At 38.2% G+C, this 72,089-nt stretch overlaps 3 protein-coding genes across 6 annotated transcripts; all 3 read left to right on the top strand.

Annotated features, from left to right (window-relative positions):
* Positions 1-23,105: 23,105 nt before the first annotated feature.
* Positions 23,106-29,110, top strand: LOC112750627 (uncharacterized). Its single transcript, XM_025799427.3, has 2 exons — positions 23,106-24,107; positions 28,005-29,110. The coding sequence occupies exons 1-2, from the start codon at positions 23,482-23,484 to the stop codon at positions 28,447-28,449; spliced, it is 1,071 nt and encodes a 356-aa protein (XP_025655212.1). The 5' UTR covers positions 23,106-23,481; the 3' UTR covers positions 28,450-29,110.
* Positions 29,111-30,725: 1,615 nt separating this feature from the next.
* On the top strand, positions 30,726-37,162 carry LOC112750626 (LRR receptor-like serine/threonine-protein kinase FEI 1). 4 transcript variants are annotated; one of them, XM_072216743.1, is made up of 13 exons: positions 30,726-31,080; positions 31,208-31,353; positions 31,471-31,542; positions 31,654-31,725; positions 31,825-31,896; positions 32,079-32,150; positions 32,229-32,300; positions 32,850-32,956; positions 33,079-33,264; positions 33,349-33,681; positions 34,775-35,023; positions 36,291-36,424; positions 36,824-37,162. In XM_072216743.1, exons 2-13 carry the CDS (start codon positions 31,241-31,243, stop codon positions 37,046-37,048), a joined length of 1,707 nt encoding a protein of 568 aa, XP_072072844.1. In that variant the 5' UTR covers positions 30,726-31,080; positions 31,208-31,240; the 3' UTR covers positions 37,049-37,162. The 4 variants fall into 4 exon arrangements, with proteins under 4 accessions (XP_072072844.1, XP_025655208.1, XP_025655211.1 ...); XM_025799423.3 differs by having other exon boundaries at positions 30,808-31,080; positions 31,208-31,349; XM_025799426.3 differs by having other exon boundaries at positions 30,829-31,080; positions 31,208-31,349; positions 33,079-33,252.
* Positions 37,163-49,503: 12,341 nt separating this feature from the next.
* LOC140179310 (uncharacterized) lies at positions 49,504-50,940 on the top strand. Its single transcript, XM_072218033.1, has 2 exons — positions 49,504-49,962; positions 50,329-50,940. The coding sequence occupies exons 1-2, from the start codon at positions 49,504-49,506 to the stop codon at positions 50,938-50,940; spliced, it is 1,071 nt and encodes a 356-aa protein (XP_072074134.1).
* The last annotated feature ends 21,149 nt before the right edge of the window (positions 50,941-72,089 follow it).

The following is a 72,089-nucleotide window of genomic DNA, read 5'->3' as shown; positions in this document are numbered from 1 at the left end:
ATCATCCATATTAAATAAACTATGGGAAAGGATGTGTTCCTCACTCTAAGCAATGGCATTAAAGCTCTACTCATAAATACCCCCCAGTTTTAAAGTCTTACGCTTTTTAAAGTTTAGCTCGACATTTTAGAAGGTGGAGTAAGAGCTATTTGTTTTATCGAGCTAGAGGGAGGAGGGGTTGGTTGGGGAGTCAGATTAGAAATAATTTTTATAGAAACTGAGGCACCCGAGTCTAACTTAGAAGGAGAGAAAATATCAGCAGATTCACCGGCCTCTTTTAGTTGTATATTTCGGGTAACAACATTGTTTCTAGCTATTCGAAGAGTTTTCATAACAACTTTAGGAGTCATCTTTTCTGGATGACGTGAAAGATAGGTTACATTAGTCATCTATGAAATAATCAAACAAAAAAGTATCTACAAAAATTAAGGGAAGGCTACCTAGCTCTGATTGAAATTGGCTTGGGTTTCCTAAAAATCTCTTGGTATCTAGATAAGGAGCTCAGCCCCAACACTCCTGGAATAAAGCTATTGCACTCTCTTCGACCTCTTCTAGATCATCCAAGTTATATTTCAATATTACAGGGCTCTTCTTCCAATACAAAGGAAAATGGGTTCATCTCTCTCACTCAGAAAGAAAGGTCAGACACCCTCAATAGCACAAATCCTGAAGATGTAATTTTTAAAATCATGAAAGAAATCATCAAAAATAGAAAAGATTTTCCTCCCCTGAATAGCTCGAAAAGAGATCCAGCCTTATTTTTTGGAGCTAAAAGATTTGGTGAGAAAGAAGAGGTAATAGAAGACCTTCAGTGAAGGAGGAACGTCGAGTTCTTGACAAAAAAGCTGGAAAATCTCTAAGAAATCCCAGGAATTAGGATGAAGTTGGGAAGAGAAAATGTTATACACCCTAAGTGTAAGAACCAAAAATTTATTTAGCCATTTAATTGAATATAAAATAATAATTTAATTGTCCAGAATAGGTTAGAAAATTTAAAAATATTAATTTGAAAATTTAAAGGTGAGACTTGGATTCAGCGGATTTTTTCGAGTGAATAAAAACTGCGCATGAGAAAATAAAAACTGGCAGAAATACTTAGAGAAATATTTAGAATAGAAAATTGAACACTTATTTTAAATGTTTTGGCCCGGGATTGGCCAAACGAGCTAAAAATGCAAACCGATTGGATCGAGCCCAAGTTGGGCCCAAACCCAACATATATAAGTTTAGCCTCATTTCAGCACTAGAGAGGGAGGGAGCAGCTGAGATTGAAAAGGAAGAACCTTAGAGAGAGCACTATTCACTTTCATCTTCTTTTGATTATATATTGTGTCTAGAGCTCTGATTGGTGTGCCATTTGCTGCCATGCGTTCGTCTCGTTGAGCTCTTTGATTTTAACTGAACAAAGTTGATAAGAAACTCGAGTTTCTAGATCCATTCCTCTGCCCTATGTCATACTCGAAAATAGTTTTTGGGTATTGAGATTCTTTGTGATTTTGTTGTTTAGGTATAATCTAGCTTGGATATTAGTGGGTTTCACCTCAAGATTTATTGGACAAGGTAAAGTATCACTAAACCCTTGTGTTTAGTTGAATAATAAGAGCCCTAGTGTTAATTTTTGAACTTGTATGGTATTAGATTGAGAATGTATGTTGATTGGAGTTGAATTGAAGAATTTGAGTGCTTGGGATTGATATATTGCGGCTGGGACTTGTTGATTTTGGCTTGGAAGATTGAAAATCTTGTAGAAAAGGCTTTTGGTGTTTTGTTCTTGGTAAGAAATTGGCCAAGGTATGGTTTCGGTTTCCTTTAGTTAATATATAATGTTGTGTGAAACTTAGACTAGTTGACCCTAAAATAGGTTTGAATTATTTGCATTGGTTAATTGAATATGTATGATGCGTGAATGGAGATTGATGTATATGATTGAGTTTGGTATGATGAGATGAAGCTTGTTGATGCTTGATGAGTGTTGGTGGGATTATATTTGAAATTGAGAATTTTTGGAAATGGTTATTTATGAATGATGATATGGAGTTTAATGATGATTGATGATAATGTGATATATGATTAATTGAATGAGAATTGGTAAAATTTGGGCCAGAGACCATGACTGGGTAAACTCGGGTGATTGTGATACAATTGAATGTGAAAAATTGATAATTGTTGGAATTGTGAATGATAAATGTTGGTGTTGATGACGATGTATAGAAAATTGATGAGTATTGATGTGATTTCAGTTGGAATAGAAATTGTTGAATGAGTAGATAAGGTGAGAGTTGAATGATTTAGGTGTTTGAATACTTGAGAAATGATTGAAGAGTGTATTGGTATTGATTTGGTATGGTAAAATTGTGATTTGGTTTGAGTATTTTAAAAACTAGAGGACTTTGCTAATTTGGCAAAAAACTTGTTTTTGACAAAATTCAACGGGGCATAACTTAGTTTTTGGAACCCAAATATTATTGAAACTTATCTTGAATGAAAATTTAGTCTGTGTAGTTTATGTTGTTCGAAGAACGGATGAAAAATAATATTTAACGAAAAAGTTATACGCATTTGAAGTTGTGTGTAAAAACTGAATTTTCTGCACTTAGTAGCTTTTTTTTGGAAAAATCCACATTTATGCCTATACAGAGGCCATGCATATGCGAGAAAATAGCTCTGTCTAGTACTCATGCACACGCATTTTGAAGAAGCGCGTACGCGGCAGATGGCACCTGTACGCGAGAAAATCTTGCTGCCTGAATGTTTGCGTACGCGACAATGCAAATTCAGCATTTATGCATACGCGGGTGTCATGCGCACGCATGACTATCCTATTTTGCAGAAATTATATTTGTGGCCCCTCACCAATGAAACCCAACCTCTAAATATTGATATCAAGCTTCCAAATTTTCAAATCGACTCCATCCAACAATCAATTTCAATCTATTATCATAATTACCACTATAGTCAAAATGGAGTTCACTAATTCAATATATATACCAAGGGTTTGAGGGTGCTTACCTATTCCACAGCTCAAGTGAGCTAAACCTGATAATACCCGCAAGTTAATTCGAACCTAAACACCGAAATCAAGGGTTTGAGATTTTCCTTCTCCTCCCCCAAAGTATTTCAAGCGTGTTTCATAATGAGAGAGGAAGAGAGAGCTGAAGCTATTTTGCTTCATTAAGTTAGGTTGGGCCTTTGACCCAATACGGGTCCAATTCAGTCCGTTCGGCCCAATTGGGCCGAAATTTTTACAATTAGTGTCAAAATTTTTTATTTTAATTAGCTCTACCTTATTAAATTATAAAATTCTATTTTCTAATTTCTTAGATTAATAATTAATTTACTGGCTAATTATTTACTAATTTTGTGGATTTTACATATCCTGTCCCAAACAGTTGTAACGAGGTTACGTTGTAGGCAGATACTTTTCCAGATAGAGGATAGACTCTTTATTCATGACTTCATTTCCTGGCCATTGTTTGGGTTGTAGATATTTTGGGATTTGATTGGTTGTCAAAGAATCGTGTGTTGTTGGATTGCTTTGAGCAATTGATTCGGTTTATGTCGGAAGGAGAAAGAGGATCAATTGTAGCTAAGGGCTACTATTTGAACTCTGTGATAGTGAACTATAGTAAGGAAGAATGTCAAAGTTATATTCTTTTAGCCGTGAATGCGTTAGGCAATGAGCAGAGGTTAGACCAAATTTTCGTAGTTAAGGAGTTTTCCAAAGTGTTTCTTGAAGATATTTCTTAATTCTCACATCAAAGGAAAATTGAATTTGTGATAGACTTGGTACCGGAACTAGGTCCAGTTTCAATTGCGCTGTATAGGATGGCTTCGATAGAGCTGGCTGAACTTAAAACTCAGTTGAAAAAATTTCTGAATAAGAGGTTCATTCGACTGAGTGTGTTTCCGTGGGAGCACCAGTTTTATTGGTAAAAAAGAAAGACGGAGGAATGCGACTTTGTATGGACCCACGATAGTTGAACAAGATGATGGTGAAGAGCAAGTACCCATTGTCGAGGATCGATGACTTAATGGATTAGTTGCAAGGAGCTAGAGTGTTCTCGAAGATCGATTTGAGGTTAGGTTATCACCAAATAAGGGTGAAGGAGGAGGATATTCCAAAGACTGCTGATAAACCACTATTTTATGGTTTATCTTATGTTCAATTGAGTGGATTTTATCAATCTTTCATACACTTGTTCATACAAAATGCATGTTTTACATTCTCCTTCCTGATTTTGTGCTATGATTGAAAACATGCTTCTTTGGCCTTATATTTGCTAATATTAATCTTCTCTTATTACCATTCGATGCCTTGATAAGTGCGTTAAGTGATTTCAGAGATTACAGGGCAGGAATGACTCGGAGGATGGAAAGGAAGCATGCAAAAGTGGAAGGAATACAAGAAGTTGAAGAAATTGCTAAGCGGTCCAGCCTAACCCTCTCGTACTAAATCAACCATAACTTGAGCTACAGAGGTCCAAATGATGCGGTTCCAGTTGCGTTGGAAAGCTAACATCCGGGGCTTCGCAACAATATATAATTTGTCATAGCTGCCCCGAATTTAGGCGATGCAGACGCGTGGATGACGCGCACGCGTCGCATCTGCGAAATTCAACCCACGCAAACGCGTGGACGACGCTTCCGCGTCACTTTGCCGCAACCTGTACGTACTAGAAATCGCTGGGAGCAATTTCTGGGATGTTTTTGACCCAGTTTTTGTCCTGGAACACACAAATTAGAGGCTATAAAGTGGGAGAATGCATCCATTCATCATACAACATACATTCATAATAATTCACTTTTCATAATTTAGATGTAGTTTTAGAGAGAAAGAGGCTCTCCTTTCTCTCTTAGGATTTAGGATTAGGATTTCTTATTATTTAAACTTACAATTTCTTTTGAGTTCCAGGTTCAATGTTTCTTTTACTTATTTTCTCAATTTAGTTTATGAACTCTTTATGTTTAGATTGATTCTTTATTTAATATAAACTGAGGTATTTCAGATTTATGATTCTTATTTAGCTTTTTATATTCTTGGCTTTAATTGATTAATTAGAGACTCTTGAGTTATCAAAATCATTGTGATTGATAATTGTTATTTTTGCTAATTGAATTGAATTCCGATAACTCTATTCCTTTCTTAGGAGTTGGCTAGGACTTGAGGATCAAACTAATTAGTCCACTTGACTTTCCTTTACTTTAGTAAAGGTTAACTAAGTGGGATTAAAACTCAATTCTCATCACCATCGATAAGGATAACTAGGATAGGACTTCCAAATTTTCATACCTTGCCAAGAGTTTTATTAGTTATTAATTTATTAATTCCTGCAATTTATTTCCCTTGTTCAAACCTTTTAAAACCCAAAAATACTATTTTCCATAACTAATAATAAGAACACCTCCCTGCAGTTCCTTGAGAAGACGACCCGAGGTTTGAATACTTCGGTTATTTATTTTTATTGGGTTTGCTTAAGTGACAAACAAAACTTTTGTACGAAAGGGTTTTCTGTTGGTTTAGAAGCTATATCTACAACGCGATTATATATTTGTGAAAATTTTTTACCGATAGAAATTCTGATCGTCAAAATGGCGCCGTTGCCGGGGAATTGCAAACATGTGCCTTATTATTGGTTATTGTAAATATTTACTTTTAAATTGATTTTTTCGAAAAACAAAAAATTTCAGATTTTTATTTTAAAATTTTTTATCTTATCTTATCTTAGTTTTAAATTTCAAAATTCAAATCTTTTTCAAAAATCATATCTTTTTCAAAATCTTATCTTATCTTATTTCAAATTTCAAATTTCAACTTTCAAATTTCAAAATTCAAATTTCAAAATTTAAAATTCAAATTTCAAATTTCAAACTTTAAAATTAAAATTTCAAAATTTAAAATTCAAAATTTAATTTTCAAATTCAAAAATTTAAATTTCAAAACCTTTTAATTTAAAAACTTATCTTCTCTTACCTAACTTATCTTATCTTTTATAATCTTAAAATCAAATCTTTTTCAAACATTTTCTCTTATTTATTTTATTTTATTTTATTTTATTTTTCTTTGCTTGTTTATTTGTTTTTATTTTTAATTTTTATTAGCTACTATGAATTTTCACCCCTCTAGTTTCAAGTTTGGTTCCAATGTTGTTGCAAGGAATGGGAATTATAACAGGAACATGCATCAAGGTCAAAATAATCAGAGATGGAAAGAGCCACGAGGATCTGATCAACCCTTCTGGCAGCAACACCTTCCACAATACCACAGACAAAGACTATCCTACAATGCATGCCAAGACAATTGTTATGGTGGACCCTTTCGTGACAACCGACACCCACCAAACTGCTATAACCAACAACCATTCTGTGATGCATACCAAAATGATGACTATGGTGGACCCCCTTGTAGTTACCAACAAGCCCCGCCATATACTTATGAACCATCTCCTCAACATAACTTTGAACCACCATACTCACAAGCCCCTTACCACCAAACACCACCATATGACCCTAACTTGTATCCACCATACCAACCACCATATGAACCACACCCAGAACCACCACCTCAATATTCACCATCTCCATATCCTTATCAAGAAGAACCACCTTCCTATTATGAACCCTTTCTCCAAAATAATGAACCCTCATATCCACCCCAATCTCCAATTGATGACATCCTTTGTCGTCTTCTTCAAGGGCAAGCGAAGATGAAAAGGAATGTATTGGAATTAGTGACTGCCTTAATCGAGGTAGTAAATCAATTAGCTTCCCAACATCTGAACACTCAAGGAACCCCCACGGTTTCATATGGAGAATCTACTGAAGAACGTAGCATGAAAGAGACACTAGAAACTCCGGTGGACAATGAGTAGCACGACTTTGTATTGGGACAATTAGAGGAAGCCGTGATCGTTGAAGAGGAAGAAGTAGTTGAAGACTTGGGAGATGCAGAACCTCCGTGGAAAACTCAAGTCATAGAGCCCCCTTCTAAGGTGTTTGAAATTGATGTTGAGGAGGGTGTACAACCTCCAAAGCATATCATGGTTGAAGACTTTGAAGAGGATGATCAAGAGATGGATTCAATCATTAATGAATTCTTATCTACAATTGAATCCTCTCCCATTGGACTTGAGATGGAGATTCAAGAAGAAGAAGCACAACCTCCTATGCCTTGGTAAGTAATGAAGAAGAGACTGAATTGGAAGAAATCTACCAAGAGGAAGAGGTTGAAATTGAAGAAGCTTGCAAAGAGGTGGAAGTTGTCAAAGAATAGCCCAAGGGAATGGAGCTGGAAATCATCTTGCCAAGGTTGCTGGAGACCTCTTCTCCAAAGCCATCACCATCCATCCCTTCATTCAAGTGGGTAAATCTCTCATCTCTAAGCTTAATTAGCTCACTTGAATATGCTTTGCTTGAAACAGATGGTCAGCTTAGAGCTCTTTGTGGCTTTAAGAGTAAGAGGGAGATGGTTAGTGGTAGGAGTCGTCATGCAAGATTCAATATGGTGGAAAGCTCAAAGCTTAAATGCAAAGGTTGGTGTAAAGCTCAACTGAATGGGTCTAGGAAGTTGTTTGGCCGCTTTAGTGAGAATTTAGATTGCCTGCCACCCGGTTGGAACACTAATGATCAACAAGAAGACGGGTGCAAAAGCAAGGTTTGGGACCCCAGAATTCAGTCTAGAAATCAACACTCTTGGGACCTTGTCACTTGCTTTAACCTGCTTGAAGGCTTTCTGTGCCTAGTTTGGGACCCCAGAGGCCATTGGAATCACAAACATTGGTGGAGATTTCTGGATGAGTTCAAGCACAAGCCACCATAACAAAGGACTCTCCAAATGTCCAACTTAAGGACAATAACTAAAAGTGCTAGGTGGGAGACAACCCACCATGGTATGATCTTTCATTTTTATTCTTAGTTTTATTTTATTTTATTTTCATTTTTATTAGTGGTCATTCATAAATTTTGCATAAGCATCTGCATTCTGCATTCTGCATTTTTTTACATTAAAAAAAACGCACGCGACGCGTAAGCGTTGCTGACGCGTCCACGTCACAGGTGCATTAGGAAGAAAAGAAAAGTGAACAGAGAGTCACGCGAAAGCGTGGCTGGAGGCGTGCCTTAGGCACAAATATGATCACGCGTCCGCGTCACCCACGCGAACGCGTGGCTCTGTAAAATCGACGTAAAGGGGTGTATGGCAGTATGTTGGGCTGGAATGGGGCTGGACTCGTGCTGGAAGCCCAAGCCCTCCCACGCGAACGCATTCCCCACGCGGCTGCGTCGTTTTCCAAAAATGGCCATCCACGCGATCGCGTCAACCATGCAACCGCGTCACCCAAAAATTTGGCAAAAAGAGTTTCGAATAGAGAGTTGCGCGAACGCGAGGCTGCACTCGCACCAATCGCACAAATCAGGCCACGCAATCGCGTGACCCACGCGTCCGCGTCACCTGACCTTATCGCACACCACGCGACCGCGTCACTCACGCGTCTGCGTCGCCTGCACCGCACAACTTATCCAAATCAGCGCCAATTATCTTATCTTTTCTTTTCTAATCCTAATTTCTTCTATATTTCCTTCTTTCTTCTTTCTTTCTTACTTTATCTCTTTCACTTCTCATTCTTTTTCACCTTCATTCTATTTTACTTAATTTATTTGCATACTTTCATTCATTGCATTTTAATTTTGTGCATATTTTTATTTTTCTTTTCTAAATTTATTGTTTTTCCATTGGTGTTAAATTTTCTTATTCAACTGTTACATCTTTTCTTAAATTATTCTGGTGCATCATGACTTGTTTTATTCTGATTGAGTATTATTATTCATAAGTCAATGCTATTCTTTTATAATACCGGTGCTCCTTTTGCATTGATATAAACATATACTGTCTTTCATTACCCACACTCCTCCTCATTATTGCAATTTTTGTACTTTTGATTTGCCATGTGCTTCTATTATTTTCTCACGTATATGTTGAAGCTTCCATGTAAATGAGACCCTTATCATTTGGCATTAACCTACCCATACTTCATTTATTTTCTTATCTTTATTTCTGGGTTACTTTTCTTCCCTTTTTCTTTCAGGATGGCCACCCAAAAGGGAACCGGAAGACGTTTACATGGGGAAACAGACAAGTCCATCTGTAAAATCTTCGGAGGAAAGCGCCAGTTGGAACAACCCATCCACTTGTACATCTCAGCATGCATCGAGGACGGTGCAATCTTTAAGTGTGGGGAGGTCGATACTGATCTCCATGGGTTAGTTATTCTCTTCTCAATACCAATGTCTTATTTTCTTCATTAGTTCATTGTTGCATTGCATAATAGATTGCATGTCTAGTTGATTGTTTGCATTTAAATACTACTTGGTTGAAAAATAATAAGTTTCTTTCTAGAACCCTATTTTTGAAAAAAAAAATTCACTAATTTAAATAAAAAAATTAAAATTTTCTATGTGCTAAATTTGTTTGAAGTTATATTTGGAACATGGTTTTTGAGCCAAAGAACACACAACCTGTGAGATTTTGAGATTAATTACATGGTTATAATAGTTAACCATAAATAATTTATTCTTGTGTGTTTTCTTCTCTATAATTGCAATATTTACTTTGTTCCACTCTATATGTCCATTATTTAGTGTATTTACATGCTTGCATATGATTGAGGCCATTACTTGTTTTCACTCACTTATCCCAAATAAGCCTACCCTTTTATGTCACCTTTGTTAGCCACTTTGAGCTTTTTAATCCCCTTCTGTTTTATAACCACATTACTAGCCTTAAGCAGAAAAACAAATTAAAAATCCCAAATTGAATCCTTGGTTAGCTTAAGATAGATATTGTGTATAATTTAAGTATGAAAAATTTTATGGGATCATGGGATGATAGAAAAAAAAGGAGAAATTAAATTGAATAAGTTATTTGAAAATTTGGGAAGCATGCTCATGTGAAATCAAAATAATTAAATCACCATGTGCATTGAAAAAAAAATTTTAAGTAATTAAATAAGGGAATACAAAAAAAATATATATGAATTACCCCAAATACAAAATAAAAAGGATCAACGCACATGGGACAAAATTCAAAAAAATAAGTTTGATACATGAACATGTAATACAAAAGTGGAAAAAATTTGGGTAGTTAGGTAAAGCATTTTAAATTATATAAAGTATGTACATGTTAGGTGAGATCTTAAACTAATCAAGGATTCACTTTGTTAGCTCACTTAGCCTTATATATATATATATATATATATATATATATATATATATATATATATATATATATATATATATATATATATATATATATATATCCTTACATTTACCTCAACCCCATTACAACCCTAAAAAGACCTCATGATGTTTGCATTGGTACATTAAATTTTTGTTGATTAGTTAGATGAAGAACAAATTTAGAAAGCATGATTAGAGAAGAGTAGAGTGATTAACCCTAGACACTTGAGTGATTAGAGTGCATATACACTACCAGTGAGGGTTCAATGCTTGATTCTATGTTCCCTACTTTCATGAGCTATCTTCTTACAAGTTTACTTATCTTTTATTGTATAATTTGAATTAGTGAAATCTGATTTATGTTTGTCTTGAAGAGCTTATTTACTTTTAACCAAGTAGGTAGAAACATTTTGCATGTAGTTGCATTCATATAGATAGGTTGCATTTCATGCATTTTACCATTCCTCTTCACTCCCTTATAGCTTCTCTTGAGCTTAGTATGAGGACATGCTATTGTTTAAGTGTGGGGAGGTTGATAAACCACTATTTTATGGTTTATATTTTGCTCAATTGAGTGGATTTTATCAATCTTTCATACACTTGTTCATACAAAATGCATGTTTTACATTCTCCTTCCTGATTTTATGCTATGATTGAAAACATGCTTCTTTGGCCTTATATTTGCTAATATTAATCTTCTCTTATTACCATTCGATGCCTTGATATGTGCGTTAAGTGATTTCAGAGATTACAGGGCAGGAATGACTCGGAAGATGGAAAGGAAGCATGCAAAAGTGGAAGGAATACAAGAAGTTGAAGAAATTGCTAAGCTGTCCAGCCTGACCCTCTCGCACTAAATCGACCATAACTTGAGCTACAGAGGTCCAAATGATGCGGTTCTAGTTGCGTTGGAAAGCTAACATCCGGGGCTTCGCAAAAATATATAATTTGCCATAGATGCCTCAAAGTTAGGTGACGCGGATGCGTGGATGACACGCACGCGTTACATCTGCGAAATTCAACCCACGCAAACGCGTGGACGATGCTTCCGCGTCACTTTGCCGCAACCTGTACGTACCAGAAATTGCTGGGAGCGATTTTTGGGCTGTTTTTGACCCAGTTTTTGGCCCGGAATACACAGATTAGAGGCTATAAAGTGGGGGAATGCATCCATTCATCACACAACATACATTCATAATAATTCACTTTTCATAATTTAGATGTAGTCTTAGAGAGAGAGAGGCTCTCCCCTCTCTCTTAGGATTTAGGATTAGGATTCCTCTTAAAGGATTTAGGATTTCTTATTATTTCAACTTACAATTTCTTTTGAGTTCCAGGTTCAATGTTCCTTTTACTTATTTTCTCAATTTAGTTTATGAACTCTTTATATTTAGATTGATTCTTTATTTAATATAAACTGAGGTATTTCAGATTTATGATTCTTATTTAGCTTTTTATATTCTTGGCTTTAATTGATTAATTGGAGACTCTTGAGTTATCAAACTCATCGTGATTGATAATTGTTATTTTTGCTAATTGAATTGAATTCCGATAACTCTAGTCCTTTTTTAGGAGTTGGCTAGGACTTGAGGATCAAACTAATTAGTCCACTTGACTTTCCTTTGCTTTAGTAAAGGTTAACTAAGTGGGATTAAAACTCAATTCTCATCACCATCGATAAGGATAACTAGGATAGGACTTCCAAATTTTCATACCTTGCCAAGAGTTTTATTAGTTATTAATTTATTAATTCCTGCAATTTATTTCCCTTGTTCAAACCTTTTAAAACCCAAAAACACTATTTTTCATAACTAATAATAAGAACACCTCCCTGCAGTTTCTTGAGAAGACGACCCGAGGTTTGACTACTTCGGTTATTTATTTTTATTGGGTTTACTTAAGTGACAAACAAAAATTTTGTACGAAAGGATTTTCTGTTGGTTTAGAAACTATATCTACAACGCGATTATATATTTGTGAAAATTCTTTACCGATAGAAATTCCGATCGTCAACTGCATTCAGAACATGTTATGGTCATTATGAATACGCGGTGATGTCCTTTAGATTGATGAATGCACCTGCAGTGTTCATAGATTACATGAACAGAGTATTTTATCCCTTTGTGGATAAGTTTATGGTGGTGTTCATAGATGACATCTTGATTTATTCAAAAACGCTGAAGGAGCATGAGGAGCATCTAAGGATAGTGTTGCAAATTCTAAAGGAGAGGAAGCTTTATGCAAAGTTATCGAAGTGTAAGTTTTGGAAGGAAGAGGTAAAGTTCTTAGGTCATGTCGTGAGTAAAGGAGGAATAGTAGTGGATCCTTCAAAGGTTGAGGCAATGATGGAATGGGGAGATCGACAACAATGACTGAGATTAGGAGTTTCTTAGGATTACCAAAAAATACCGAATATTCATTCATGGATTTTCACAAATCGCATTGCCAATGACAAAGCTAACTCGAAAAGATGCACCATTTGTGTGGATGTCAGAGTACGAAGAAAGTTTTCAAACTTTGAAGGAGAAATTGATGTCAACGCTAGTTTTAATCTTACCCGAACCACATGAACTGTTTGAAGTTTTCTTTGACGCCAAGTTGAAAGGCTTAGGTTGTGTATTAATGCAACACAAAAATGTAGTAGCTTATGCATCGCGTCAACTAAGACCACTTGAGGTGAATTATCCAACTCATGACTTGGAATTGGCGGCGGTTATGTTTGCATTGAAGATTTGAAGGCACTATTTATATGGAGTGAAGTTTAGAGTCTTTTATGATCACAAGAGTCTAAAGTACATCTTTGATTAGAAAGAGCTCAACATTCGCCAAAGAAGATGGATGGAGTTACTGAAAGATTACGATGTTGAACTGAGTTATCATCCCAAAAGGCTAATGTTGTAGCAGATGCCATGAGTAGGAAGTCATTGACGGTGGCGTGGATGAGGATCAAAGACGAAGAGTTGGTAAATGAGTTTACAGAACTTAAGTTAGGTATTAGAGAAGTAGACGGGCAGACTTGTTTCAATCAATTGCACATCTCGAGTACATTCAAAGCAAAAATTCAAGGCCCAACAGGATGATCAAGAGCTTCAAAAAATGTTGTAGCCAATTAGAAAAGAAAGGCAAGGAGAGGTTACCAAGGATGGAGATGGTATATGGAGATATAAAGGGAGAATTTGTATGTTGAACATTGGGAGTTTGAGAAAAGAGTTATTAGCAGAAGCTCATAACATTGAATTTTGTATTCATCTTGGAACCACGAAGATATACCATGATTTAAAGAAGATGTTCTGGTGCCTGGGATGAAGAGAGATGTAGCTACATTAGTGTTCAAATGTCTGACGTGTCAGAAGGTAAAGAAAGAGCATCAGAGACCGTCTGAAATTTTGTAACGGGTTTGCCAAGGACTAGGGTGGGATTTGATGCGGTTTAGGTAATCGTGGATCGATTGACCAAGTCCGCTCACTTTCTACCTATCTGAATGAGCTATTCACTGGAAGAATTGGCGAGACTGTACATCAAGGAGGTAGTAAGGTTGCACGGTGTACCAACGACTATAGTATAGGATCGAGATCCTCGATTCATGTCAAGGTTTTGGGGAGTTTTTCAAAAGATTTTCGGTACGAGACTATATCTCAGCACGACGTATCATCCACAAATTGATGGTCAGTCAGAGAGTACTATTCAGACGTTGGAAGATATGCTAAGGGCGTGTGTGTTAGCTCAGCCCGAAAGTTGGGACCGTTACATGCCGTTGGTGGAGTTTGCTTATAACAACAGCTTTCATGCGAGCAATGAAATAGCTTCGTATGAGGCTTTGCATGAACGAAATGCCACTTTCCACTGTGTTAGTATGATACGGGTGAAACAAGTGTGTTGGGACTGGAATTAGTAGCAAAAACCACTGAACAGATCAAGCAAATTCGAGTTAGGATTCTAACTATGCAAAGTAGACAGAAGAGTTATGCGAATCAACGGAGAAAACCTTTAGAGTTTGGGGAGGGTGAACACATATTTTTGAAAGTTACTCCAATAACTGGGATCGGAAGAGCAATCAAAATGAAGAAGTTGAACTCGAGATACATTGGACCGTTTAAGGTATTAAGGCAAATCAGGTCGGTGGCTTATCAAGTGGCTTTGCCACCACATCTATCTAACCTACATGACATATTTCACGTGTCACAACTCCATAAGTATACACCGGATGTGTCTCATATATTAGAGCCCGAATCGGTTCAATTGAAGGAGAACTTAACGTTTCGGGTCACAACGGTGAGGATTAATAACACTAGTGTGAAGAAGTTGCACAGAAAAGAGGTTCTATTGGTAAAAGTAGCATGAAGCAGAGCAGGAATAAAAGAGCAGCACACTTGGGAGTTAGAATCAGAGATGTGAAAGGACTATTCCGAGTTATTCCCTGGTAAATCCTAAATTTTGGGGACAAAATTTCTAATTAGGTGGGGAGGATGTAAGAACCAAAAATTTATTTAGCCGTTTAATTGGAAATAAAATAATAATTTAATTATCCAAAATAGGTTGAAAAATTTAGAAATATTAATTCGAACATTTAAAGGTGAGAATTGGATTCAGCGGATTTTTCTGAGTGAAAAAATGTAATTTTCTACGAAAAAAGCGTAAAAACGCATATCGGTAATTTAGCCGTTAGTACCGGCTTAAGTCTATCCAATACTGCATATGAAAAAATAAAAACTGCAAAAATACTTAGAAAAATATTTATAATAAAAAACTGAACACTTATTTTAAAGATTTTGATCCGTGGTTAGGCCAAACGAGCAAAAAATACAAATCGGTTGGACCGGGTCCAAGTTGGGCCCAAGCTCAACATATATAAGTTCATTAATGAGGCTATTTAGCCTCATTTTGGCACTAGAGAGGGAGGGAGCAGCTGAGACTGAAGAGGAAGAACCCTAGAGAAAGCACTATTCACTTTCATCTTCTTTTGATCATATCTTGTGATTTGGAACTCCGATTGGCATGCCGTTTATAGCCACATATTCATCTCGTCAAGCTCTTAGATTCTAACTGAACAAAGTTGGTAAAAAACTCAAATTTCAAGATTTGTTCCTCTGCCCTATGTTAAACTCAAAAATAATTTTTGGGTATTGAGATTCTTTGTGATTTTGTTATTTATGTGTAATCTAGCTTGGATGATTAGTGAGTTTTATCGCAAGATTCATTGGACAAGGTAAAGTATCACTAAACCCTTGTGTTTAGTTGAATATTAAGAGTCCTAGTGTTAATTTTGGAACTTGTATGGTATTAGATTGAGAATGTATGTTGATTTTAGAGTTGAATTGAAGAATTAGAGTGATTAGGATTTATATTGTGGCTGAGACTTGTTGATTTTGGCTTGGAAGATTGAAAAGCTTGTAGAAGAGGCTTTTTGGAGTTTCGTGCTTGGAAAAAAATCGGCCAAGGTATGGTTTCAGTTTTCTTTAGTTAATATATAATGTTGTGTGAAATTTAGGCTAGTTGACCCTAAGATAGGTTTGAATGGTTTCCATTGGTAAATTGAATATGTATGATGCGTTAATGGAAATTGATGTATATGATTAAGTTTGGTATGATAAGATGAAGCTTGTTGATGCTTGATGAGTGTTGGTATGGATTATGTTTGAAATTGAGAATTTTTGGAATTGGTGATTTATGAATGATGATATGGAGTTTGATCATGATTGATAATAATGTGATATGTAATTAATTGAATGAGAATTGGTAAAATTTGGGCCAAAGGCTATGATCGAATAAGCCCGAGTGATTGTGGTACAATTGAATGTGAAAAATTGATGTTTGTTGGAATTGTGAATGATAAATGTTAGTGTTGATGAGGATGGATGGAAAATTGATGAGTATTGATGTGATTTAGGTTGGAGTGAAAATTGTTGAATGAGTAGATAAAGTGAGAGTTGAATTATTTAGGTTTTTGAATGCTTGAGAAATGATTAAGGAGTGTTTTGGTATTGATTTGATATGGTAAATTTGTGTTTTGGTTTGAGTATTTTGAAAACTAGAGGACTTTGCTAATTTGGTAAAAAAACATGTTTTTGACAAAATTCAACGGGACATGATTTAGTTTTTGGACCGTGTAGTTTTATGAAAATTGTCTTGAATAAAAATTTGGTCTATGTAGTTTATGCCGTTCTAAGAACAGATGAAAAACAATTTTTAATGAAAAAGTTATGCGTGTTTGAAGTTTTGTGTGAAAACTGAATTTCCTGCACTTAGCAGTTTTTTTGGAAATATCCACATTCATGCATATGCGGAGGCCATGCGTACGCAAGAAAATGGCTCTGTCCAGTACTCATGCGTACGCATGGAGGGCATGCTACGTGGAATTGAAGTTTTTGAAGAAGCGCGTACGCGGTAGATGGCACCTGTACGCGAGAAAATCTTGCTGCCTGAATGTTCACGTACGCGACAATGCAAATTCAACATTTATGTGTACGCGGGTGGATGCGTACACATGACTATCCTATTTTGAAAAAATATATTTTTATGTTTTTAAATATTTCCCTATCTTTCTAAACCTCTGTAACACTTGTTTAAGATTTCCTAGCTAGTGTTTAGGCTTTGGGACAACAGAAAGAGTATTGGGTGAATTAAAAAGATTATTTTTGGTTTAAATCTAGAGATGGTGGCCTATGTTTGGGAAGTTCTGTGGATGGGTTAACTAGAGCGGATTGGCAAAGTATTATATTGATGGTAATTGAGAAATGAATATGAATGATGAACTATGAAAGGTTGAGATTGGCGAATCTGATAAAGATAAATAGTGATCATTGAGATTGAGCAACACGTTATACTATGATTGGTGGTTGGATCCCGCTTGTCAAGGTTACGGCACCGGCGTTGGGGTTGTGGCAGTCTCCCGCCTATGTTGAGATGTGAGGACTGAGACAGTCTCCTTCTCACATAACCTTTCCTGCCATAAGAGTGAACTCGGGCACTATAACTCATAAGACAGTCTCCATCTCCATTGTAGCATTTTATAGCAAGCTTTGATTTTTTGGATTTTACTCATCTTTTATAAGTACTCTTAATCTTCTCTTTAATGACATCACTTTTGCTTTTATTTTCTTATGGTTCAAGTTACTTTGTTAATATTTCCAATTTTGGGTTTCTTGAAGTTTTGATAGATGAATTTAATGTTTTATGCTTTATATATGCTTGTTTGATTGTCAATTGTTGATATTGTGAATAGTTTGGTTATAGTTTTCATTTCCTTTGCAATTTCATATGTTTTGCTTTTATTCCCACCAAGTGTTATTGAAAATGTCACTTGATAATTTTGAGTAGATTTTCACACCTTGGCTTGGGATTTGAGTTCCTAGGATACTAGAGTCATAATGTCCGACATTTAGTGACAATTCTTGGGTAGTTAGTTAACTCTTGTTTCCATTGATGTTAGCTTTTTACCAATTAATTTGGTAAGTTAGCTAGGACTTATGGATTAAGGTCAATTATGCTTGTTTGACCTACTCCTCAATGTTAGGGGTTAACTAAGCGAGATTGACTCATCATAGTTGCCATAGTTGTGGTTATGACGTTGATAGGATTCCTTGGATCCCCTCATTCCTAAGTCAAGGCTCTTTTATGCATATCTTAGCATTTTCACTAGTTTTAACCTTGTTTCCTTTTTAAATTGCATTGATTTTCATTTTGATCATTTCTTAGTTCTTTTATCTCTTAGTTCTTTTAATCTTTCATTCTTTGATTTCAAAATCCCGTATCCTCACAACCGAAAGCATGACATTTCAATTGCATCCCTAGGGAGAACGACCCGAGGTTTCATTACTCTCGGTTTATATTTTGTATTGGAAAAATTAATCTTTGATTTGAGAGGATAGATTGTCGATTTGGACTATGCTATCGACGAAGTGATTCCTATTTTGAGAAATTCCGAATCGATATAATCCTAGTCTATCAATGGCTCAGCTTTACTTTTGTTTTATTTTGTTGTAGTATCTCTCCCCTTTTATATATGGTTGTCTTAGAGGCTTTTGTACTTGAAAACTTTGAGAGATAGGACATAGTTTTTTTTTTTTTATCAAAACTCTGTTGTATATTTTGTTTAATTAGCCAGCCTAAACTCCACGGGCTGCGGCTAGTCCCCTTTTGAATATTGTATATATATGACTTGCTTATTTTATCTACTACCTTGTGTATTTTGGAGTTGTTTACAAGGTTTTATATATTATGTTTTCTTATTTTTGTGCCAACGCGCTTTAGTTATCGTGTGTGAATGCTTTGCGCTTTGTATCTCTGTATTATACATCTTTGGTTATCTTTTCCTTCATCAGGCTTCTAGTCTTAATATTTCTTGGTTATATACTATGGTATGGAGTTTTAGAACTGCCATAATGCATTATCGTCCTTTGCTTTACAGCTAGAGGTAAGGGTTAGGGTGATAGGGTGTTACACTAAGAACTTCGACTTCAAAGTCGGAAAAGAAAAGACTAACATCTAGCTTCGTAAAAAAAAATCATACATGTAAATAAAGTGACGCTCCGGCCTATCAAGTCGGAAAAATCACACCCTCTCCTTAGGGTCGGCAACCACAATCTCATAATTTCTCTCATCCTTCCAACTTAGACATAATTTATGTTGCCTACGAAAAGTCTCAGCATACTTATTATCGATAACGGAGACATGAGTAAGAACAGATATATCTACTCAAGTCAAGTCGGACGGGACTTTAGAGGATATGTTGTGAATTACTGAATGATACATAAGGCTATACCTACAATACAAAGAAGATGATCATCACAACAAAGTCGAAAAGTTGGGTGGAATAACTAAAGCATTTAGGCAACCATCCTCAGCAAGAAAGAAGACAGCCATGGTTTCAACCTCTTTTCTAAATCAGCCACACAAACTACATTGTAAAGATAAAAATGGCGCTGTACTAACACGGACATCACTATTTGGGGGCAACACAGGAAAAACGCTCCATTCAAATTCATAGCAACAATAACAACCGAAAATTCAAGCAAAGAAAGCATATCCTCAAGAATGATTTTCAACATATAAAGAGGAACCCTCAAACATACAAAGAATCATCTCCAACCCTCTAGTAATAAAAATTATTTCAAACTAAAGGGATACACCCAGAACACAAGACACACAATAAAGAAAGTTCAAAAGTTAAAGGGACCAACCTTGAAGGAGCACGAGGCAGAAAGAGTATGCGAAAGTAGCAAAAACATGAAGCAAAAATTTAGAGTAGAGAAATCTTGAAATGTTGAGACAAATAAAATGAAGAATCTGGAGAAAGAAGAGGGATGGGCAAGAATGTTTCAGAAGAAGTGAAAAAGAAGAAAGAGAAAAAGTTTGGATATTTATAAAATACTAGGGGCAAAGGAGTCATTTTACACCCCTCATTAATAGGGCACGGTTACCAATGTAACCGTAGAGTAATGTGTAGAATTACGAAAAGACGCAATGCCTCACATTTTAAATCACATCGAGCACCCGACCTGGCTCCAAGGAAGGCGGCTTGCCCGATCTGGTATTCTAACCTTCAAAAAATTAGTTTGATCTACAAATGCTTGAATCCGAGCTAGGGAAAGCTCGAACTCAAGTAGGGGCACTGTTCATACCCTGGCCTAAAAATGGCCAGGGACAAAATAAATAAAGGTCCATTTAAGAGACTTGACCTCATCTACACTCATCCGACCTCATAGAGGTCGGACGCAATGATAGCAGTCCCACTCTACTTATCTAAATAAGTAACTAACTCTTAAGATATATCCCATTTATCCAAAAAGAAGATCTCAACAATTTTCTTACAAAAAGAAAAATGGTTATCCATCATTAAAGGTGGAACTACTCTTAAAGGTAGTTATCTACTTTGCTATAAATATACTACCATCCTCAGATATATTCAGGGTCTAATCTACTAAAAAATCTGCTTTGAGTATTTGCTAACTTAAGCATAGGAGTCCCCTACAGGTACCATCCCCACCTTCTCACGAGAAACTCGGACGACGACACCTCGACTCCAATACAAGTCAGACGCTGTCACAAAAGGAATCTGGACCTCGCGTCCAGGCCCAAATACCACCCAGTTTCAGGCATCCCTCAAAACAGGTACTAACTAACTCTAACCAACTACAACATAAGCCACAACAAAAGGTCCAATAAGAAAAAAAAGAAATATCTGATAACCTTATCTAAATCTAACCCTATTTTCATTTTTCAATATTACTCACTGCAAATTAAAAAAAAAACTGCACACATTTTTAAACTTCCAAAATTCATTTTAAAACTTCCAAAATTATTTTAAAAATTTTTAATAAAAAAACATCCGAAACGTAATAAAAAAATCCAAAACTTAACAAAAACAAGATATTCAATTTTTTTTAAAAAAAATTATAATAAAAGGAACATTCAAAACTTAAGAAAAAACATCTAAAACTATTACAAAAATCATCCAAAATCTAAAAAGAAGAAACATCCAAAATATAAGGAAAAAAATTTGAACTTAGAAAAAAGAAACATAAAAAATTGGTAAAAAGAAACATCTGAAACACAAGAAAAAATCGAAACTTAAGAAAAAGAAACATCTAAAAACAGAAAAAAATATCCGAAAATTAAGAGAAAGAAACATCCAAAACTAGTAAAAATAATCATCCAAAATTAAGAAGAAGAGATGACGACCCAGGAGGAGCTCCTAGGACCAATCGCGTTGAGGATAAGTTGCACGTTGAGTTGCACATCGCGACATGAGGAACAGACGCTCCAAGAGAGGTGGCTGCATGCGATGGAGGTCTGGAGAGAGAGCCAACTCGCACAACGAGAGTGGTGCACCGAAGACACGATGGCGACACAATGAGTGGGAGGGGCCGAAGTCAACAATGTGACAAATAAGAGGATGTGCGGGAAAGAGAAGGCAAAAGTCCGTATAATTAATGGTTTGTGACTTAGAGTTATATGACACGGAAATAGAAAGGATACAAAAACTAAATTTTTAAATTGAGTAAATTCTTATAATGGTCCCTGAGATCCAGGTCGTTACCCAATGTGATCCTTGAGATTCCAATTGCACCATTGTAATCCTTCAGATACGGCTCCAGGCACCATAGTAGTCCCTGAACATCTTTTCGGTGATGAGTCATCATCGACACTCTGATGTGTCACGAAGTTGCTACGTTGGAGAGAGCCAAAACGTTGGCATTTTGGTTTGGCACCCCATTTTGTTAAAAATGTCGTCGTTCTAGTCAAAATAAAAATGTTAAACGAGTTTGATCACTCTCCCTTCACTCATCTTTTTCACTTCCACAGTCTGTCTTCTTCTTTTTCTTCTTTTTCTTCCTCCTATCTTCATCAATGTCGCTACCGTAGGGTCCTGTTAGTGAGGTTAAAATTCTTGCATCTAAAAGACATTAAAATTATAAACAAGAGGTTTTGCTGTTAGTAAAGGTAAATTTTTATTTATTCCTTTTTTGTAAGATTTTTCTTTATGCTTGTGTTGTGAGTGTGGTTAGTGTTATCTGTCTTTTTTTGTTATTATAGTTCTAGGGTTTGATTAGGTTGGGGTTTCATGAGGATGCTCTGTTTGATTATGGTATTGTATTATTGTCTCTTCTTTGAGTGGACAACATTCATCGTTAACAAAGGTTTATCAAATTTACATTTGGTTGATTTGGGTTTAGGCAGTTATAACTAGTGGAGGGTTTACCTACATTTCTTATTGTTCAATTAAAAATTCCCTGTCGAGGAGTCAATATTCTTTTGGGATAAAATTTATTCTGTGTCTTTAAAATTTTGCTACTTGAAACCAAAATGCTCGATCCATTCTTCGCGTGTTTTGTTCTGTGGAAGATATTGCTTGATTTCAATGCCCGAATTTTTACAGAACTCTAACATTTGATTCTATTGGCCCTATACTAAATAAAGTGACTATATCCTGCAAATAGTTAGTGTAAATAAGATAAAAAAAAATCTATTTGTGTACATATATTATTCTTTTTATTATTTTTTTATTGAATAGTTAATAATGTAAATAAGATAGAAAAATCTATTTGTGTTTATGGTGATTGTTAAGTAATGATTTTTGATTTTTTTTTTCAGATAAAAGAGATGTTGAATATTATGTTTCATTATGGAGGTGATTTCAAAAAAAATAAAAAAAGAACATACAAGTATGGATCATCATGTAAATATCATCATTTATGGGACAGGGTCTTCAATCTTATGTGCCTCCTTTCTTTTTTTTTTTCCACAAGGCATTATACCCGAATAGGCTTGAAACGCTACATGGTTAGTTCAACCTTTTGAATATCCTGCTTATATTCCGGTACTCCCGATCTTCTGCTCCTACTTTGCGTTCTCATTCAATGGTCATTTGACGGTGAATGAATAGAGCTTCCAGCATCAGTGCTCCCACCACCCATCATGGATATTAACTTTCGGCTCCAAAAACAACAAGAAGAAGAATGAGAAGAGAAAGATGAAGAAGAAGAAGAAATTAATTTACTGAAGATTTGGAAATTTAGGGTTAAATATAAAGGGAGGACCACATTGAGTATAAATTGAAATTGTGCCAGCTCAACTAGCCATTGGCACCATTCAACCTAGTAAAATGAGACCACGTCAGCATTTCGATGATGACTCATTACTGGAAAGATATCTAGGAATTATTATGATATCCGAAGTTGTATTTAGAGAATTACAATAGTGCAATTAGATTCTTAAAGACCACATTAGATAACGACCTAAATATCCAAGACCATTATAAAAATTTACTCTTTTAAATTTTAAAATCAAAATTAAAAAAAAAAAATTGACATTGACAGAGTTAGCTAACCTCTAAGTTAGCTAACCTCTAGTTAGTTCCCTAAATTTTGTGTTATGGAATATAGAACAGATCTTAGGGTAAAAGAGAGAGAGATAAATCCGTGTAAGGTCATTATGGGTGAGGGGACCCACATAAAATTTCGATTTCCGACTTCCCGTCCCAGTAATCATCCATCACAATCTTCATCGTGCTCCCCAACTCCTAACCGTCGGATTTAAACCCACCAAAAAGAACGCCTTTTTCCGTTACCCTCACTCGTAACCATCAGATCCAGACCACCACCGTCACCGTAACTACCCATTCCAAAGAAAAAGGGGGGAAAAAAAAATAAAGAGCCTGAAAATTTTGATTGCATGTGAGGGAGGGAGTGAGTGTGAGAGAGACAAAGAGAACAAGAAGAGGAGGAGGAGGACGACGAAGAAGAAGAGCGAATGGGCATGGATTACTACAACATTTTGAAAGTGAACCGAAACGCGAGTGACGAGGACCTGAAGAAAGCGTACAAGAGACTCGCAATGATCTGGCACCCCGACAAGAACCCCCTCAACAAGTCCGAAGCTGAGGCCAAATTCAAACGTATCTCCGAAGCATACGATGTTCTCAGCGACCCTCAGAAGCGTCAGATCTACGATCTCTACGGCGAGGAGGCTCTCAAGTCCGGTCAGTTCCCCCCGCCTCCGCCGTCGTCGTCGTCGTCATCATCTTCCTACTATTCTTCTTCCTCTTCTTCGCGCCCTTATCAGAACGGCAGCGCACACCAACACCACCAGCGCCAGAACCCTGGCACGTCGTCGTCATCCTTTCGGTTTAATCCCCGCGATGCTGACGACATTTACGCCGAGATCTTCGGCAGCGAAGGGGGTGACGTGGGCAGCAGTGGGGCGAGGGGAGGTGGTGGCGCGCGGAGGGATGCGTTCTTTAAGACGTCGAATGGGTTCGCCGGGGCGCCGAGGAAGGCTGCTGCTGTCGAGAACGTGCTGCCGTGTAGCTTGGAGGAACTATACAAGGGAATCAAGAAGAAGATGAAGATCTCCAGAACAGTCTGTGATACTTTTGGGTAAATATGAACCAGTTTCGAACCCTAACCCTAACCGTAACGTAACATAGTAGCGTCTTTAAAATGTTTGGGCTTCTTCTCTTAATCTTAACTGTTTGATACTTAGGTGCGTCTGATTGTGCTATTTTTAAATAAGAGAAGTACATTTATTTTATGGAGTGCTTTTTTAGTTTATGAAATTTGAAGAAAAAACAAACGACGGAATAAGAAAATAATCATCAGAAGCAGATAGATAGTTACATTTGCTTTCTGCTCTCTTTTATTTTAAATTGTCTCTTCGTTTTTGAAGATGTGTATGCAAATGCAATCATATATGTCTGACAATTTAATTAGTTATTCTAATAGAGCCTCTTCTTTTTTTAGTCAAACAATGCTATATGCTGTTTTGAACTAAATAGGCGGCAAAGGTGTGGTTGGTTGTGTGGGTGAGGGGGAAAATGCAGACCAAATTATACTAACTTTCAAGGTAGAGTGAAATTGAAATACATAATTTATTCTATATTTCAAATTTCCACCTACTCTATCTATAAGGTCCTATGAGAGAGTTCTAGTTTCCCTACTTAAACTTCTAGTTGCATAATAGTGATCTTGAAGTCGAATCCTTGATTCATAGGGAGACAGGAAATGATGTCTTTTTAGTCTCTGACAATAAATGATTTCCATTTCCTTTCATTTTTTTTAATCTGTTGTAGTGGAATGTTTTACTAGTAGAGTGGTTGATCTACCCTATTTCTAAGGCATAAAATGGATTTGTGGCTTTTGTTAACAATTTCAGATTTGATGCAGGATAATGTGGTTTAAGAAATGAACCTTTAGGGTATTGTTAAGCATCAATCACCCAGGATTGTTGGGATATGCATATGAAAGTTAAATATGTGAAAAATTAATCTTTGCAGTGAATGTTATTAGGTTATCAATTTTCTCAACCAAGAAGAACAATTGTATAAGTAATTTTTTTTATTAGATAAACTAATCTCATGGCTTTGTCTTATTTTGTTTCTAATTTACATAACAATCTTCCTTAAAAGACTGAATTGGTGTTCAAACAAATGGATGGCATTCATAATTCACAAGTGTAACTTAACCTAGTTGTGTTTGCTGACATCTTCGGATCTTGGAAGTGTTAGTTTGTTGTGCTTCATACTTATGATCTTCATAGTGCCAAAATGACAGTGTACTTGGGGAAAAGGCAGTAGCTAGTGGGATATAGCTTTGACATTTATGAGTTGTACTTAGTTAAGAGGGAATGTACACTTTGCACTTGTGTGGCTGAACTTAATTGTATAATGCATTGAAGGCAAACATATATTGTTGTGAATCCATTGCATACGCATCTTGATTTTGAATCTTCCATTTTAGGGGTCACTTTAGAGGATGAACCTTTTGTTTCCCCACTTGGATATCAAGAATAATTTTATTAGCCTCTACATTTGCAGCATCCCCCACTGTTACACTGTTACCTAGTCTTGTGAAAGATACAATTTAAAATGACACACCTCTGAGGATGTGGAATCAAATGATTAATATATCAAACTCTTGATTTGAAGAATATATCTGAACATAGCTGAGTTGAGCATGTTAAATAGTAAATTTGCTAGCAATTATGAGTTTTGGTCTTTTATAATATTGAGGATATTACTCGCATTTCCCCTGGCTATTTGGACATTCTAAGACCAGCAATTGGCTAAGAAATTCTTTTCTGCTTGTTCTGTCTGGAAATTTCCTTTCATTATTAAAAGTGGTATTAATTTTAAATTAAATTAAATTGATCTCTCTTATATTTGCCATTAGGAAAAATCTAAATCATGTTATTCTTCCGTTAGATAATTTATGTTCATTTTCTTGATCTGAAGATTTTGGTGGCCTTGGCTTTCTAGGAAGGTAAATGTTTACCCTGCTTCTTTTTTGGAATTTATATATATGGAATTTTTATAATATTTAAAATCACATTGCATATGCTTACTCAGGGATAACTTGTTGACCGTTTTTTACTTTTGGTTGATATGTTTTGATTAATGATTATAGAAATCCCACTTTGCTTTCATTTTGTTTTCTGTTTTCAAAATTATGTCAAAGAATGAGAAAAAGACAAATCGATCCCTGACTTTTTGGTCCACGAACATTTATGTCCCTAAGGATCTAAAAATACATTTAAGTCTCGGACCTCTTCAAAATCTAGACATATTGATCCCTGGGTCTAATTTAGACCATTTTAAAAACTCTCTCATATGTGCATCCGTATCAACCAAGTCAGTACAATGGGAGTTACGTTTGATTTTTCTGTTGGGTCTGACAGACCCAGGTGAACATGAGGGATTGATGTCTAGGTTTTGAAAAGGTCAGGGACTTAAATATATTTTTAAATCCTTGAGGACTTAAATGTCCTCGTATCAAAAGGTCAAGGACCTATTTGTCCTTTTCTCTCAAAGAATTGTTGAAAATCAAAGTAATTTTGAAAGCAGGAAAGGAAAAGAGAAGAGAAAGTGTTATTTCTGAAATCATTAATGGAAACATGTTAATTGGAAATGAAAATGGAAATCCAACCAAACTGCCTGTAATTATATGTATTGTTATCTCCTTCTTGTGATAGGTGTGATGATGCTGTGTGTATACTTGTCATCCTGCAATTTTTAACCAAAAGAAAGAAAGAAAATAGTCATCCTGCTATAAAATTTGGTTTGCTTGACAGATGATTTGCCTTTTGTAACAAGTCTACTTCAAATTAAATTTGTTTTGACATAACTATTGTAGATTTTGATTGAGAAACCTGAAAAGTAGGGGTCGAAATAGATAAACATGATGGTATGGGTGTTATGCAGCTAAGTATAGAAACCCATTATGAGGTTGTCATTGAATGGATGACGAGAATGACAACTAGATTAGTTCAGTTGAGGATTTAGATTATAAATAAATAAAATGACATGGGTTAAGGTCTTTAATAGTCTTTTCTGCAATGATAAGATTGTTTGTGCACCCTGTTGGTTATGGATTCAATATCATAAGTAACAGACAGCCTATTTATCTGTTCTCAAAAACTGATAATTGTGGACCCTCATGCAGTATGTTCATGCTGTTTGTGGCGCAAGTTGTGATACCTCTTCTAGAGTTCTGTATCATGCTCTATACTGGTCTTGGGAAATATTGAACCATATATAATTTGTAGTTGTCAAGATAATTTCAGTTAAATAAAAAAATGTGCATGAGTATAAATTTTGGAATTTAATTCTGAGATGCTGTTAGTGGAAAAGTGTCTTATACCTTTATCCAATTATGTACTGCCGTGTTATTAAAAATATTTGACTTAGTAGCTTCTTCAAAAGTCATAATACTAGTATCTTTTTGTTGAACAGTGTTAATTACTATATTCTGATTATGTATCAAAATTAACTTTATACTGCGAGTGGTGTATGGCCATGTTGTTAGAGAGAGAGGGGGGGAGGGGGGAGAGAGAGAAATGAGATTGTATGAGAGAGAAGAGAATTAGAGTCATTTAGCTTAGAAATTAGGCCGAACAAAACCCAGACGAGATAATAGTCTCTCAAATGCAACTTGTATCTTCCTTTTCGTATATTTCTACATCCCACTAGTCATTTTCAGAGGCAAGAATGATATTGAGACATCAATGTATCATTCAGCCCCTCTGCCTCTTTTCCATCTTCCTGTATTCTCTAATCTATCCTTCTGCATTATCTACTATCATACTCTATATTCTGCTTTATTCTTTGTATTATCTGTTTAGTTTAGCTGCATTGGTACTAGTATCTTACACTTTGCCTTGTTATACTAATTGCATGATCATGTCTTCAGAAAAGAAAAAAAAATTCTGCTGTGGTTCTTTTACACCTAGTCGAGTTGATTTCTATATTTGCTATTTTGACACAAGCAATTCTATTTCAGAAAGTTCCGGAATGTGGAGGAGATTTTGACAATTGAGATAAAACCTGGATGGAAAAAAGGAACAAAGGTTACTTTCCCGGAGAAGGGTAACCAGGAGCCAAGTGTCATCCCAGCCGATCTTGTTTTCGTGATAGATGAGAAACCACACATTCTATATAGAAGGGATGGTAATGACTTGGTGATACACCAGGAGATATCACTTTTGGAGGCTCTTACAGGTAAAACTTTGGACTTGACAACTTTGGATGGAAGGAGTCTAATGATCCCACTCACAGATATTATTAAACCTGGTGCTGAGGTTGTTGTCCCTAATGAAGGAATGCCCATATCGAAAGAACCTGGGAAGAAGGGGAATTTGAGAATTAAGCTTGATGTCAAGTATCCTTCAAGGCTAACTCCAGAGCAGAAATCTGATCTCAGGAGAGTATTGGGTGGAGTCTCATAGTCTTAGTATATCTTAGTGATGTGGAGTGTGGTGTTTAGCGACATGTAAATATATTTATGTTAGGCCTGATTGGTTTCTGCTTGCATTGAATGTTTTCCTTTTCAGTGTGCTCTATTTTCAAAATTTTGTGAAAGAAAAACTAGAAATAGTGAAAACAACTAAATCTTGTTGTCACTGTTTCTAAAATCTTGAAAATATAAAATATTGAAAATGGAAAGAAATTGACTAGGCATGTTTGGGTGCTATATGGTGGATGTGAATAACAAGAAATGGAATACTCTACAGGGGTAAAATAGGAGTATTAAGGGGCTGGGTATAGGGTGGGTTCATACTTTAACTTTTGGATTTTTTGCTGGGTAGGAAACATAATGTCTCGTGGAAATGAGTGGCTTGCTAGGTAGGATAAATTCTATTGGGTTTTGACTTTAACAAAATCAACTTGTTTTGCTTTTTGATTAAACTCATGTCAAGATTATAGAATCATAGGATCACTTTTTACTTTTTAGTCATGTATCGAAAGCTGTATATATTGTTGATTCTTGAGCCACCCCCTCCCCTCCCCTCCCCTCGTTTTTATGTTTTATTTATTTTTTGGGGCAGGGGGTGACTCATTATCAGTTGAATTTATTTATTTCTGTTTATTGCTACGTTTTCAGTTTTATCATTATGGCTCTTTATGTTATCTATATTTGTATTAACATTTTCTAATTGTGGTATTAAGTCTGCATCTAGATATTAATGTTGAAACAAAAAACAGAGATAAAGAAGAGATAGATATTTTCTGTCTTCATTTTCATAAATTTACCATATTAACCGTCAATTAGGACTACGAAGTGTGTGCTGTAGTGTTACCTAATATATTACATTAATAAATTCTAATGCCGTTTGCAACGGAAGTGATGATAAAAGGTTTAATATGATTAATTTAAAATTTTTAAAAGGTTTAATATGATTAATTTAAAATTTTTAAAAGACGAATTTGATTAAAAAAATTTTGGGACACTAATTTGGAGAATAAATAATCTTGTCTATTTATTCATTTTTCTGTTTCTTTATAGATAACATTTTGTGTCTTCATTTCCTAATATTTAATGCTTGAAACTTGAAGGTACTTCTTTACCGAGGGAAATAATGTGCACAACTAATAATTTCTTTTTTTACATTGAATAACTTAAAAATTTGAGGTGTAAGAGTTTTACATAAACATATAATTATATAGATTTTAATTTTGATATATTGACGGTGTAATTTACATAGTTGTGTAATCACATCTATTATTTTAGATGATTATTTATATGGTTAATGTGAAAAGTAGTTATTTTTATTGATATGGCATGAAATTATTTTACACTGACTATATCAAAATTAAATTCAATTATATATTGTCATCTTAGTAAAATAATTACTTTTCAAATACATTATTGTTTATATAGTCATTTAATTGCATAAGTATAAGGGAACAATGTATATAGTAACAACACCAACAACAGATTAAAAAAAAAGTAAAATTAAAATTCAGATTCTTAAAATTAAAATTAAAATTCTTAATTAATTAATTATTATCTGAATATTGAACTTAAAAACGCAGCCTGTTATGTACGTTGTTCGCAACTTTAGTTGTTCTATTGAAGTTTATTATTTTTTTGGTGACTCTATTGAATTTTATTATGTGGCAGTGCAAAATATACCGTGCATCTATTTAACTTTAATTTTAAAACTTTTATATGTTCTAAAAATATTTGTCAGTTTTAAATCATCAGTTTATCACAATTGAAAATTGTTAGACCTCCTGTCCGAATTTCACTTCTTCTACCCATAGTGGGACTGAAACGCTGTGCTAGGCTACTCGGTACTGGCTTTAAGGTTTCATGAAGACATGAACAATGCATTCGCTGGTAGAATAAATAAATGATCTTTGTTAGTTATACAATCACTTTTGTAGATAATGTGAATAATTGACTCTAAAATTGTCCTAATAAAATTTAAAAACACTCTACACTAAATTACTTTCGAAACCTTAATATTAGAATAACTATTTGCACATGAATTGAACATTCAACTATTGTTAACTGTGCATGAGTAAATCGAATTAAAAGAAATAATAATCCAATTAAAAATAATGAACATAATCATCTGCGTACCTATTCAGTTGAACAATCAACATATCCATTATTTAGTATTCTCATTGTTTACCTGTATTTTTCTTAAATAAATAAATGAATAACAGAAAACGAAAAAAAGATCACTATAATTTAGTTTGCCTTGTTTCGAATAGTGGAGTAAAAAGCAAGCATTACCTTTCTCTCTCTTCATGCATGCTTCAAAAGTTCAAATCATTATTTCCGCTAAAGAACGTTCAATCATGGCACGTTGGCAAGCCCCTGAGGTCTACCCCATTCTCATCACACTACCAACCTATGGATTCATCATCATCCTCTCTGTTCACTTCACTCTTTCTCAGTGACTGCAGCCAGTGACTAAACTCCATTCTCCACCCACTTCACTTTGCAAAATCTGAACTAGAATCCATTTAGAATAAGCCGGAAATGGAAAGGGCTCTGGTAGCTTGGGTGATTTTGGTGATTTCCACCATTGTTTACTTCCATTCCTCTCTTGCTCTCTCACAAGATGGTAAAATCTATGGACCCCTTTATTTTACTTTTTGGTCTTTTGGCTAGATTTTTCACATTTCATTCTTGTTCTAAGTAACTTTAATTGATTGAGTTTTCAAACTTTTGATTTTTCATTGATCTTCTAGGTGTCACATTGTTGGAAATCAAAAGCAGTTTGAATGACACAAGGAATTTTCTCAGTAACTGGCAACATTCTAATATCAAGTCCTATTGTAGATGGACTGGTATCACCTGTTATCCCGAGAAAGAACAGCGAGTTCGCTCCATGTATGTAAGAAGCTCATATTCTTCATTCTCTTGTCTTTTCCGTTACTAGAGTATAGTTCATAGTTACTAGGTAGGCAATAATCTGGTACAGTAACGTGTATGTTTATCCTGTGTTCCTCAGAAATCTGCCTTACATGCAACTTGGTGGAATCATATCTCCCAGCATAGGCAAACTCAGTCGACTGCGGAGATTGTAAGTAGTTTTCCTCTTCCACTTGTTCACTACTTCAATTCTCAAAAATGGAGATTTAACATCTATGATTATACCCTCATTTTATTCAATTCTTGGTTTGTATCGAAACAGGGCACTTCATCAGAACGGTTTACATGATATTATTCCTAATGAGATTACCAATTGTACTGAGCTAAGAGCATTGTAAGTGAAATAGACAATAATAGTGCTTTGGCTTTTCATGATCATCCCTTTAATTTTCTTGCGTAAGGGCTGATACAGTTTATTTGGTTATAATGAAAGGTACTTGAGAGCCAATTATTTTCAAGGAAGAATCCCGCCAGATATTGGAAACCTATTGCATTTAAAAATATTGTAATACTTTCCTCTCTTTCAATTCTTCGCATTTTTTGTCGAAATCCTTTTTGCTTTGAATCATATCTGACTTTCTTATTGAACTATTAATATCAGGTTTCAGTTAAGTTGTTAAAATATATATTAGATAATGGCATTTTGATTCATTTTTTGGTTATAACTAATGGGAATTTTAAATACAGGGATTTATCAAGCAACTCATTAAAGGGTGCAATACCTTCTTCTATTGGACAGCTCACACATTTGCAACTTTTGTAAGTTCATTTTGCACTGTATAATGATATTGATAACCATAACATTCAAAATAATAAGCTTGATCCTGATTTTCTTAGGAACTTGTCGACGAATTTCTTTTCTGGTGAAATCCCTGACGAGGGAGTACTAGGAGCCTTTGGGAAAAACGTGTAAGTACTTCACACAGCAAAAACAAATTCTTGTCATATTATCTGCTATTTTAAGGTGCAGCTATGCTATATTGTATCTACGAAGTACGAATATTGTTTTGTTGGAATATTGCTTAATGCAAATATTTCTTCGCGTCTGAATCTTAAGCATCACATATTTACATATGATTACTGTATCAAATAAAGGAGATAATCTGTCCTAATTGATTTTAACAATCTCTGCTAGGTCACTGTAGTATTTTTTATCCTATATGAATTCAGTTGTACACAGTATATTTATATGAGAGAAGCTGCAAAAGTTTGATTGTAAGAAAAACATTCTATTGCAAAATGAGAAGATAATTCAAGTTAGGAAAAAATGATGGAAAGCAAAATTAAAAGATTGGAATGCCCCTACAGGTTTCACATATTTATGACATATGATTCTTAATGATGTTATCTCCAAGTCTGAAGTGTGAACTATTTGTTTCAAATGAATTATGTTAATCTTATTTGAGACGTGCTTTATATGGGGGTTCAATCCTTTTGCTTTTTGATGTATGGGAACAGGTTTATTGGCAATTTAGATCTTTGTGGACGACAAGTTAAAAAACCATGTCACACAACACTTGGTTTCCCTGTGGTGCTACCACATGCTGAGAATGATGAATCGGAAGGCAAGTCCTACGATTTATATTCTTAGATGTGGTTTTACATACTAGATTTTACAAGTGTTTACTTATTGATTAATCAAGGTTTGAGCTTGTAAGATAAATATATAAACTTTTAAAATTTTCAGTAACTACCAAAAGAATATCACATTATGTGAAGTGGGTGTTAATCGGTGCAATATCAACAATGGGCATTGCACTTGCCTTAGTACTTCTGTTACTCTGGATTTGTTTGCCGTCGAAGAAGGAAAGAACTGCTAGGCAATACACAGAAGTGAACAAACAAGTCAATCCAGAATCAAGTACAAAGGGTGGTGTGTTTCACATTTGACAGAAAAAAAATAATTTGGCCTTTTATTCTTGATGAACATATAGTTATTTACCTGCTCCTGTAACAGGTACAATACTAATTACTTTCCATGGTGATCTGCCATATCCATCATCTGAGATCATAGAGAAACTGGAGTCACTTGATGAAGAGGATGTGGTAGGGTCTGGAGGATTTGGTACTGTTTACCGCATGGTGATGAATGATTGTGGTACATTTGCTGTTAAGCGGCTTGATAGAGGTCGGGAAGGGTCAGATCAAGGATTTGAAAGGGAACTAGAAATCTTAGGTAGTATCAAGCACATCAATTTGGTAAACCTTCGTGGTTATTGCAGGCTTCCTTCTACAAAGCTCCTTATCTATGATTATTTGGCACTGGGAAGCTTGGATTGTCTCTTGCATGGTATAACTATTTTTTTATGCGCTGGCCATCTCCCTCTTTCATTAAGCTAAATTTGTGTAAATGTTTCTTCGAAAGTGAGAACATCCTTTCGGTGGTGAACTTTGCAATGGAATCTGTTAAGTAGTTAAGGAAAGTGGAAATCACACCTTAAAAGCTAGCTATTAAGGGAAAGAATCACTCTCCTTTGATACAAGATCAAGCATACTGTATTGCCTAAAGTGAGACTTTGAGCACCCCATAATACCCAAGTCTCTAACAATGATAAACTGGCTTAGGAGAGCTAACATCCATGGTGGCTCATTCTATCAACACTGACCTAGTGGTAGCCACTTGGCTATCGTCTATAACTATTTCAGTATTCACCTTAATCCAACCTTCAAGTAGCTCTTTTCATGCCGTCAACAACCAGTTTCTGATACCAGTTGTAACAATTGGTACCCAGAGTTAATAAGGAACAATACAGAAGTAATAGAAAGACAAGGAAACAAGAATGAATCAAGTGTGATGTCACCCCTTTCATGTTTGTAATATACTGAATTCTAATGATGAAAATAATGACACTGGCAGAAATTATAGGGTCTGCGTCCCTCCTAGTTGTGAATGGTATTTTTTTTTGTCATTTTTTCATTTTGAGGGTGGATATCTCCTCACTATCTTTTTCAATCTCATTTTAGAGGAACCTTATTGATAAACTTTATCACTCATTGTAAAGTAAGTCTTCTTAAATCCTGATGCCAGTATAATGAAAAAGAAATTGGCAGCATAAATGAATTTCACGTTTGTATAGTGACAATCTCTCTACGGCATAAAGTTGTTGATGCATAGCATTTGTCAGCATCCCTGGCAAAGGAAAAAATGATACAGGGTTCACTAACTATGATATTCAATTACAAATTTACAATTGTTGTCGGAATGAGTTGGAATTATTGGAGAACTTAAATGCATGAGTGGTTCTATGACTTTGGTCTATCATCACCTTTGTATATTTTCTAAAAATCCAGTTTAATTATGTTTTTCGTCTGCTATGATTCATGATGACATGCTCTTTAGTTCTATGATTAGCTAATTTCTTTTATGAATCCATCCTGCTCAGGAAACAGTGAGCATTTTATGAATTGGCACACTCGCCTAAAGATAGCCCTTGGTTCTGCCCGGGGTTTGGCTTACTTGCATCATGACTGCTCCCCCAAAATCGTGCATCGAGATGTTAAATCTAGCAACATCCTTCTTGATGAAAACATGGAGCCTCATGTCTCTGATTTTGGACTTGCAAAGCTTTTGGTTGATGATGACTCCCATGTTACTACAGTTGTTGCTGGCACATTCGGCTATTTGGCGCCAGGTATGCACTTAGTTCTGAATACTAGCAGCTTTATTAGGGTGAAAATCATCTGCTTATTAGAGTCACAACATAGAAATCTGCCAAAAGAATGACATTTATTTAGGTATTTTTCAGGTAGGGCTTCAGTATTTGATGATTTCCAGAGAATCAATTTTCAAGATCTATTTATATAATCTGTTGAGAGATAATTTTGTAAAAAATGTCCATGAGTTACTCAATTAGTAACTAACATTATAGCTTTAGGTGGTCAAGTTTTATGTTTTGGAAAAAGGTATTACTAGAAGAAATTTTATTTTTCTTCTTGTTTGGTATAATCTTTTGAAGTTTTGAGTGTTATAATTCTTGTTCAAACATTTGATCAAAACACCTGCAAACAAAAATTGCTCAAATCATATCAATGAATAAAAGAGAGAGTAGAGTGTGTGTGACAAAGAAAGTGAGTAACATATAATACATAGAACACAAACTGCGAAGACTGTAACAGACACACACACACACACACAAAAGAAGCACAACACAGTGACTAAACATTGGCTGCCGGCCTGGGGAAGGGTGGGGGGAAGAAAAATGTTTGATAGTGAGAGGGAATAAAATGATCAATTGATCATAGAGATAATTGGGGTAAACTTTATCCCTAAATGAGCCCAAATTTCACTCGTTAAAATTCTATCCATCCTATTATAATCATATCAAACTTCCTCCTAGTTCAGAAAATTTTTACTTGTTTCATTGTTTATATTTCATCGAGCAACTCAAGTATATGTAGCCTTCCTTACCACGCTGCATCTGCTTGTGGTAGACATGTGTAGATGCTACACCTGTTTTAATAGTGTCTTATATTTTCTTGAAGAGGATTAATGCTTACCTTTATCCTTGCAAGTATATGAGTGAGTTTGCAAAGTTTTAACAAGTCAAAATAGTCTTCATAGGTAACAAATGTGAGTCAAGTTAGTCCTAGTAACTAATTCAATTCATGTTTTTTACATACGGAAAATATTTTGACTCATTAAAACTAACCTATAGAGACCAAAATGATTCATGTATGTACCAAGACCAAAGTGAACATTAACCTTCTTGAATATGAATGGGGTAAACATTAGAGATACAAAGTATACTCAAGATGAATGTATTCTTGACCAGCAACAACTAAATCAGTTACAAAAGCAAGTGACTAACTGATTACTATAAGAGAAAACAACTGAATAAGTGATATATATTTGTTTATATTTATTTATTTATTTTGATGTTTTTCCTGGGTCAATAATAGAATATCTACAAAGTGGGAGAGCAACTGAGAAGTCAGATGTATATAGCTTTGGAGTTCTATTGCTAGAACTGGTAACTGGAAAGAGACCAACAGATCCTTCCTTCCTGAAGAGAGGGCAAAATGTTGTTGGTTGGGTAAGCTTTAGCTCATTTAATTAAGCCACACATGCTGCACATCTTTTACTTGAGCTTATCTAGGCATTGGTTAAGGATCCCAAAAAGGATAATTTGCATTGATGAAATAAAGTTTGAAGTTACGAAATACAATAAAGGGTTTTGCTAAGAGAACTTCTTCGGTTTTCAAAATTATGAATTTTGCATCCGTAGTTTTGAGCTTGAAATGCATTTATTGAATGAAAACTTCAAAGTTTCTCACAAGAGACAAATCCTACAATAAATAACATGAAAAGTTTCTATTACTTGTATTCTTAACTAGTGCATTTAGGATACTAGTTAGTAGAACCGTATTTCATTTTCTTCTTTACCACTCATGTTTTAAACCATGTGTACCAAGTTTTGGAAAATAATTTTCAGATGAACACAGTCCAAAAAGAAAACAGATTCAAAGAAGTGTTAGACAAAAGATGCACCGATGCAGATTGGGAGTCTGTCGAAGTGATCATTGAACTGGCAGCAAGATGCACGGATGCAAATGCAGACGACCGTCCTTTGATGAACGAAGTGGTACAGTTGCTGGAGCAAGAGGTTATGTCTCCTTGTTCAAGTGGTTTATATGAGTCACAAATAAATCATTATTGAATGGCTCAATCAGATACAGGATGCTAACAATGCTGTGTATATTATTCTCCTAGACTTTGTAGTAATTGACAAATGAGCAATATGACTTTTATTAATCAACATGGATTCGCTAAATGAGCAAACTTTTTTAACAAAATTCAATTGTTTTCATTGAAAATTATTAAAAATTTAGGATACGTTTGGTTTGTATTTTTATTTTTTGTTTTTATTTTCAATTTTTTTATTTTTTATATTTTTGGATTTTATGAATAAAAAAGTAAAAATAATAAAAAATTTATTTTTTGTTTTCACTTTTTCTTTCACAAAATCTAAAAAACTGAAAATCAAAATACAAACTAAATGTACCTTTAAATTTTTAATGCATTTGTTTTACATTTATTAAATAAAAATATTTAAAAATTTTTACTAATGGTAAATTTATCATGTGCCCTTAGACACATATTAGTTAAACTCTTATTTTAATAGGACAATTAATCAAGACAAAAACATTAGATTATAGTCTATTGTTACTCTATATGTATTGTTTTTTTTTTTTTTTAATATATCAAAATTATCAAAACAATAGTTAACTCCTATTGTTTAGATTTGTCATTATGTTTGCAAGTCTTCTAAATATTTCTTCAAATTTTTTTTGTTGCCTTTCATTTGGAAGCCTTCATATTCATAACTAAGTCTATTAATTTTAGATTGTTTGAGGTAACTTGTTCTTTTATACGTAAAACTTAACTTTTCCATGTTTTTTTAGTCGTTTCGCATGTTAAAATTTTCATATAATCATTTTGGGTGATGGTACAATGAAAAAAGTTGTTGACTTTGTTGTTGGACGAAACTTTCTCGTAATAATCTTCTGGCTTAATTTTGTTATCAAAATATATTTGTTCCCAATTTTGTCGGCCACTGTTTTCTTCGAAACGTTGTTACCATTTTCAATTACACTCCAATCCAAATTCTTGCGCCTTGTGATTTAATCTATATTTTTCATCATATTTTTCCAATAGCCATAATTTATACCATTTAAAAGATGAGGATGATGTGTGGATAGTCCTTCAACGTGGTCAAAATTTATGCTTTGCAAATGTTTTTTTTTTTTTCTTCAATAACTTTCGAACTCATTGACAAGGTTATGAGAATTAGACCGGTCATCGAATCGCTTAGTTATTGGTTTATTAGTTTATTGGTCTAATCGATTCAACCGTTGATTTAACTGAAAAAACTGTTTTAGAATAAAATAATAAATAAATTATAAATAAATATCCTAAAATATAATTATAGTCAAATATAAATCTTAAAATATCTTCAAAATTTAAAACACTACATAAAATATCATCAACCAAATCTATATGATCTTATCAAAATACAAACTCAAAAATTAAATAGTAAAAAATATATCTAAATATTAAATTCCAACATCATAATTTATCAATCATCAAAATATGCAAGAACTTGTTGCAAATTTGCTTCGGTGGATTAGGATTAGGATTAGCAGCATCATTCGAAATAGGAGGATTGACAGACAAATTATTATTCACAGATGCATTATTATCAGCAGTTGCTTCTTGATTAATACTATTATCCATAACTGAAATTAATAAAAGTTTTATTAATTAAAACAAAATTAAAGACCAGCCACAGCACAATGAAAAATCAAAAAATTATCAACATGACCATATCTAAATCCTGCCACCAACATTCAGCAACAAACAAAGCCAACAAAACCAGCAATAATTAGGAGCTAGCAACTACAAATCAAAGCAAAACCAATTACAAATCAAAGCAAAATCAGCAACTACAAAACAAAGAAGTATCCATAACCAGATACGAAATTAAAGACCAGCCACAGCACATTGAAAAATAAAAAAATTATCAACATGACCATATCTAAATTCTGCCACCAACATTCAGCAACAAACAAAGCCAGCAAAACCAGCAATAATTAGGAGCCAGCAACTACAAATCAAAGCCATTAGCAAATGTGAACAAAAAAAATTAGGAGCCATCAGCAACCAGTAAACCAGTAAAAGTGTAAAACACTAGCCAACGAGCAATTAGAAAACACTAAACAGAGTAACAATAAATTTGAAAATCGAGAAAACACTAAAACAGAGAAAACACTAAAACACTAACCTGGGTAATTAGTTAATTACAGATCCATCAACAAATACATTCAGAACCAAACTTCAAACCAAGACCGAAGAAGAAGAATTGAAGAAAAACGGAACAAAAATTGAAGAAGAAGGTCGAAGAAGAAGATCGAAGAACAACAACTTCAGAGCTTCAAAGTTCAAACCAAGAACAAGACTAAATTTGCAATCAAAACCATGCATACAGAACCATACAATCAGAACCAAACTTGAAACAGTTGAAACCAAGACCGAAGCAGACTTGAAGAAAAATGGAACAAAAATTGAAGAAGAAGACCAAACATTCAGTGAAGATAAAAAAGAGAAGCCATTAACCTAGGTCCGTGCTGAGAAGCCAGCGAAGATGAAGAGCCGAAGAGGACCTGCCGAGTTACTGGGTTTCGGACACGGGAAAGAGGAAAAAGCGGCGGTGCTGAGGACCTGGGACGGCGGTAGCGCTGAGGACCTGGGTTAGGCGGCGACGATGGAGGGCTAGGCGGAGGGCTACATGGCTAGGGTTTCTTTGATTCAGAGACTCGGAGTTCTCCAGAACATGGATGAATGAATGATTGGGAGAAGAGGGGGGGGTTGGGTCACGAGTGGATCACTGGATCCGTTTCCTTTTTTTTACAAATTAAAAAACAGCGTCGTTTTATCTGAACCGGCCGGTTACTGGTTCGGCCCAACCGGCCAGTTCTCGGCCGGTTCGACAATTTTCCTTCGAGCAGTTATAAGGGAAGGACCGGACTGTTTGCATTGTCGGTTCCCAGTTGAACCGGTTCGACCGACCGGTCCGGTCCGATTTTCAGAACCATGCGCATTGGCTCCCTGGAAGGGAAGTGAGAGTTGTCTAAAGCATAACAAAAAATAGAATACTCAAACAACATACAGACAACAATAAACTACTTCAATAAATAAAGAAACTGTAAGTCTATAAACACATATCTAACAAAGTAAGACTCCTAAAGTCCTCATCCTCCATAAAGAGATCACCATTAGACACATATACTCCTTCAAACCGCTGTGTCTCCTTTATGATACAAGTTCTTTTGTCAAGGCAAATCACACATAATTATTTTTCCTTATCCTCCAACCACCGGTTAGCAAAAATTAGACTTCGTTAATGCAAACATCAAGAGTTCTTGCCTTCTTGAAAATTTGGGGGTTATGATCCTTCCAAATCGCCCAAAGAACAACAAAAAAACACACCATCTATTCCCTTTTGCGCAGTTTGCTAATAGGCAAATTCATTCAACATTGAAAGCAATCCTTAGGTATTTGATACCAAACTCACGTCAGATTCCATCTTTTGAGAATTGTGCTCCATATTCCCCAAGACCACTCACACCCAAAAAATATATGATGCACCGACTTCTTACTGGTACTGCAAAGAACACAGCTCACCTCATTATTGGACAACATCTTCAATTTACAGAGTCTGTCCATGATGTTCAACCTCTCCAAAATTATAAACCACGTGAAGAGCTCAACTCTCGAAGGAACAAGGCCAATTCACAGTTTTGACAAAAAATTGTACATGTTAGACTCAAGGTCCCTACACCGGTCCTTATATATAACACTTAGGAAAGACTTTACTAAATACTCATTCAATTTATCATGTTTTCACACCAGTTATTCTACTTTGTTTGCCTTTAGAACTACTTTAGAGAGCATTTGCATCATAGAATTTAAATCCTATATCTCCCAGTCCCGTAGCTCTCTCCGCCAAGTCAGGCTCTATATCCATCTGTAGCCATCAACCTCACACTCGCAAACCCTAATGTCCACATTATTTGAGACTTGGTACAACCATAGGAACACCTCCCTTAATCTACCTTCGTTGAGCTATAAATCATGCCAAAACTGAATTCTTGTACCGTCCTCATCAACAAGTTGCATACCATCTTCAAAAACCTCCACCAACCTAGCTTTCCTTTGTTGTAGACTTCCAATTTCTCCCCACATGCTCCCAAAATTCCTCCTTATCAGATCCCTAGTCTCTTGTCTAGTTTAAGTTTATTATACGAGCAAATTACTTGCTTCTATAATGGACACCCTTCTTTGTCAAATCACTACCATCATTTGAATAAAAATGCCATATTCTTTAGTGTCACATCCCCACACTAAACCCTCCTATGTTTTTAGGCCGCTGCACCACCTCCCAACTTACTAATGCTAGACCCCTATTTCCCCAGAAAAACATTGATTGAAGTGAAGCAATTTTCTTAGCCATCGACTTCTACATCTTAAAAATACTTAGGTAATACAGTGGTAAATTATTCAAAATTGACTTAATCAACACGAGTTTTCCCGCTTTCGAAATATATTTGCCCCTCCATCCTTTCAATCTCTCCTCTATCTTCCTAATCACCAAGTCCCAAGTATGAATCTGCTTGGAATTAACTCTTAAGGGGATACCTAACTATTTGATGGGCAAATTTACTCTCCTACAACCTCAAATACTCTATGCTTTCTGGATCTCCTCCATCTCCATATTCAATCCAATCATAATAGATTTGTCATAGTTTATTTTCGGCCCGACATCATCTCAAAACTAAGTAAAATTTTTCCACCCAATCTTGCAAGCATTTTATTCAATACTTTCCCAACAAGAACAAATAGGAAAGGAGATAACGAATCAATTTCGTGTAAGACATTGAAGCTGATGTTCGGCTCAACTGAATCCACTGTTGCCATGTACCGCCAAAATCTATGCCGTGTAGCACGTTGTCCACGAAGTCCCATCTAACCTTGTCATACGCCTTCTAAAAGTCCAGTTTAATCAGCCATACCAGCTTCTTAGACCTCTTCAATTAATGTACCATTTTGCATGCTATCAAGGCTCCATCATGAATCCATCTCCCACTTACAAAGGTAGATTGCACTTCACCCACTAGCCCTAGCATCAATGGTTGCAATCTACTAGCCATAATCTTTGAAATTACTTTATATAAGCATCCAACCATACTTATAGTCCAGTAGTCCTTAAGCTCATTTGAGCCACCCTCCTTGTGAGCCAACGTTATCCACGTCAGATTCACTTCTTTTAAGAGTCAAAAATCAGCAAAGAACTTTGTCACTGATTTGCAGACGTCGTGGCTAATTACATCCCAAAGTCTTCTAATGAACTTAAAGTTATATCCATCCGAACCGGCAGCTCAGCTCAGCTCTAATTTCCTCATTGGTTGTGATGGTTTCAAACTGTTTCACTTCGATCTCACTGATAGTATTTTTCAGCGATTCATCAAACTAGATATTGAACCTTTGCTCCTCGTCGTAAAGCTTCTTGTAAAATCTCTGAACTTCCTTCTTCACTCTATCCACGCCCCTGAAGCATTTTCCATTAATGTAGATCTCCTCTATTATCTTGTTCTGCTTCTTCGATTTGGCTATCGAGTGAAAGAACTTAGTATTCTTATCCATTTGTGAAGCAAAACATGACTGGAATAGTTGCTTCCAGTAAAATTCTCTCTTTTGATACTATACTTCTACCCGGCTTCTAACTGCCTTAGATCTCGCCAACAAGCATTCATTATCATTACCTTCTTCAATCTTATTATCAACTTTTTGCATTCCCTCCTCAAACCTCTTTATATTACTATCAATACTTCCAAAGCATTCCTTATTCCATAGCCTTAGCGGCCTTCTAATGTGGGCAGAAATTGGCGAGTTAAGAATTATTATAAGATATGCGTTGCAAGTATAGTTCTCAACCAACCAAAAATCCGCTTATCAATTTAGAAGGGTGTCACAGAAATTAAAATTAAAATACCGGGAGTATGAATCCCAGGTCGTCTCCCAACGAGTTGCAGAAAAGTGTGCTATTTTATTAATCAGATGTTTTCAAAAAAGTTTAAGTTGAATGGCAGAAAATTAAATTAGAGAATTTATATAAATTTAAATAAAATCCTTGACTGGGAGTTGATTAGCTGGAAGTCCTATTCTTGTTGTAGTACTCTCAAGATCAATTGACAATTGAGGGTTGTTATGTTTAGTTGTCCCTCACTAAGTAAGGGAAAGTCAAACCAGTTGGAATGATGTTTCTATCCACAAGTTCCAATCCGCTTTTGGAAGGATTGGTGTTAGTGACTAGAGAGCAGTCCAACAATAAACCTAACTACAATCTTTCTCTTGAGCATCCCAACTCAAGGGTTCCTTTCAATCAACTCCCCATCAAGTTAGGAAACTACTCGCTCATTGTAAATGTAAAATTCATAACATAAGAAAGGGAATTAAAGAAAGACATGATAAATAATGATCAAAAGATTAATTAAAAATAAAAGTAATTCTTGTATTAATAAATGCTAAAATAATCCAATAGTAAAATTAAGCAAATTAAGGAACATGGAAGAGTAAGAGACAAGTAAAGAGAACGAACTAGAATGTCGAAGTCTTGATGAGGCAATAACTCTTCTCAATATCCCAATGCAAAAACAATGAAAAATAACCAATCCTAAAAATTATCAATGTGTAGAGAGAAAACCTAGAGGAGAGAAAAACTAGATCTAAAACTAAAAACTATGCGGAATGAATGTTGTTTTTGATTTCTGCATGTTCTCTGGCTCTAGTCTGCTTTTCTGGGCCGAAAACTGGGTCAAAATAAGGCCCGAAATTACCCCCAGCGATTTTGCAGATTATGCAGATCGCGCATGTCACGCGGACGCGTCATTCAGGTGGACGCGTCATTCGGCGTTTCGCTTTGCCACGCGGGCGCGTCGTCCATGCGGCCGCGTCACTCGTGCTATTCCATGCCGCGCGGTCGCATCGTCCATGCAGCCGCGTCACTGCGATTTCCTCTCTTTCGCGCGGTCGCATCATCCATGCGGCCGCGTCGCTTCTCGCTGGTCATCTCCTCAATTTCTTGTGTTCCTTCCATTTTTGTAAGCTTCCTTTCCAATCTCTAACTCATTCATGCCTTATAAAGCCTGAAACACTTAACACACATATCACGGCATCGAATGGAATAAAGGAGAAATAAAATACATAATTAAAAGTCTCTAGGAAGCAAGTTTTCAATCATGCAATAACTTTAGGAAGGAATTATAAATGCATGCTTATTTAATGAATAAGTGGGTAAAGATCGTGATAAAACCACACAATTAAACACAATATAAACCATAAAATAGTGGTTTATCAACCTCCTCACACTTAAACATTAGCATGTCCTCATGCTTAGTTGAAGGAGATAAAATGAATGAGTAAGAACATGTAAAACCTGTGCAATGCAATGCAACCTATATATATGAATGCAACTATATGATTTTTGTCCACTTGATCAAAAGTAAGTAAGCTCTTCAAAACAATTACAAATCAAATTCCACTAACTCAATTCTTATACAGTAAGAACAGATAAAAATGCAAGAAGATAGCTCATGAAAGCAGGAAACATAGAAATTCAAGCATGGAACCCTCACTGATGGTATATGTACACTCTAGTCTCTCTAGTGTATAGGGTCATCACTCTATCCTTCTCTAACAATGCTCTCTAATTTTTGTTCTTCTCCTAACCAACCAACAACATTTAATATACCAATGCAAACATCATGAGGTCTTTTCAAGATTGTAATGGGGCCAAGGTAAGGGTAAGGATGCATATATGGCTAAGTAAGCTTATAAATTGAATCTTTAATTAACCCAAGCTTTAACATAACCTATATATATTCTATACAACTTTAGAATTCATACCTAGCTACCCAGAGATCTCTTTCACATCCATACTCATGTATCAACCTTTTATTTTGATTTTATCATACATGCATTGATCTTTGAATGCTTGACTTAGCATTGGGGTAATTTTGTCCCCTTATTTATTTGTTGAATATTTTTTTTTCATAAACATAGAAACATAAAAATAACATAGCTTATTAATGCACATAGAGTTTTAATTCTTATAGTTTCACATGAGTAGGTATCCAAATTCTCATTATACTATCATGACTCATTCCCTTATTATCCCTTGTTCCCACAATTTTCCATACTTGGATAACACACATAATTCTATCTTAAGCTAACCAAAGATTCAATTTGGGATACATACTTGTTTTTCCGCTTAAGGCTAGTAATGTGGTAAAATATAGAACAAATAGGATTTAAAGGCTCAAAGTGGCTAACAAAGGTAATTGAAAGGGTAGGCTTAATTTGGATAAATAAGCTAAACAAATAATGGCCTCAATCATGTGCAAACATATAAATTGTTACGGCCTGGCCCAGAATCCCTGCGGGTCGGCCCGACCCGGACGCCACCCGATCCGGATACACGCCCCACAACCGACCCGGACACGCGTCCAAGACAGCTCATGTACAGCTATGGGACAACGTCCCTGGAAACATGGGCCTGTCCTCATCGGGCCCACCTCTGACAGGTATATAAGGGGAAGACTTGTTCTTCCCCCAAGGTACGTCACATATCACACTACCCTTTCCGCCTGCACATTTACTGACAAGAGCGTCGGAGTGTCTTTGCAGGTGGCACCCCCCCTTTTTTCCACATGAAGTACTCGGGACCTCGCGTATTGCTGACCGGCAGTCCACGACTTGACGACCCCCTACCATCATCCCGGATCACAACCCGAACCGTCCGGTAACCGACCTACCGAACATTGGCGCCGTCTGTGGGATTCGTCCATGGACTTCGTGCTAGTCAAAACGCAACCCAGGCGCACGAGAGACGCCCCTTCAGGGGGATTGGTGACAACCACGCCAGAATAATGCAAGAGCTACGCCATAGAATGCAAGACTTGGAACGCAGGTTAGCGGAAAGAGAACACGACCAACGCACCCCAGAGCATAGTCACTCCCGCTCCCGCTCCAGGAGCCGCTCCAGGCGCACGCCTAGGCCCCAGGCTGAGTCCGAAAGCACCCGGGAGAGAGGGCGTGCAAGAAGACGTCATGACCCTGTCATTTACGCCAGACGCGAGAGGCGACGTACCACGGATCAGGGTGACGAAGAAGGGAGAACGGGTACCCGCGGACCCATAATAATAGGGGCCACCCCATTCCACCGCTCCATACTCGAGGTCCGGCTGCCAAAACACTTTGACAAACCAACGGACATGAGGTACGATGGAACGCAAGACCCTCTAGAGCATCTAATGGCCTTCGAGGCCAGGATAAACTTAGAAGGAGTGGAAGACGAGGTAAGGTGTCGCGCCTTCCCGGTCACCCTGGCGGGACCTGCAATATGGTGGTTCAATAACCTTCTGCAGGGCTCGGTGACCCAATTCTCCGACATCAGCTATGCCTTTCTGGCTCAATTCACGACCAGGATTGCCAAAGCCAAGCACCCGATCAATTTGCTAGGGGTGACCCAGAGAGCCGGGGAGCCGACCAGGAAATACTTGGATCGTTTCAACGATGAATGCTTGGAAATTGATGGTCTGACGGACTCGGTGGCGAGTTTGTGTTTGACGAACGGGCTCCTGAATGAGAACTTTAGGAAGCACCTTACCACAAGGCCCGTCTGGACAATGTAGGAGATCCAGTGCGTGGCTAAGGAGTATATCAACGACGAGGAAGTAAGCCGGATCGTGGCTGCCAATAAACGGCAGCCCGCCTACAACCAAATCCGGCACTACAAAAGCAGAGAAAGATCAAAGGAACACGCCAGGGACGGCGGCCCAAGTAAAGGGCCAAAGCCATTCCCTCGAGTCGGGAAATTCACCAATTACACCCCCCTCACGGCACCGATCACGGAAGTCTATCAACAGATAGCAGAGAAGGGGATACTGTCAAAACCCCGACCTCTGAAGGACAGGACGGGGGGAAACAAGAACCTCTACTGCGAATATCACAAGGGATACGGGCACAAAACCCAAGACTGCTTCGACCTGAAAGACGCCCTGGAGCAGGCAATCAGGGATGGAAAACTTGCCGACTTCTCCCATCTTATAAGGGAGCCGAGGAGACGCAATCGGGATCAGGAAAGCGAAAACAGGTCCCGGGCGACAAGACAACGCCAAGAACCAGAGGGGGACGACCACGGTCTCACGGTGGTGAACGTAGTAACAGCGAGGAACTCCGCCCCAAGATCGAAATCGGCACAGAAAAATGATGCCAAGGTCCTCGCGATCTCCTACTCGTCTGCCAGAAGTCCCCGGGGACTCCCATCCATCTCCTTCGGCCCCGAAGACCAATGGTTCGACGAGGTGCCAGAAAGTCCCCCCATGGTCATCACGGCTAGGGTCGGAACCGGCCTGGTCAAGCGGATCCTGGTGGATACGGGGGCAGACTCGAACATCATGTTTCGAAACGTTTTTTATGCCTTGGGACTACGAGATGCCGATCTAGCGACCCACCAGCACGGTGTGGTAGGGTTGGGAGACCACTTCATCAAGCCAAATGGAATCATCTCACTCCCGACCTCCGCAGGGCAAGGGCAGAGGCAAAGGACGATGATGGCCGATTTCGTAATCTTACGAGATTCCACAGCTTACAACATCATCTTGGGGAGAAAAACCATCAACGACCTGGGGGCAGCTATTAGTACGAAACTGCTCGTGATGAAATTTGTTGCTGATGACGGATCCGTAGGATCCATCAGAGGAGACTTGGAAACGGCGGTCGCCTGCGACCACGCCAGTCTCTCTCTCAGGAAAAATTCCAAAGAAGCATCGGAGGTCTTCCTCGCCGACCTGGACGCCAGGATAGATGACAAGCCCAGACCTGAGCCGGAAGGGGATTTGGAAAAATTTAGGGTCGGTGATGGGGACGAGAAGTTCACGTTCATAAACAGAAACCTTCCCTATGAATTAAAGGAGCCTTTGATGGAGATGATCAGAACCAATGCCGACCTTTTCGCTTGGATACCAGCCGACATGCCAGGGATAGATCCCCAGCTCATGTCACACCATCTGGCCGTCAAACCAGAAGCCAAGCCAGTGGCCCAGAGGAAGAGAAAGATGTCACAGGAAAGGGCAGAGGAGGTGGCCAGACAGGCGGCCAGCCTCCTTGAAGCAGGGTTCATACGGGAACTGGACTACTTGACCTGGCTGTCGAACGTAGTTTTGGTGAAAAAACACAATGGGAGGTGGAGAATGTGTGTAGACTACTCTGACCTCAATAAGGCATGTCCTAAGGACTGCTATCCCCTGCCCAACATTGACGCACTCGTCGACGCAGCGGCGGGGTACCGGTATCTGAGTTTCATGGACGCCTACTCTGGGTACAACCAGATACTGATGCACCGACCCGACGAGGAAAAAACAGCGTTCATAACGCCAGGAGGGATCTATTGCTACAAAGTAATGCCATTTGGTCTGAAAAATGCTGGCGCCACGTACCAGAGATTGATGAACAAGATATTCAGTGAGCTTATAGGCAAGACAGTGGAAGTCTACGTGGACGACATCCTCGCAAAAACCATACGACCCGACGATCTCCTGAGCGACCTGGGGGGCGTATTTGCGTCCCTCCGGCAACACGGCATGAGGCTTAAGCCGCTCAAGTGCGCCTTTGCCATGGAGGCCGGGAAGTTCCTGGGATTCATGATCACCCAAAAGGAGTAGAAGCTAACCCCGAGAAGTGCCAAGCGATTCTCCAGATGAAGAGCCCGGGTTGTATCAAAGATGTCCAACAATTGGCGGGAAGACTGATGACTTTATCCCGTTTTCTCGGTGCATCGGCAGCAAAAGCCCTACCCTTCTTCAATCTGATGAAAAAGGGAATAGCATATGAAGGACCCCAGCGTGCAAGGAGGCATTCAACCACTTCAAGCAGATCCTAGCAGCACCTCCGATGCTCGGGAAGCCCAAGGCCGGAGAATCACTCTACCTCTACCTGGCAGTAACAGAGGAAGCGCTTGCAGCAGTGCTTGTAAGAGAAGAAGGGAAAGCTCAGCAGCCGGTCTACTTCGTCAGCAGGGCTCTACAAGGAGCCAAGCTGAGGTACAGCAAACTGGAAAAACTGGCGTTGACACTCCTAACTTCCTCCTGAAGGTTAAGGCAATACTTCCAGTGCCACCGTATAGTCGTGAGGACGAATCAGGCAATTCGCCAAGTACTCCAAAAACCTGATTTGGCTGGTAGGATGATGACCTGGGCCATCGAGCTCTCCTAATATGACTTGCAGTATGAGCCCCGGCACGCAATCAAGGCCCAGGCAATGGCAGATTTTTTGGTTGAGGTAACGGGTGATCCTCCTGAGGAAACAGGCACACGGTGGAGGCTCCACGTGGACGGGGCCTCCAACCAAACGTCCGGGGGAGCCAGGGTCATCTTAGAAAGCCCGGCAGGAGTCATCTACGAGCAATCGACCAAGTTCGAGTTCCCTGTGTCGAACAATCAAGCGGAATATGAAGCTCTCCTAAGCGGACTAATACTAACTCGGGAAGTCGGGGCAATGAAGGTCGAAGTATGCAGTGACTCACAGGTCGTCGCCTCGCAAGTAAACAGAAGCTACCAAGCCCGGGACCCCCTCATGCAAAAATACTTGGAAAAGGTTAAAGAAATGACAAGTCAGTTCCAAGAGGTCACGATCCAACACGTCCCAAGAGAAAGGAACACACGGGCGGACCTCCTGTCCAAACTAGCGAGCACGAAGCCAGGAGTGGGTAACCGGTCTCTCATCCAAGGCATGGTGAAGGAGCCAACGGTCGCCCTCTATTTAACGAAGTCAAGCCCCTCGTGGTTGGACCCCATCACAAACTTCCTGGAACTCGGCAAGTTGCCTGACGATGAGAAAGCGGCCAAAACATTGAGAAGGGAGGCGGCCAGATATGCAATCATACAAGGGCAACTGTTCAGAAAGGGGCTCAGCCAGCCCCTATTGAAGTGCTTGCCCCCCGACCAGACGGACTATGTACTTAGAGAAGTCCACGAGGGATGTTGCGGCCACCACATCGGGGGCAAAGCCCTAGCGAGGAAGCTCATCCGAGCTGGACACTATTGGCCATCAATGATGAAGGACTCCAGGGAATTCGTTAGAAAGTGCGTAAAGTGTCAACAAAACGCCAATTTCCACAAGGCGCCGGCCTCCGAGCTGAGCCTTCTGACGACTACACGACCTTTCGCTCAATGGGGAGTCGACCTTCTAGGACCTTTCCCAGTTGGCCCAGGACAAGTCAAATATCTCATAGTGGCCATCGACTACTACACCAAATGTATAGAGGCTGAGCCACTGGCCAGCATATCTTCCTCTAATTGCAGGAAGTTCATGTGGAGACAGGTGATAACCCGGTTCGGCATCCCAGAGGTCGTCATCTCGGATAATGGAACACAATTCACTGACAAGAAGTTCACGGAGCTCCTCACCGGCCTAGGGGTAAAACAAAAATTTTCCTCAGTTGAACACCCCCAGACAAATGGACAAGTAGAGTCCGCAAACAAGGTCATCTTACTTGGCCTTAAGAACTGCCTAGACAACAAGAAAGGTGCATGGGCCAACGAGCTCGCTTCGGTCCTGTGGTCCTACCGAACAACCGAGCAAAGCACTACGGGAGAAACCCCTTTTCGCCTAACATACGGGGTCGACGCCGTGATACCCGTCGAAATTGGCGAACCGAGCCTGCGGCTACTGCTCGCAGGTGTGGACGAAGCAGTAGAAAAGGACCTGGTGGAGGAGACGAGGGAGATGGCCCATTTGTCAGAAACAGCGTTGAAACAAAGAATAGCCCTGCGCTACAACGCTAAAGTCCTCAGGAGGGATTTTGGGGAAAGAGACCTCGTTCTGCAACGCAACGACGTCGGTCTGCCGACCCTTGGAGAAGGAAAGCTGGAGGCAAATTGGGAAGGTTCTAGAACATGGAATGCAGGTAACCTGAGAAGGTTCTACTCCTGACTCAGGCAAACCGACCAGGAGGCCTAACGGACTCATGTATGCTTGCTCTGTTCACATGTTAATTTTTAGTCACTTTTTAGCTATTTACTCTTATCGAATACTTGCCATATTAACAAGCTTGCCTAGCTGACGATTAATTCCCACTTGTCAAAATATTCTCCTACTTATCTGTTGCTCCCCAATACGCGTTTCACACGATTGCGTCCTAAAACGGCAGCCCGGGACTGATCACCCCGGGAGCCAGATGGACCATAGCCATAATTAACACGGCAACAACACGACCAAATCGGTCCGAATCGTTACCAACGTAAAAACGACAAAACGGGCACAAGCAATGAGCCCACCCCAAAAAGGCGATAACAAAAATAATATGACGAGCAAGGCGAAAGATAGTAACGGCCACTCGGCCAAACGACTAACTTAACATAAATGTTACGAAGTATCAAATTACAAAACATGCAACAAATGTTCAACAAATCTACATCAAAATGTTCAAGTTATAAGAAGTCACTTCCTAGGCATGTCGACAACCTTGCCGTCTTGGATCATTTTGAAGACCCCGATAGCCGATGTGTCGAATTCGGGAGCCACGATCTTCACTTGGGCTTTCAGAGCATCTTCAGTCATAGAAATCGCGCTCTTCCCCTGCTCTTTGGTCGCCTTCAACTTCTTCCTGAGCTCCTCGACCTCGGCTTTGGCGGCTTTAGCCAATGAGACGGCCTGGTCACGCTCCTTCTCCACCGCCGCTACCCGACCTTGTGCAGCATTCAGGTGACTCTCCAAGGTCATTTCCCGCTCGACTAAACGGGCAACATTCTCGTCGGAAGTCTTCAATTTCTCTGCAGCAGACGTCGCCTTCTCCTCGGAAGCCTTGAGCTTCTCCCCCATCTCGGACAGTTGGCTCTGGAGCAAATCAACTTGCACCTTCATATCGTTGTTTGCCTTTCCCGAGGACTCGAGTTTCCTCCGGAGGGCCTGCATTCCCGACAACTCGAATTCAGCCTTTCAAGCTATCACGGCCCCCTTGAGCAGTGTCCGGTACATCCACCTCGCCTGCCCGGCCAGGTCGGTCCCAAGAAAGTGCTCCTCCGTCCCAGGGATTAGCTGGGAGTCAATGAATTGAGTAGCGTCAAAATTTCTCTCCATAATGGTGAGAGTCCCTTCCGGGCTCGCAGACGCCCTCCTCTTCTTAGGAGTGTGGATAAGTTCCACATCATCGTCTTCCTGGGGAGTAGAAGGCAAACGCCCACCAGTGGCCATCTCGTCGGGAGGGGGCGAACCCTGCACCCCAGCGGAGCCCTTCTCCGACATAATGGTATCCTGGGGAGGGGGCACAGTCTGGTCCTCTTTCTCCCCAGAGGGGCCACCCGAGTTCCCGGTGTCTTTCTCATCGGCCTTCTCTTCATCGCTTTCCTCGAAGAAGGTCTTCATCAGGTTCTCAAGACCCGTTACTGTAGCAGACATTTCCATTACAGCAAACAGATAAACACATCAGTCGTTAGATCACGTAAAGCAAACAGTAATAAACAACACAAATACAAAACAAGATGACTCACGGATATGGCTCCTGGCGGCCTCCCGCTCACCCATGAGGAGATGGAGATTCACGGGGTTCTTTTCAAAAAGAGCGAATAGCACATCGGCTATTTTCTTATCCACCGAGGACATCCTCTTATACGTCACCTTAATAAAAGAATTCGACCCCGCCCCAAAACTCCAATAAGTGGGGATGAGGCGTTCCTCCTCTAAAGACAACCAAAAGGGGTGGCGACCTTTAATGGGGCGGACTTTGAAGAATTTATCTTTAAACCCATGGTAGGAGTCCTCGAACAGACCAAATATTCTCCTACCCCGGGCAGACCGGAAAGAGAGGAACCCTTTCCTCGCTTTCCCTTGTTTGGAAGGGTTGGTAAGGTTGAAGAAGAAGAGGAAGACATCCACCGACACCGGCAGCTCGAGATACTCGCAAACCATCTCGAAACAGCGGATAGAAACCCAGCTGTTCGGATGGAGCTGTGACGGCGACACGGATATCCGATTCAAGAGCCACATCTGGAACTCGGAAAACGGAAGGCGAACCCCGACCTGGGTGAACATGGCTTTGTAAAACCAAATCCAGTCGGCGATCCGGGGAGAGTGAAGATTGATCTCGTACAGCTGCTCATAGGGGGCAGGCACGGAGGTCTCATAATTGGCCTCTTTGTCTGTTCCCCCGCATAAGTACCCGGCTTGTCGGAACTCCGTCAACTCCGCCAGATCCATCTGGTTTGGCGAGTCCTTTACATTCGAGGTTACCCAAACGTACTGATCATAGCTCGCCACGGAAGGGGAAGCCCGGGAGATGACACGTGGCATACCTACAGCGGGGTACCACTCCGTTAGCCTATGAGGTCGGAAGTCCGGGAAAAACCCAGAAACTATACCCTTTCCACTCAATCATGACCAAATACGGCTAAAAAGCTATACCTATCGCACAAATCACCTAGAAACCTACCCAAGAATGGTACCCCTCCTTCAACACATCTACCTAGCATCAAATGGTCATATGGCAACAAATCCCAAAAAAGAAAATACAAGCAGGAACGACCGAATACAAGTAGCAAGCACGCAACAATAAAAGTTAACAAAGCGCAAGAAAATAGGGATGGAGAGTCCCCTGAATTGGTTGCAGGAGCTTGAAAGTAAAGGAAGAAGCACTGAGACGCTCAAACAAGAAGCTTTGGATATCAGGGAGAGAAGAAGAGGGGAATAGCAAGAATGGGAGCAAGGGAAACAAGAAACTGTTTAAAAACCGCTGCACAAAGCGCCAAAAGGCCAGGGGTAAAATGATCTTTGCGCGCGGGATTTTTTGTGACCCATTATGAGCATTTAATGCTCAGCGCAAAGAACGAAGCAACGAAACGGTCGCCTTAGCAACCAAGAGACATGCGCGCAGGGGGCACGTCATTCCCACGGTCAGCCGACCCGATGACAACACACGAACGAGGAAATCACGCGCCACCGATGTCCCTCTCAACCATCACTGGCGCGTCGGGGGCACTGTTACGGCCTGGCCCAGAATCCCTGCGGGTCGGCCCGACCCGGACGCCACCCGATCCGGATACACGCCCCACAACCGACCCGGACACGCGTCCAAGACAGCTCATGTACAGCTATGGGACAACGTCCCTGGAAACATGGGCCTGTCCTCATCGGGCCCACCTCTGACAGGTATATAAGGGGAAGACTTGCTCTTCCCCCAAGGTACGTCACATATCACACTACCCTTTCCGCCTGCACATTTACTGACAAGAGCGTCGGAGTGTCTTTGTAGGTGGCACCCCCCCTTTTTCCACACAAAGTACTTGGGACCTCGCGTATCGCTGACCGGCAGTCCACGACTTGACGACCCCCTACCATCATCCCGGATCACAACCCGAACCGTCCGGTAACCGACCTACCGAACATAAATATAATAAACATTGGACATATAAGATGAAACAAAATATAGATTACAATCATAGAGAAGTAAACACACAAGAATAAAATAATTATGGTTAAATAATGTAACCATTCATAAAGGCTCAAATCTTGCAGGTTGTGTGTTCTTTAGCTCAAAAATCATGTTCCAAATACAACTTCAAGCAAATTTAACATAAAAGTTTTAATTAAAATTAGTGAAATTTTGTTCCAAAGATAGGGTCTTAGAAGAAAATTATTGTTTTTTCAATCAAGCAAAACATGCATGCAACTAATCTATTACTATGTAATTTATCCTATTCTATAAAAGAAAAATCTAACTAAATATCCTAATTTATTGGTGTTAGGTAAGAGAAATTACCTCCGGAAGTCAGGTACTGACCGACCTCCCCACACTTAAGGCTTTGCACCATCCTCGGTGCCATCTGTCAAGAATAGGAGTGGGTTGGTAGCAGTATCTCCACAGTCGGGACCATCATGGCTCCCTGTGCTGGTAAAGGAAGTGGAGTCCGGGGTGTCTGAGTCCTTGAATTTTCCCATGATCAGCTCCTTGAGGTATGTGAATCGGCGCTTGTTACGGCGCTCTCTCATCTTAGCTTTGTGTTCTTGCCGATCCAACCTTGCAAGTATCTGCTGGAGCAGTTGGTCTGTAGTAGGCGCTTGTGGTGTTGAAGAAGGGATATCTTCAACTGGTTCAGTAGGCTGGCTGATAGTGGCTGCTGGAAGTCTAAGGTACTTCCCGTTAGGGACATACTGATCATCCCGGGGAAGCATGGCTTTGGTGTCCCCAGCTCTGTAGGAGACTCCGACTGCTGAGATAAGATCTGAGACCAGGGCAGGAAAAGGTAAGTTGCCTGCGATTTATACGTGTCCCATGGCATTCCGGATGTGTCTTGGTAGGTTCAGAGGCTGGTCTGTAAGGATGCACCATAGTAGAACGGCCATGTCCGCAGTAAAGGAGGACTCGTGAGTGCTCAGAAAGACGTAATGGGACATGATCTGTGCCCATACGCGAGCCTCCAAGGTAAGTGCTGAAGCCGAAATTCCCTTAGGGCGGGTACGATGGTATCCGTAGATCCATCTGCTGCCAGGTAGTGCGATAACTCTGAGAACAGTGTCCCAGTCAAATTGGTACATCTGGCGCTTGAGTGCGGCTTCTTGAAAGGCATCCAATCCTTCTGGAATAGGGGGAAGACTTAGAACTTTTTGAATGGCCTCTTCTATAATGGGGACTTGCTTCTGATGGACATAGACAGACTGCAGGGTTGGTAGGTGGAAGTTGGAGTAGAACTCGACTACCCAAGAAAGATTGACCTGCCTTGGTTGTCTCTGTAGGAAATCCCATTGTCTTTGTGCAATCTGTGGATCAACAAATATAGCAATGAGGTTTGGGAGGAGAAGAAGGTATTCGTTATTGTAACTCCTTTCTACTAGGATGGGGAACATCTGCTCACAGTAGCGATTGGGGAATCGCGCAGTGTCCTTTGCTGGGAAGGCTCTTTCTTTATCATCAACCTTTATAATCCTCTTAATTTTCTTTGTTGAGGGCTTAACTGCAGTTGAAGAAGGCTTTGCCACTAATGCCCTCTTCGTTCCTCTTCTTGCTGTTGATTTGGGAATGGCTTTCTCTTTTCCTTTCTTGGTGGCCATCTTGAAAAAGGGAAGAGAAAGTAAATTAAATTCAAAGATATAGAGCAAGGAAGAGAATGGAAAAGGATGGTTAGAAATGCACATTAAAACGTAAATGATGTTAACACACGCTCATGAGTACATGTGAAAACTCATTAATGGAAAATAGCTAGTACATATGATGACAAGTGAATGCAAGGTGTTTATTGGCATGCCGGCAAAGGGCACGAGTAGCATAGATCAAGCATCACTCGTAACAAACCATCACGTTTGTATTGACAATTGATTTCAATTAATAAAATAGTAAAGGGAATTTGTGAAAAGCAAGCATTGAATATTGGAGTAGAAAAATGTAGAGAAGTTCATAATGTCATATGGACGTTTTCACAAACACATAACATGCATGTAGAAGAAGCTCTTGAAAATAAGAATTTGAACATGCAAGTAATCCCTTAAAAAGTAATATATAATTGTCAAACAAATTTACAACAATCCACAAGCGTATAATAATAAATAATGACTCACATAAATTGATAACACCAAGTAAAAAGGAAAAAGAAGAAAGAAAAAGAAAATATGAATAATGAAAGTAAAAAGAAAAAAAAGAAGATAACATATAAAAATAAGAAGAAAAATAGAAAAGTAAGGAGAGGAGAATGAAAAACCTTGTTAATGGGGGTGAGAGAGAGAGAGTGTGTAAAAAGTGAGAAAGAAGGAAGAAGGAAGAAGGGAAGAAAAAGAAATAAGGAGGAAAAAAGAAAAATAGGATTTGGGGAAGAGAAAGATAAGATAAGTGGCAAATCAGGAAAGCTGTGCGGTGCAATCGACGCGGTCGCATGGGGCACGCGGTCGCGCGACTTGCGCTGATACTGATTGACGCGGTCGCGTCGGTCACGCAGTCGCGTGACCCGTTTTAGGCTAATGGCGCGAGGGTAGCCTCGTGCTCGCACAACTCTCTGTTCAAAATCATATTAGTGCCAGATTTTAGGTGACGCGATCGCGTGGGGCATGCGATTGCGTGAGTGGGCTTTAGAAGGATACGACGCGGATGCGTGAGCCATGCGTCTGCGTGGGTAGAATTGTGCGTTCAGCACCAATCCAGCACCACTCGAGCACAATTTTTGGTTGTGCACCCTTTTGACGTCAAAATCCAGGGCACGCGGTCGCATGGGTGACGCGGCCGCGTGGGAGGCTATTATTCCCATATGACGCGGTCGCGTGGGAAGATTTATGCCATTGGCACGCCTCCAGCCCTGCTCCTGCGTAACTCTCTGTTCATATTATTATTGTCTCCTATCTCCTTACGACGCGGACGCATCAATGAGGCGGTCGCGTCGCGTGATTTCATTTTTTTTAATAAAGTATGTAAATGCAGATGTACGAAATGTACTAATGAAGAGAAGAGTTATTGAATAAGAAAACTAAAATTAAAGAAAAGAACGATCATACCATGGTGGGTTGTCTCCCACCTAGCACTTTGCTTTAACGTCCGTAAGTTGGACGCTCCACTAGCTCAGTCTTCGGCTATGTGGGGATCTTCCAAGAGGAAGATCTCAAGCTCCTTATTTTTCTTCAGCTTCTCGCCATGGTACAGCTTTAAACGATGTCCATTAACTTTAATAGGTTCAGAGCTTGAAGGATGACTTAGGTGATAGACTCCGTACGGTTCGGCCTTCTCTACTCTGTATGGACCTTCCCATCTCGATCTCAACTTGCCTGGCATGAGCCTCAGTCGAGGCTTGTAAAGGAGGACTAAGTCCCCAGGTTGGAACTCTTTCCTCTTGATGTGATGATCATGTACAGCCTTCATCTTCTCCTTGTATAGTCTTGAGTTCTCATAAGCTTCTAGGCGAAGGTTCTCCAGTTCTTGCAGTTGCAACTTCCTTTCAGCTCCGGCTTTTTCAATTCCCATGTTGCATTCCTTTACTGCCCAAAAGGCTTTGTGCTCAACTTCCACAGGGAGATGACAAGCTTTTCCATAAACTAAGCGGAAAGGACTCATCCCAATGGGTGTTTTGTATGCTGTTCTGTATGCCCAGAGTGCATCTTGTAGCCTGGTGCTCCAGTCTCTTCTATGAGGTTTGACTATCTTCTGCAAGATACGCTTTATTTCTCTATTTGACACCTCGGCTTGCCCATTAGTCTGAGGATGGTAGGCTGTTGAAACTTTATGAATTATCCCATGCTTCTTCATTAGTCCTGTTAGTCTCCTGTTACAAAAATGGGTGCCTTGATCGCTCACGATTGCTCGTGGTGATCCAAAGCAACAAATAATATGGTTTCTCACAAAGAAAACAACAGTGTTAGCATCATCATTGCGGGTAGGAATTGCTTCCACCGATTTGGAAACATAATCCACAGCTAACAATATATAGAAATAACCATTAGAATTTGGAAATGGACCCATGAAGTCAATGCCCCAAACATAAAAAATTTCACAAAAAAGCATAATTTGTTGAGGTATCTCATCCCTCCTGGATATATTACCAAATTTCTGGCATGGGAAACAAGCTCTATAAAATTCAGCAGCGTCTCTAAAAAGAGTAGGCCACCAGAATCCACAGTCTAAGATTTTTCTAGCAGTTCTTTGAGGGCCAAAATGTCCTCCACTCTCAGATGAGTGACAGGCCTCTAAGATGGACTGGAATTTTGATTGAGGCACACACCGTCTAATTACCTGGTCAGCGCCACATCTCCATAAATATGGGTCATCCCATATATAATATTTAGACTCGCTTTTCAGCTTATCTCTTTGATGCTTAGAAAAGTTTGGAGGAAAAGTGCGGCTAACTAGATAATTAGATACAGGTGCATACCAAGGGACTATCTCAGATACTGCTTGCAGGTTATCAAATGGGAAATTATCAGCTATAGGAGTGGGGTCATCTGTAATGTGCTCAAGGCGACTCAGGTGGTCTGCCACTAAATTCTGGTTACCACTCCTATCCTTAATTTCTAAATCAAATTCTTGTAATAGTAGTATCCAACGTATAAGCCTTGGTTTGGACTCCTTTTTAGATAATAAATACTTTAGAGCTGCGTGGTCTGAATACACTACTACCTTCGCACCAAGTAAATAGGCTCGGAATTTATCCAGAGCAAAAACAATAGCAAGAAGCTCTTTCTCAATAGTAGTGTAATTAGATTGAGCGGCATCTAATATTTTAGACGCATAAGCAATAACAAAGGGGCCCTTACCTTCATGCTGAGCCAGTGCTGCTCCTACTGCATGGTTGGAAGCATCACACATTATTTGAAATGGTTGGCTCCAATCTGGTCTTCTTACAATTGGGGCTTGAGTCAGTGCGGTCTTCAGCTTATCAAACGCTTGTTTGCAATTTTCATTGAACTTGAACTCAATATCTTTCTGCAATAACCTGGATAAGGGAAGTGCTACCTTACTGAAGTCCTTAATGAATTTCCTGTAAAAACCTACATGGCCAAGGAAAGAACGGACCTCTCTCACAGAAGAGGGGTAAGGTAAACTAGAAATAATATCCACATTTGCTGGGTCTACAGAAATGCCAGTATTAGACACAACATGTCCTAGTACAATCCCTTGTTTAACCATAAAGTGACATTTTTCAAAATTTAATACAAGGTTTGTACTTACACGTCTATCTAATACTCTAGATAATCCATCTAAGCAAAGGCTAAAGGAATCGCCGTATACACTAAAATCATCCATAAAAACCTCCATACAGAAAAAACTCATCATGCACCTTTGAAAAGTAGCTGGTGCATTGCACAAGCCAAAGGGCATTCTCTTGTAAGCATAAGTCCCAAAAGGACATGTAAAAGTGGTCTTTTCTTGATCCTCAGGAGCTATATGAATCTGGAAATAACCTGTGTAACCATCTAAAAAACAATAATGCGATATACCTGACAGGCGATTCAGCATTTGATCAATGAATGGAAGAGGATAGTGATCCTTACGGGTTGCTTGGTTGAGGCGTCTGTAATCAATGCAGACCCTCCAGGCATTCTGAACTCTGGTTGTCAGGAGCTCTCCATGCTCATTCTTCACTGCAGTGACTCCAGACTTCTTTGGCACCACTTGTACTGGACTCACCCATTCACTGTCTGAGATGGGATAGATGATATCTGCCTCTAGTAGTTTGGTCACTTCCTTTTTGACAACCTCTAGGATAGTGGGGTTCAGTTTTCTCTGTGGTTGACGGATAGGTCTTGCTCCCTCTTCTAAAAATATCCTATACTCACAGACTTGGGGATTGATGCCTACTATGTCTGCCAAACTCCAACCAATTACCTTCTTGTGCCTCCTCAGCACACCAAGTAGCTGCTCTTCCTGTTGAGAAGTGAGTTCCCTTACAATGATAACCAAAAACTTCTGCCCGTCTTCAAGGTAAGCATATTTGAGGTGTGGAGGAAGGGGTTTTAATTCTAACTTCTGATCATGTTCAGGCTCTGGGTTGTCTGGAGCTGGTGACAGTGGTAAGGCACTACCATTGTCCTCTGAGAATGTCCCCACACTTGGACCTTGTCCTGTGTGCTTCTCTTCAAATTCCTCCTGGTGAACTTCAGCCACGGTTTCATCTATAATATCACACTGGAGGATAGAATGATCTTCTGGAGGATGCTTCATAACTCCATTCAGATTGAAGATCACTACTCGGCCATCTATTTCAAAAGAGTATGTTCCTGAGAAAGCATCTAATTTAAACTTTGAGGTCTTCAGGAATGGTCTTCCGAGTAGGATTGATGATGGCTTGTCTGAGTCATTCTGGGGCATCTCCAGGATGTAAAAATCAATGGGAAATGTGAGCCCTTTAATGCCCACTAATACATCTTCAGCAACTCCAGCCACTGTAATAATGCTTTTATCTGCTAACACAAAACAAGTTGCCGACCTTTTTAAGGGAGTGAGCCTCAAAATATCATATATAGACAAAGGTATTATACTTACACATGCTCCTAAATCACACATGCAATCAGAAAATACTACACCACCAATAGTACAATTAACCATACAAGGACCTGGGTCACTACACTTTTCAGGTAAACCTCCCATTAAAACAGATATGGAACTTCCTAAAGGAATAGTTTCTAATTCATTAATTTTGTCTTTGTGGATACATAAATCTTTTAGAAACTTTGCATATTTAGGTACCTGTTGAATAACATCAAAAAGAGGAACAGTTACCTCAACCTTTTTGAATATCTCTACCATTTTTGGATCAGGTTCCAGCTGCTTCCTGGGCTTCCTTGCAAGTTGTGGAAATGGAATGGGAGTGGTGTCTTCTGTAGTGTCTGCGCCTTTTAGTGCTTCCTCTTGTGGTTGCACTTCTTCTTCTTCAGCCATGTCTTGTATGTCCTCTTCCTCTTCAATATCTTCTATTTCCACTACCTCTTCAGCTGAGGCGTGTTCTGATGGATTTGGCTCCTCTTGATTTTTCTCCTGCTGTGTGGTTCCGGACCTCAGGGTGATGGCATTAATACCACCCTTGGGATTGGGTAATAGTTGAGAGGAAATTCCACTGGAGCTCAAAGGTTGGTTATTGGAGTTGTTCATTGATCCAATCTGGGAGACAAGAGCCTGCAAAGTAGCAGTTAGACCATTTAGAGTGGAATTGATGTTATTTTTCATGGTCTGCTATCTCTGATCAATAGATTGTAGTAAGTCATCATTGGCAGATGAAGAAGGATGGGTAAATTGAGAGGTCTGCTGTAGGGTATTCTGTGGTCCTTGGGATTGCCTTAGGTGAGGTGCTCTGTAAAGCTGATTCTGATTCTGTTGCCTGTTGTTGTTGTTATTCTACCTCTGATATCCCTGATTATCTCTGCCTCCTCTGCTGTTGTTGTCCCTCCAATTCTGGTTAGAATTGTCTTGCCATCCATAGCTGTAGTTGCCACCTTGATTGTACCCTTGGTTGGGGCGGTCATAGAAGTTATGAGTGGCTGCCATGGTGTTGTCTTCCTGCTAGAGCTGCAGATATTCATCAGTATAATGGCTGTAATCAGCATAGATTTCGCAAACTCTTTGTGGGAATAACTGTTGGTTTTGCTGTGCTGGAGAAGGTTGAGCTTGCTGAACTTATTGTTGATTTAATTGCATTTGCTTCAGCAAGTTGGTCATTTCACAGATACTCTGAGTTAGAGCAGTAGTCTCTCTGCTAGAGGATACTTCTGCAACGGCTTTTGAACGGCCTTGTTTTTGCCTGTGATTCCTAGTAGATTCAGCTAAATCACTGATCAATTGCCATGCCTCATCAGTGGTCTTGTACTTTTTCATAGACCCATTGCTAGCACTTTCCAATGTGGTCTTATCTTGGAGCCTCATGCCCTGTGTGACATAACCGAGTAACACTATCTTGTCAATCATATGGTGGGGGCATGCTTCCAGAAGGTTATTGAAGCGCTCCCAGTATTCATAAAGCGTCTCGGATTCATCCTGAACAATCATGAAAATATCTTTCCTTAGTTTATCAGTTACTTCAGCTGGAAAGAACTTTTCCAAGAATTCTCTTCTCAGTGTATCCCAGTTGGATACAGTTGCTGTGGGTTGAGTGTAGTACCACTCTCTTGCCTTTCCCTCAAGAGAAAACGGGAAGGCTTTCAGCAAGATTGAAGTTTCATTTGCACCATCACGCCTGACAGTAGAACAGGCTGCTTGAAAATCTCTCAGGTGCTTGATAGGCTCTTGAGTAGGTAAGCCATGAAACTTGGGCATTAAATTGAGCAGTGCGGTCTTTATTTCAAAATCTGTAGCCACCACTGGGTGATGCGCTTGAAACGGTTGCATTGTAAAATCAGGGGCTCCTTCCTCCTGGATAGTAACTCTTCTGGCTGCTGCCATGTTACCTGTACGTAAATCAACCGAATCAGTAGAACGGGAGCTGGTTTCTTTCTCAAGTGGCGTTTCAGATCGCCCTCAGAGAGGGCTAACCGACGCCGAGCTTGCCTTATTCGTGAAATAGTTCTTTCAACACTACAAGAAAATAGAACATTTGTAACAAAAATTTTGTATCAAATTTAAAATTGTTACAAAAAAATAATTTTTTGTAATAATAATTAGTAATTGTTACAAAAGAATAATTTTTTGTAATAACATTACAAGTTGTTACAAAACATGCTAATATTTTGTAACAATCTAACTTTTGTTGTTACAAATTATGTTAGTTTTTGTAACGAATCTTTGTTTTGTTACGAAATATTATAATATTTTGTAACAAAAAACAAAGAAGTTGCAAAAATTCGTAATATTTTGTAACAAAATATCTTTTTGTTTCAAAAACTCCAATTATTTTGTAACAAAAAATTAATTTCTCACAAATCAACATTATTTGTAATAAGTTATTTGTTTATCACAAAATGTAAATATATTTTATAACAATTTTTTTTTCAAAATGTTAAACACGCTAAAAAAATTTGTTTATATAATTTTTTATAAAAGAAAATAAATAAATAAATAAATAAATAATAAATATTTTATATATCTTACTTTTAAATATTTAAATTTTTAACCTTATTTTATAAATAAAAGAGAATTAATTTAATTATTAAAAATTTTCATTAAATTAGTATTTATTCGAAGATAGATTTCAAGTTAGTAATTAAACGGCATTTCAAAGATAATTATTTTATATTTAATTTAGTTTTAAATTATTACTTTATTTTATTATTTTATTAATAATTTTACTCTAAACAAAACTTTAATTTACACTCCCAAAACACTAAACCCTAGCTTAATCCCAATCCTACTTAAACCTAATTTTCTACGCTAACCCTCTAACACACAAACAGCAGCCACACAGCCGCCCACGGTCACACACTCACACTCAATACACACAAAAAGAAACCTAACAGCAATTAGAAAAGAAATAAAAGAAAGAAAGGGGAAGAGGGGAAGCACGAAGAGGGAGAAAGGGGAAGAGAGAAGAAAGGAGATCCGACGATGAGAGAGGGCCGCGCTGCTGTCACCGCCAGAACCGCGAGGAGAGGGAGTCACGCCGTCAGCCGCGTCGCCGTCCGTGAAGCCATCGCATTCCGTGAAGCCATCGCCGCCAGCCGTGTCGTTACTGTCGTCGCCGGTTTTCACCACGCCTCGTCACCACCGCCGCGCCGTGCTCCATGCCGTCGCCGCCACTGTTCCGTCACAAGAGAAGGACGCACGAGGGAGGAAACAGAACCGCGAGGGAGCTCAGCCACGAAGAGAGGAGACGCGCGTCAGATCTGTCGCCGCGGGTCCGCCCATCGCCACACCACGTCGCCGACTGTGAAGCTGTCTCTGTCGCCGCTGCCGGAGGTCGCCATCGGAGCCGCCGTTCCACTTCTGTCATTCTTCTTTTTGCAGTGAGTTGCCCGCGCCTTGAACCGTGTTTCCTTTTTGTAGTTCCACCTTGTCCTAGGTTCCCAGCAGCAATGTCTGCAAATGAGTGAGTGTGTGTGTGTTTTTTTCTCCTTATTTGTTCATTGGGTCAAACATGATACTAATTGGTTGTCTTTCTTTTGTTTGCATAATTTAGTAGTTTTCACCATGGATAAGACCATTCTAATGGCCTAGTCAGTTAATACCATTGTTTGCTCTTTTCAGATTAGCATCAGCACCAGCCATGTTCAATAGCACACTCACAAAGGATGAAGCATTCTTGTGTCCTATTGATGGATCCATTATGATAACAGGTACATGATGAGGTTGTAGCTGAATGTCACTATTCTAACTGTAAGACATCATAGTTGTTTGAAAGCTTTAGATTTTGTTTGTAACATGCTCTTCAATGCAAAAGTCCTTTTGAGTTATCTGTAGAGATTGGTATTGCACATGCTTCTTCTTGCGAAACTATAATGAATCTTGGAGAATGTTGAAAGGAGGGTTCAAACAAAATCACTTAGCCATGAAACCTGATATACTATGTCAAGGAACTACTATTTATGCCTTAACCCTTAGCTGTTAGACTGAGTGGTTTTCCTTACTAGCTTGTTATCGTATTGGTGGTCATGAATTGTTTTTACTATTTCCTGTTTGTTAATAATTAACATCCATGGGTTTTGACAGACACTTTTATGTTAGTTTAGTTTGGTTTTGGTAATTGAAAAATAATTTCTCATGGATAAAATGAAATTTTGAATGTTTAACTCACCAATTGTTTATGAAACATCTCTATATGTGAACAGCGAGTCATCTGCCCTTCAACCGGAATGGATTCAAATTTTTCACAAATGCTGGTGGACTTGGAAAGACTGATATCAAAGACGTATTAGAGCGAGCTACTGATATATACAATCAATTTACAGCTGAAAGTTTAGCAAATTCTGAGAGAAAGGCTTCATCATCTATTAAGCAAGTTGATTACATGAATGTATATACATCTGACCTAGTAAAGGCAGTTCGCAAAGCAGCGGGAAGCATAGGTATGTCTTGATATTGGTATGATAATAAATAGTTGTTTGGTAAATAAAGTGGTTAATAATGGAGTTCTAATTGGGATACATTATGTGTTATTATTTTTATGGTAGCATTTACAGTTTTTTCTCTGTCATTTTTTTGAATGTTCTGATCCTATTTGCTAATCTTTTATATTGCATTGTCTACTGACAGAGAAGCCATTGGGTGGTTTCCATATAGTTGTTGATGCAAGCAATGGGCCTAATGCTGAAGTGCAATGTGCATTTGAGTCTTTCTCCAAACTTAATATTTGATGTTTCATTTTGATAATTAATCAGAAAAAGGTTCTGGAACCACTCGGAGCATTTACTACCGGTAGTCAATTTTTGGAGCCTGATGGCATTTTCAATTTCTGTTGTTTCAATTATGTTTTATCAGAAAGTTGACAATTCTATGGTGCCTGATTATTTTACTCTAGTGCCTTATTATTTTGATTCTATTTTTTGCATTTTTTTAGTGATTTTGATACTTTTTGTTTTCTTAAATTTTTGTGTTTTTAGGTAACTACATCATCATTATTAACATAGAAATATTAATTCAATTTTGTTATTGATTTTGTGTTTTTTACAATGCATTGAATTAGGATAGTTTTTATTGTGGAGTTATAGAGAACCACTTTGAAATTTAGTTTACATAGAGCCCTTTGAAAGTGATAGTCACTGTGATGCTAGGTTATGGCATAAAGGCTTAGAAATCTAAGTTAAGTATTCAAGTACAACTTCAAGAGGCAATGCAAGACTGTGAAGAGCTAACAAAGAAAATAGATGTGCTCAAAGAAAAACTTAAAAAGCAACAAACACGCCAAAAGGAAGAATAAGCTCGAGTGAAAGCTCAATTGGAAGCTCAACAAGCTGTTGTGAACTCTCTCATAGCGCGCTTTGACAATGAAACAAACTAAACCTTAAAGGTACTCCTAAAGTTGCTTATGGTTTTAATACATTTTCGTAGATGATTCCCATTTTATATTAGTATATTTTAATTTGTATATGGATCTATTTATCACATTTTACTTGTGTCATGGTTGAAAAATGACAAATGTCCTATTATTTGGTTTGATAAATTTGGTTGGGTATGGCTGAGACATAAGTTGTGAATTGGTTGTGTTTGTTGGAACCGTGGACGGTGGAAATATCCAAGTTTTAGGGGAGGTTTTGCCGAAATTTTTCTAAACATTTTGGATAAAACTTAGTGGAAAAATTATAATTAGTGTTATATCTTGTTTCTAACTTTTTTGTTTCGATTTTTCTTATTTACAGGAGTGCTGAAATGGTGACCATATGCTACCTTGAGGGCTCAAGAATGTTTTGATGCATAGAGACACTAATCTACGTTAGAACTTTTATGTTAGAACTTTTATGTTTTGGTTGAACTAATCAATGTACTCACTAGCTAATGTTATTTTGTTTCAAGACAATTTTAGCTAAAAGGATCTTGTTTGACTTATGTATGTTTTTGCATATTATATACATGTAAACTTACTTATTAAAATCGTTAATATATTAGTTAATTTAAAAAATAATTTAGTAAATTATGCATGTAATTTGTAATAAAAAAAAGTTTTGACAAAATAATTAATTTACTTTCGTAACGAAAGAAAAAAATATTACACAATCATGTTACATTTTGTAACAAAATTTTTTGATAGGAAAAAAATTGACTGTCACGAAAAATACCTTCAAGATCAAAATTTGTTACCACTTTTGTAACGGCTTCTGGTTTTTTGTATCAGAAAAAATTGTTACAAAATATGGTATTGAATTGTAACAGTTCCATTTTTCGTTACAAAAATTTTTTGTAACGGGACTTACTGCAATGGACCCTTTTTTTGTTACAAAAAACTTTTGTTTCAAAATTTTGACGTTTTGTAACAATATTTTTTGTTACAAATGCGCCTTTTTCTTGTAGTGCAATCTCAGGATCGAATACTGGCAAGTTTGGATCAGGAAGTGAACACGTCATCTAACAAAAGAAACAAGCAGCTCATAGTAGCAAAATAAAATAAAATGTAAATAAATAAATTCCAATTAATAACTTTAGCACTCTATTGCAACTCTCCGGCAACGGCGCCAAAAATTGATGTGGGCAGAAATTGGCGAGTTAAGAATTGTTATAAGATATGTGTTGCAAGTATAGTTCTCAACCAACCAGAAATCCGCTTATCAATTTAGAAGGGTGTCACAGAAATTAAAATTAAAATAATGGGAGTATGAATTCCAGGTCGTCTCCCAACGAGTTGCAGGAAAGTGTGCTATTTTATTAATCAGATGTTTTCAAAAAGATTTAAGTTGAATGGCAGAAAATTAAATTAGAGAATTTATATAAATTTAAATAAATGCCTTAACTGGGAGTTGATTAGCTGGAATCCCTATTCTCGTTGGAGTACTCTCAAGATCAATTGACAATTGAGGATTGTTATGTTTAGTTGTCCCTCACTAAGTAAGGGAAAGTCAAACCAGTTGGAATGCTGTTTCTATCCACAAGTTCCAATCCGCTCTTGGGAAAATTGGTGTTAGTGACTAGAGAGCAGTCCAACAATAAACCTAATTACAATCTTTCTCTTGAGCATCCCAACTCAAGGGTTCCTTTCAATCAACTCCCCATCAAGTTAGGGAACTACTCGCTCATTGTAAATGTAAAATTCATAACATAAGAAAGGGAATTAAAGAAAGCCATGATAAATAATGATCAAAAGATTAATTAAAAATAAAAGTAATTCTTGTATTAATAAATGCTAAAATAATCCAATAGTAAAATTAAGCAAATTAAGGAACATGGAAGAGTAAGAGACAAGTAAAGAGAACGAACTAGAATGTCGAAGTCTTGATGAGGCAATAACTCTTCTCAATATCCCAATGCAAAAATAATGAAAAATAACCAATCCTAAAAATTATCAATGTCTAGAGAGAAAACCTAGAGGAGAGGAAAACTAGATCTAAAACTAAAAACTATGCGGAATGAATGTTGTTTTTGGTTTCTGCATGTTCTCTGGCTCTAGTCTGCTTTTCTGGGCCGAAAACTGGGTCAAAATAAGTCCCGAAATCGCTCCCAGCGATTCTACAGATTATGCAGATCATGCATGTCACGCGGACGCGTCATTCAGGCGAACGCGTCATTCGGCGTTTCGCTTTGCCACGCGGGCGTGTCGTCCATGCGGCCGCGTCACTCGTGCTATTCCATGCCGCGCGGTCGCGTCTTCCATGCGGCCGCGTCACTGCGATTTCCTTTCTTTCGCGCGGTCGCATCATCCATGCGGCCGCGTCGCTTCTCACTGGTCATCTCCTCAATTTCTTGTGTTCCTTCCATTTTTGCAAGCTTCCTTTCCAATCTCTAACTCATTCATGCCTTATAAAGCCTGAAACACTTAACACACATATCACGGCATCGAATAGAATAAAGGAGAAATAAAATACATAATTAAAAGTCTCTAGGAAGCAAGTTTTCAATCATACAATAACTTTAGAAAGGAATTATAAATGCATGCTTATTTAATGAATAAGTGGGTAAAGATCGTGATAAAACCACACAATTAAACATAATATAAACCATAAAATAGTGGTTTATCACCTTCTCATACCCTTTAACTTTTGAAGCAAAGTAGACTCCTCATTCCTCCTTTACTATCGAGACAAACTCCTCATTGTGATAGCCATACATTCAAGGATTGGAAAGGCTTTGGACCCCAGTCGACATCCCCAGAATCCACCAAAAGCGCACAATGATTCGAAAGCGAACGAGGGAGACCGTTTAAACTTAAGGTATTAAACACCTCCTGCCATTCACTATTCACAAACATCCTATCAATCCTGCTGCAGCTCTTCCTCCATACCATGTGAAATTCTCCCATTAAGATCTAGCTCTAAAAGTTTTATATCATCTATCCATGTCTTGGACTCATAGCCACTCTGGGACAATGTTTTATACCCAATTCTGTTTTTAAGCTTCATAATATCATTAAAATAACTTTCCATAATCAATGAGACACCACAATTCGTTTTCAAATTTGATATCTATGTCCATACATCCAACTTCTCTTTTCTTTTATGGGAACCATAAACAACACAAATCAAACCAGCCATATTTTTTTTCTTTTATAAAGTCCTTCACTGCCAACCACTTAGCCCCTGAAAAAACTTGAGATCCTTCAACAAAATCAGGCCTTCAGATACAAATTAGACCCCCTGAGTTTCCTAACGCATCAATGGATACCCATTTAAATGAACTCAGTCCCCACAGTTTTAACACCATATTTCTATCACAATTTTCTTTCTTAATTTCCACCAACCCTACAAAATCAATTTTATTCTTTGAGCATAACCTCCTAACTATCCCTAATGTCCTTTTCCCCAAAACTCCCTAGTATTCCAAAAAAGTAATTTCATTTAAGAGAAGAAACTTCACCTGGGTTTTGTGTGTGCCAGCCACCCTTACCGTGCCCCTTTTTGCACACCACGACCGTCTTTTCCCTCTTTCTCAGGTCATAAGGCGTGCTCTCTTTTTTGTTTACTAATCTAACAAGTATTTCTAGAATCATATCTTCTTCCTCCTCAACAAATACCATACCTGGCCGCCTCCTCACAAACCTTCCTCGTTGCCACTGCTTCTTCTACGGAGCTGGAGATGTTCTCTTTATGATCCCTTGTAGAAGGAGACGCATCTTTCCATACGCCCCAGTGCCTCACCAGAACTCTGAGTGTTAATCTCTTTAGAGTTACCCAACGGAAAAGCTTTTTGGTGCATTTAAGCCATAGAGAAGCAGGGTCCAAAACCAGGTGGGTATGGGCTAAACCCACCAGAAAGTTCTTGTTCCAAGTTCTCTACTTGCTCTGTCCAATGTGAAGTCCTTAGCTGCTTATTTTTGTCACTAATACCTTGGGCCTTGTAACACTGCAATCTAATAGACTCCACATATGTGATTTCAAATTTAAATTAATCCCTTCATCCTAACATTGTTGACCACTTTGCCAAGCTTCCTGTAACTCCCCTCCTCAGATAATAATCATACCCCTCCCAAGCACTAAAGCCCACATTCTTATTAATATCTTCTAGTCGCTTCTGCATTAACTCCTCTACAAGTGGATCCCGCCTTACACAATGACCTCCCACCTTGAAGCTTCACTATTGTCATAGGTCTTGCTACTATTCGATCTACTCTCTAGACCTCCTTCACTTTTACTTGCCATACTTTTCAGATGGACTTACACACTGTAAATCTCCCATCTGAAATCCCTCACAAAAACCTTAAACTTTCTGTCCCCATCCTTCATTATACCCCACTCCTGGATTGGTTCCTATTGATACGAGTCTATTAGTACTTTGGCCGCACAAAAGGAGCAGTAATTCTCCGTGAGGCCATCCATCATGACCATATTCCCCCATATTTTTTCTATATTCTAGAATGATTTCTCTAACCATAAATGCACTAGAACTCTCATTATCTCCACCCACACCCTTCTTGATAGATTCCACATAAAACTCTAATAAGGTTAGAGCTCATCAAAGAAGTCGTTGAGTATTATATCATTGAGTATTTTTTCTCTATAATCTTTATTTTCAAGCGTGATCAAGCACTTATGGGATCATATGTCTCTACATTCAATCCTGTCATCACCTACTCACTCGTCCGTTAACATGCTCATCAGTAGGTTGTGTAAGAAATTATATTATTATATGATGTCTCATGTGTGTGATGCGTCTTATTTTATTGGTTTAATAAATATTTAATTAAAAGAAAATTACATGATTATTTTAAAATGTAACCAACTTGATGGAAGTTGGTTTTTATGAAAAGAAATCAGAATTTAGTCCTTACTTCCTACCTATGAAGTCTTTCTTCTTCATTCACTATCAATAACCAAATTGAAAAAAGAATTAAGAAGGCAAAGGAATAGACAAAGTGAATTCTTCCTAATATCATCATCATCATGGATTAAGGTTAGTAACTCTTCTCATTTCTATTTGTGATAATCATAAATTTCAAGATCTTTCCTGTGAATGATAATTTTATAATGTATACTAAAATTATATTGAGCATAACATGTGGTATCAGAGCGCTTAGGTTGTGAAATTTATGATTGTCCATAAAAATAAAATTTTACTGCAAAATTGATATAGCATGAAATCTGCAGTTATAAGAGCTTGTAAATTATATTTTCAGTTCATGAAGTTTTGTGCATGAAGTTTAATGCTTGTATGTATAAGTGATCAAGGCATTGCTATTATACTGTGTATATATTGAAATTGGTTTCCTCTTATTCATAAGACCAACGCTCTAACCAACTGAGCTACGGGACCTTATTATGAAATTGGTTTCCATTGTTACGCACTGCGTTATTATGCTTGCATATTTATGAACAGCGATTTTTTTTTAAATCCAGAATAATGAGAAAACTCTTTCAATTTCTTTAATTTTCTACCAATTTGTGTAGCAAAGTACTCAAATTTTAGCCGAAAGTAAACAGTATCTTTTATTTTTGTAACAATAAAAGAAAATTTTGTATTGAAATTTTAAGGTTTGTTAATCACTAAAGTGGTCAAATCTAAAAATTTTAGTTAATATCATGTTTATTATTTTGTATCAATTACATATAAGAAAAGATGCTATATGATAATTATTTATATGTTAATTGAAGTTCATTATTATGAGATATTTAAGGAT

Source organism: Arachis hypogaea, chromosome 15 (genome assembly GCF_003086295.3).
Source record: "Arachis hypogaea cultivar Tifrunner chromosome 15, arahy.Tifrunner.gnm2.J5K5, whole genome shotgun sequence".
Classification (NCBI taxonomy): domain Eukaryota; kingdom Viridiplantae; phylum Streptophyta; class Magnoliopsida; order Fabales; family Fabaceae; genus Arachis; species Arachis hypogaea.
This window is presented reverse-complemented; position numbering and strand designations above follow the sequence as displayed.

Excerpts from the sequence above, each read along its gene's own strand:
- LOC112750627 (XM_025799427.3), top strand. The coding sequence starts at position 23,482 with ATGGGCATGGATTACTACAACATTTTGAAAGTGAACCGAAACGCGAGT. Across the intron at positions 24,108-28,004 it reads ACAGTCTGTGATACTTTTGG|AAAGTTCCGGAATGTGGAGG; the intron begins GTAAATATGAAC and ends ATTCTATTTCAG.
- LOC112750626 (XM_025799423.3), top strand. The coding sequence starts at position 30,996 with ATGGAAAGGGCTCTGGTAGCTTGGGTGATTTTGGTGATTTCCACCATT. Across the intron at positions 31,726-31,824 it reads TGTACTGAGCTAAGAGCATT|GTACTTGAGAGCCAATTATT; the intron begins GTAAGTGAAATA and ends TTATAATGAAAG. Across the intron at positions 31,897-32,078 it reads CTATTGCATTTAAAAATATT|GGATTTATCAAGCAACTCAT; the intron begins GTAATACTTTCC and ends TTTTAAATACAG.
- LOC140179310 (XM_072218033.1), top strand. The coding sequence starts at position 49,504 with ATGAAGGTCGAAGTATGCAGTGACTCACAGGTCGTCGCCTCGCAAGTA. Across the intron at positions 49,963-50,328 it reads CCCCCGACCAGACGGACTAT|GTGATAACCCGGTTCGGCAT; the intron begins GTACTTAGAGAA and ends ATGTGGAGACAG.